Raw genomic sequence first — 72,089 nt, 5'->3', positions numbered from 1 at the left:
ACGAGTACACGTATAAATTCTAATTTATAATATTTATAACTTATATATATATATATATATATATATATATATATATATATATATGTGTGTGTGTGTGTGTATGTGTGTGTGTGTGTGCGTTTGAAAGACAAAACAGGAAAATTAATCTACAATGACGATTTTATCCTTGTTTTATAAAATCCGAGAAAAATCATCGAAAGTCATAATTAGGATCCGTAAACTCTCATGGTTTAGAAATAAAGTTTACTTTGTGTCTAATTTTTTCCCTGCCTGATATAAACCCTAACTCAAGTGAAAATGACCGTTTTTATAGACTGGTCTGAAAAGGACTACAAAGATATGCAGTCTTGAAAAAATCATAATAAATTGTATTAAGACTGTATGAATGTGTGTGAGTAGTCTCTGAAAACGTATCGATTTAAACTACTTGCATACAATATAGTTTTGCAAACCATAGGGTTTAAGATGGGCAAAACACGTCTTGAACATACCTTAATTTTTCACGTAAAATGATAACATTTTGTAGTATGCTTTCAAGAGTGTTCTTGCATTAACGAAATATATGAGCACAAGTATTCCTCCCACCCCCTCCCCCCCCCCCCCCCCCGGTAAATGTATAAAAACTTTAAAATAGGGTCGTAAGCACTCACCTAATTTGTGAATTGGGTTTACATGTGAGAATGTTATCGTATTCGGGAAGTACTTCGAGATGGCATTAACAACAACAAACTTTAATCTGGTTGTTTTTTCTTCTTTAACCCACGAAAAAGAAAATAAAGACTTGAGTTTTGAACTTAGAAATACCACGAAAGTTAGGAAAATAAGGTGGGAAAATGGTGGTGGTCGAAGGTTGTGATAGTGACCGCAGCAAAGTGGCAGTCGGTGCTAGAGCTGCTCCGGCAGCTTCACTGCTTCTTTTCTTTTATGTACAATGGCAGCAACAACAAAAGGAGGGGGAAGGGGAAAGTGTGTGATAGGAGGAGTTGGGTGGTGTTTTCTCGACAAAACAAGGGCAAAAAGGAGGTGGTAGCCGGTGGTTCTCGGTGGTTGGCAACCACCTTTGATGGGTGTTTTTAGCCGAGAGAGAGAGAGAGAGAGAGGGAGTGAGAGGATAGAATACTGATGGTTTTGTGATGAAATGAGTATGCTAAGGTCTCTATTTATAGTCCAAAGCATGTCTCATAAGACTATGCAATCCATACTTTCAAAGCTAGTAAATTACACAAACAAATCTATGCTTGGTACTTTGGAGCAAGTGTGCACTTCAAAAGGTAAGGTGGTGATGGAGCATGGTGATTATGGTGGATGTGAGAAGCAAGAAAAGAGAAGATTTGGCTGAATTTTTGGACTCTCATGCAGGTATGGTGAGCTAGTGATGTTATCTTTGTAAAAATGCCCCAAAATCCTCCTAGATTTGTGTGCCAACATCCCGACATCTAATTTTTTTTCGAAAGTGGCGAACGCCATAGAGCCAAGTTCAAGGATTCCAAAAAACCGAACAGATTAATTTTTCGAGTTGTAGAACTCCGAGAAATTTTGTTTAAGTATCCGCATTTAATTGACCCGAAACATCTGATTTTTCGAATTTTACAAATAGTTTTACTAAAAATATTTTGAGTATGGAATTCAATAATAGACCATATCCTAAGTCCAAAACGTTCTCTGAATTTTCATCTGTGGTGTGCAAGTGCCTCAGTGGATCGTAACCGTTTAAGCAGTTTAAAGAAAATCAGTATTATAGTGGTTTGGTTTCTTATAACGGTCATATCTTTTGCATACGAACTCCGTTTTGGATGTTCTTTATATTTTCGGACTCAGAACAACCTGTACTATGTACTATGAGACTAGAGTATTTCCTTTGCTCACAAATGCTTAATACGAAATCTTAGTTTTTCAAACACATTAATTAGGGTTATAGTTTGTGTTGTAGGATTCGTTCAAAATTTTCCACCATTGGAAGTACGATACAATATCATATCTTATTTTAATTGTAATGATACTATTTATTTTCCAAAATATGCTTTAAAGCTCAATAGGTCAGGTTTCAAAGAGGTTCGTTGTGAATTGAATGTCTTCAGTTTTAGACCTAAATTTTGGGATGTCACATTTGATCTAATCTAGCCCAAGCAGTAACAAGCTTTTGAGAAATTTCGAGTGGTGACATTTTTGTTAATAAAATCAAATACTATATGACTTTCTAAGAAAAGCGATTCAATTTCTAATCATTAAGTAATATCATGGCTATCCTAAGAAAGCATTTCAAAGTGATTTTCGGACAATATATGTTTACAGTTACGAACTTTCCCTTTGTAAAAGAGTCGATATCACGCGAGACTGAAAAGTTTTTTCTTAAATCAAATACTACATCAAAACATAATTCATAATATAAAACTAACTTTTCGATATGAAACTTGGAAATGACCCTACAGTTCATCCGAAGTTTACTTGGTGAAAAAGGCGAACCTTAACCGTTCAACCTTATCTACAACAACTCGGGGTATTTTCAGGCATAAAAAGTTAGGAACATGATAAATTCCTAAACTAAATGAGAGTCATAGGAAAATTGATCGGCAATGAAAACTCATTTCCTAAGACGTCTCGTAATTCGTTGGAATCTCGTGTTTTGACACTTATCAGGTGGTGAGTTGTTACCCAGTTGTTCATATTCTTAAAATGGTCGTATCTTTTGCATACGAACTCCATTTTCAGCATTCTTTATTTCCAAATTTTCCTATTTTCAAGGAATATGTGATGAACCTATTGATACCCCATAATAATGTCTAATATATCTCTTTCAATCATATGTACTAATCCATTCCTCGTGTATATTGAAACTGTTTATTTATCAGGAATTCATGTCAATCCAAGACTTAATTGATATTTTGGACGTATTTCAAAGTACAATATCCTAAAAACAACAAAATGATACCTTTATTACACATTAGATCATATTACAACAATGATTGTTAACATTGTTCGTTTAATTATGACCTATTGTCACAGTTTGTACCCGGAACGATGGAATTTTTAGCACGGGTTGTTGAGTTTTTATGTTTGTTTGTTTTTTTTTCTTATTCTAGTTTCTTTAAGTAATGTAGTTTTATTAATTAATATCACGTTTTTTATTGAATGAAAAACAAGTTTAAAAAATCTATGTTTTTATTGTATTTTTTAATTTAAAGAAAATGTGGAGTGGTGTTTTAGTGGTAGGTATATTATAGGTTTAGTGGTTGGATATGGTGATGATATGACACCCACCACTACAGTGGTTAGTAGTGGGTATTATGGATGGCCTTATATTAAAGTTTTAACTTCATGCATAAGTAATGTTTTTAGCATATTCCTAAACAAAATTTTCCTGCCAATCAACAAAATAGGCTTGTAACTCAGAAACAAAACTAAACTAATAAAAAGAGGGTAAAAACAAGTTTAAAAAACAAATAAAACTTTAATGACATGTACAGACTATTTATTTCATTAATTACATGTTTAAACCAAAATTTTAAAAAAAAAGGGAAAAAAAACAAAATAAACTGTATTTGGATTAAAGCCATAAAATTTAAAGCACATAGAGGTTAGGCCGTATGGGAATTGTATTGGAAGAGGTTAAAATTATTTCGTTTTACTGATGCTTCATCTTTATCTTTTCAGTTGTATTTAAGTACCACTCCTAGCATATTATTTTTTATTTTTCATGTGTGATCATGGTGCATGGCTCACACTCCCTTGAATTGTGATTTATAATTTATGACCAATATACCCTTCACCTAACACAAACACACACAGATATAGTTACATGCACATCGATTCACTGTCTTCTTCAAAATAAACAATGTATCACTCCCTTTCCCTTCCCATAGCGACACTCCCCTACTACAACCACATACAAATAGTCACAGCATAAACACAATCAAAAACCATACACATATATATATTATTTCTTGCACTATAGCATTATACTTCAAAAAAAGAAAAAAAAATTTAAAAATTAAAAAAAATTAGAAAAACAATTGATAGTAAGATGCTATATTAGAAAAACAAATGAAAATACATTGTCATTTCTTTCATTTAGCCCAATCAGGGGGCTAAATGAAATAATTAGAAATGTGCTTTCATTTGTCTTTCTAATATATCAACTTACTTTCATTATTACTTTTTTTTTAAATTATCTTATTAACATGTGTACATAATATGCATGCTTGAGTGGAGAAAAAAGGATAAATGTTACTTGTTGTGATATGTTCTTCGAGCTTAACATCGTCCCGCAATAGCTTTGCCTAGGTTAAGCCTAAGAATCACAGCAAAGAAAGAACCGATGTTAGTCGTCGTCCAGGAGGTGGTCCCGGAATAAATATATGACGGTCTAGTTAGTGGTTATATGAGAGAATTAGGTTTAGGTTTCGAATAGAGAATGAGGCGATCCCCTCTTTCGGAGAAGAAGGGTTTCTTTTGTACCTGTTGTCCTCTATACGTGATCCCAACAGAATCTTTTGTACCGTCTGGACCAACAGGACGTAGAGGATTCCTATTGGCAGATCATACACCACTAGTGGTTATCTGCTATTGATGCAAAACTAACAGAGGACAACTCCTTGGATGCTATACTTGTCACTATCTGGAGTGGCTAGTACTATTTTGGCTTATTTAGACTAGAGTTTCTTGTCCTGGAGTGGACCTTGGCGTTGGAGCGTCGGGGTCTGAGTACGAGGCTGCGAGGGCGAGGGTGAGAGCCCGGGCCTAATAACTCATGTTGGATGGCGATCGTAATCTAGGTCGTCCTTTAGATAAATGTTTTTTTTTATTTTTGACGTATTCCTAGGAGGATACATTAACAAGTCCCCTAGGCTAGTAAACGTCAGCGTTAGCCTAGGGTAGCTAAGTTGTTCTAGTCTTAGATCAAGACACGTGTTCGGCGGGGATGGCTTTGATGTCCACTTACGGAGCCGTCTGTGCAGACGGTTTGATCTTTATAACTCTTCGATTTTCCTTCTTTGCGCATAAGTCTTTCCTTATTGGAGACGGATTGCTTTTCTACGTTTCCCATTCTGCGACTACCTCTATCTTTTCTCTGCTTATCGTTTCTTCCATCTTTTTCTTATTTATTGGGATTAATGGCGACACCAAATACCGGAATTGAGCCAACATCGGGTGAGGTTGGGATCCTCACTACTAGAAAATAGCCCTTTAATGAGATGCAAATTATGAAACGCACAGATTTATGATACGCAAAATTGTGTGCCCTAAAAATAATGTCATCTCTCCTAAAATTAGAAGGATTTTTTGCATGCCCTAAAATTAGTGTCCCAACAAAAGGAAAAAAAAAAAAAAAAAAAAAAAAAAAACCACGGAGGGCACCTAAAAAATATGTGTGTCGTGTAGAGGCGTCACTTTATATTTTTTATGGAACGCGCGTTTTGCATAGTAACTAGGCAGAAAACGAAATCCCAAAAAAATCAAAAAACCCGCCTTGTTCTGATCTACCTTCATTTCGATCTTTCTCTTCCTCTTTCTACCAGGCATGTATCTCTTCTCTCAACCACGGTTTTATATCCTACAACAACAAGCATGTACAAGAAAGATACAATGGCTTTTTATCCTTTCTTCCGTTCTCTGGATCTCATTCCCATCCCGTCTCCATCATTCTACCTCTTTAATATCATTATCATATATAAAAACTCTGTTTTTCTACTGCCTCTAAAATCAAATTTACACAGTTCGTCTCTCACCACGTAACTTGCTTTCCGAACAACACATCGTACCGCAATAGACATCGTTCAACTTTCTTTCAACATCTCTCATCCTCCATCACAATTACAAACTCAGCGACTCCGCATTTCCTCTTATCGGAACTCCGGGTTCGTCCCGAAAAAGAACAAGAACCCCGACCCCTATCAGGAAATAAACCCTAATTTGCCGACATAGGATTCGTCAATTCATACATGTCGACGATGACTGGTGAGCATCACAATTTCCTGAATAGACAACACCGACAACATCCACCAAAAAACCCTAATTTTACAGCCAATGATTTCACTAGGATTCATTTATGTTCCTGGATTTTCATGAAAGGTTAGAGTTTGCTTACTTTTGATTTCAATCTTTTCACCATATGTTTACTGTTTGTTTCCCGTTTCCATCAAATTCTTAAAGGACTGTTGTGCCTATGTTCGTGCTTAATTATCGTTACAGATTCGTTAATATCCACTGCTGGGAATTATCTATTAAATAGTAATTGTAAAACAAAATTATCTACTAAAGTGTTATCATGCGATACAGTAACAAAAATTGCAATACTTGATTGCATTTCCTATACAGATCACTAGAAAATATGAATGAATCATTCATATATTGATACTTGCAGGTTGCAATACATTAATACTTACAATTTTACATACCTACACCTAACAATTTCATTTGGGGTCTGTTATATAGCCAAGATTAGTTTTTTAGCATAATTATTACAAACAAAACCCATTAAAAGAACATATTCTTAAAGCATGAACCAGTTGCTAAATTCCTTTCGGCACGCTACAACCATACCACAAATGCCAAAAGAAAACTATTATCTCCACACTACTATACTTTTAAATAGCCAAAGATTGCAATGACATCTGATTATTATCAAGGGGTTAAAAAAATTCAGTAAAAATGTTCTTAGCAATCATATAAAATTGATGCCCATTGTGTTTGAAATTAATCTCATAAATCATCAATAGGTAGTTCCACGGGTTAAAACACTGTAATTGTAAGTTAGCATTAAAGTTAATTCCCTTTTTTAACTAACAATAGGCTATTGATGAAAATTTGCATTGATTTTTGCAGGACAAAATACGAAGGATAGGATTCAAGAAATTAGAAGAAGAAAAAAAAGGATCCAAAGGTGTCGTATATAGTTGAAATCCAATTAGCAAAGATCCTATGCAAGGTTTGTTTTTAATTTATTAGTAATTATGTGATGGTAGCTTACAATGTAACATCTTAGTAGTAATTCTTCATCCTTTGTAATTGTTCATGAATATTGAATCCAAAAGGATTTATTAGTAAATTACAAAAATAAGCTTTTTTACAAACAAGTAACAGTGAAAATGATGGATCAGACTTCCGTGGACGGTTAGGTATAACTTTGCTGAAAAGTTACTGATGATGTATGTTAATATGCTATTTGCAAAATAAAAATGAAAGATACGTTCTTTCTTCATTGTTTGTAACAGTGTAATGCATGCCAACCCCCCGAATGTCCAGTATGGATATATATATAATTTATTACTTGGTCATGGAGTTTGTGATTTTTTATTTATTGGAATTTGCTACACCTGTACTGCAGTACACAATTCTAGAAAGGGTAAAATAGGAAACACAGAAAAGTAATCGGGGATATTTAGTTGTGGAAGGGTAGTATTGTCCTTTTTAAATGTGTTAGCATCATGCTCTCACAAATTTTGTGCTAGACTTTTCTCAGATCACTCAAACCTCAGCAAAAAATTACAAGACAAGAACAGGGAAACATAAAGAGAATTAGAAGAAGAACGAATTTCATTCAATAGATAAATGATTGACAAGCAATCTAGCATTTTGAGAAGCCAAAATCCTTCTAACAAAATAGATACCCACTCACATGCTTTCCCGGACATTAAATACCCAGAGTAACACTCTATAAATAATAATTACCAAATTGCCCCTCCATCCTCATGGAGCAGTTGGATCCGTTGTAATTCATCTTTTACCCCTCCTTGTGTAAATAAAATTTAGAGGAGGTCTCATTTTGGGAAATTGATTCAATACAACACAGTTTTGTTCTTATTTCATCGTTAATATTTGTAACAACGTAAATTTTCAAACAATTTTTTCATTTCAAAATAAAGTATTTTCATTCAAACAAGGCATAATCATTCCAAGTGTCATGTCAAAATACAAATCATATGAATCCCAAGATCACAAAACACCTATCAGTGTGTACAGATCACGCCGGCGCCTTCCCACGGTCCTCGCTAGTACCTGAAATACATACATAACAACTGTAAGCATAAATGCTTAGTGAGTTCCCCAAAATACAACTTATGCACATACGCCTTTCCAGGCCCTGACCTTCCAGTCCCTGTGTCTAAGGGGACTTCCGTCCCTGCTGGGTAACCTTCCGGTCCTACCCACGCCAACCTTACGGTCCACAACACAACGCCTTCCGGCCCATAACATAATCGCCTTCCGGCCCATAACATATTGCCTTCCGGCCCACATAAACATACATAGCACGCATAACAATTAACTTATGACATATAGCACATATATCACATATCATATCCGACCTTCCGGTCACACAGTCAAACCCTTCCGGGTACAGTATAGTGAGAAGACTCACCTCGTTATTATTGAAGGCTAGCAAATCCCGAAGTCACTCGTGCTCGATCCGCCGAGCTACAATCCTCCTATAACGTCATATGTCCCTAGTTAATACTTTATATCTCTAATGTTGACTATCCCTAAGAAGTCAACACAGGTCCACTCTAGTCAACGGTCAACGGTCAACGGTCAACTTGACCGGACTCGGCGAGTGCTAAGGAGACTCGGCGAGTTTAGACGTCCTCACCAATTCTCTAAGATTCCCTTTCTACTCGTCAAGTATCCCCCTTGACTCGACGAGTTCCTCCTGGAAGAATCGCGGGGCCACCCCGACTCAACTCGCCGAGTCTGAAGAACAACTCGGCGAGTCCCAGTTCGACTCTAAGGCAATCTTCAAGCTACTCACCGAGTCTGTTCATCGGACTCGGCGAGTCCATGCCATGCAACCGCTCAAACTGCTTTCTGAGGTCAGATTTGCTCCGGCAATTCATAGGTCTGGCCTTCCTAGACTAGTTCATCACGTAAAGTCCTCATTTCGGTGCTCATAATACACCCCATAACTCATAATTTACGTTTTGACCTAAGGCATAAGGATTCCAATCCAAAACCTCCATTGATTCCCGAAATGCTCAGGCATGGGACATTCTGGACTTCCAAAGGTCCCAATAAAAGGTTCCAATCGCTTGGGGAACTAAGGAGACACTCAATCTAGCCACAAAAGGGTTCAATAAACCCTAAATCCATATACACAACAACATAGAAGAATGCAACTCGAAATCTTACCTGAATAACGTGCTCTGTGTCCCCAAATCCTCAGAATGTGGCTTCTCTTGTTGTTCCCTTAACCAATCCTCCTCCTCCTTGCAAAATAACACTTCCAAGATCAATAATGGCCTTCTACCTTGCTCCAGATGCTCTTAATCGAATTAGGGTTTCACTCACAGGACTAGGGTGAACAATGACGGCCATAAGGCCCCTTATATATGTCCCAAACCTGAACGGTTAGGGTTTTCGCTAAACAGCGCAGACTCGCCGAGTCCATATCCGAACTCGTCGAGTCCAGTCGCGAACCCGCGACCAGATCCACGATCTTACTCGGCGAGTCTGGGCTCCAACTCGCCGAGTCCCCTCTTAAAACACCCAAAATCATAAATATAACAATACCTGGAATTCCGGGCTGTTACAACTCTCCCCCACTAGGACTAGACTTCGCCCTCGAAGTCTCACTCTGAAAATAGCTCCGGGTGCTGCTCCCGCATCTCACGCTCCGGCTCCCAGGTCATTTCTGATCCCTTCCGGTGCTGCCACTGAACTAACACTAGAGGTATCTCCTTATTCCTCAGAACCTTGATCTTCCGATCTCTGATGGCCACTGGTCTCTCGGCATAATTCAGGCTCGCATCCACCTGAATGTCCTCTAATGGAACTACTGCCGACTCATCGGCTATACACTTTCTCAATTGCGACACATGAAAAGTGTCGTGGATCTGTCTCAATTCCGTTGGCAACTCCAAACGGTAGGCCACTCGTCCTACCCTTGCAATCACACGAAAAGGCCCAATATACCGGGGCCCCAACTTGCCCCTCTTCCTGAATCGAATCACTCATTTCCAAGGAGAGACCTTCAGGAGTACGAAGTCGCCGACCTGACACTCAAGCTCGGACCGGCGTCTGTCTGCATAACTTTTCTGTCGGCTCTGGGCGGTCAATAACCTCTGTCTAACCTGCTGAATCTGCTCAGTCGTCTGAAGCACGATCTCTATACTGCCCATCACTCTCTGTCCCACCTCTCCCCAGCAAATGGGGGTCCGACACCTCCTACCATACAACAGCTCAAAGGGCGGCATACCAATGCTCGAATGATGGCTGTTGTTGTAGGAAAACTCTACCAAGGGTAAATATGCATCCCAGCTACCCTCGAAATCTAACACACATGCTCGAAGCATGTCCTCCAGCGTCTGAATCGTTCGCTCGCTCTGGCCGTCTGTCTGGGGATGATATGCGGTACTAAAATGCAATTTAGTACCCATCTCCTCATGGAATTTCTTCCAGAATCTGGAAGTGAAGCGCACATCCCGGTCTGAAACAATCGAGATCGGCACCCCATGCCGAGATACTACTTCTCTCACATATATCTCTGCCAACTTCTCCGCTGAAGAACTCTCACTGATGGCAAGGAAGTGAGCGCTCTTCGTCAACCTATCCACAATCACCCAAATTGCATCAACTCCTCTGGCAGTCCTCGGCAATTTGGTGATGAAATCCATAGTGATCTGTTCCCACTTCCATTCGGGAACCTCCAATGGCTGCAACTTGCCATGCGGTCTCTGGTGCTCAGCCTTAACCCTGCGACAGGTCAAGCACCTCTCAACGAACCATGCGACGTCCCTCTTCATACAGGGCCACCAATACTCTTTCCTCAAATCTAAATACATCTTCGTAGCCCCCGGATGGATCGAAAACTTCGACCGGTGAGCCTCTTCCATCAAAGTAGTACGCGTACCACCCACAAACGGTACCCAAATCCAACCCTAAAACGTCATAAGCCCTCGTCCATCCGTAACGAACTCTGAAACCAAACCAACGACCTGCTCTCTCTTCTGCATCTCTGGTCGCACAGCCTCGGCCTGTGCCCCACGAATAGCATCCAATACTGGAGCTATTACAGTCAATCTCAAACATACATCTCGCAGTGGAGTGCTCTCCGCCCTGCGGCTCAATGCATCGGCTACCACATTAGCCTTGCCTGGGTGGTACAGGATCTCACAATCATAATCATTGACCACATCCAACCACCTCCTCTGACGCATATTTAGGTTGGGCTGATCCATCAAATACTTCAAGCTCTTATGGTCCGTGTATATCGTACATCGAACCCCATACAAGTAGTGACGCCAGATCTTGAGAGCGAACACTACTGCCCCCAACTCTAAATCATGCGTGGGATATCTCGCCTCATGAGGCTTCAGCTGCCTCGACGCATAAGCTATCACATGACCCCTCTGCATCAACACTGCACCCAGCCCCGAAATCGATGCATCGCAATATACTACAAAATCCTCCATCCCTTCCAGGAGAGCTAATACCGGGGCTTCGTACAACCTTTGGCGAAGTGTCTCAAAGGAGGTCTGCTGCTCGGGACCCCATGAGAAAGCTACACCCTTCCGGGTCAATCTGGTGAGCGGCACTGCGATCTTGGAGAAATCCTTAATAAATCTCCGATAATACCCTGCCAACCCAAGGAAGCTCCTGATCTCCGATAGTGACTTCGGCACCTCCCAGCTCATCACTGCCTCGACTTTGGCCGGATCGACCAGAATCCCTTCCTGGTTAACGAGATGTCCTAGGAACTGGACCTCCCGCAACCAGAAATCACATTTGGAGAACTTTACATAAAGCTTCTCCGATCTCAATACCTCAAGGACCTCCCTCAAATGCTCCTCATGCTGCTCTCTAGATCTCGAATACACTAGAATATCGTCGATAAATACAATCACTGACCGATCCAACATCGGCCTGCATACCCGGTTCATGAGATCCATGAATACAGCCGGGGCATTGGTGAGCCCGAAAGGCATCACCACAAACTCATAATGCCCATATCGCGTCCTAAACGTTGTCTTCTGGACGTCCTCATCCCGCACTCTCACCTGATGGTACCCTGACCTCAGATCGATCTTGGAAAACCAAGATGCTCCCTACAACTGATCGAATAAATCATCGATCCTCGGTAACGGGTAACGGTTCTTGACCGTCAACTTGTTCAACTCCTGGTAATCAATGCACATCCGGTGTGAACCATCCTTCTTCTTGACGAACAGAATAGGTGCTCCCCACGGCGAGCTGCTCGGCCGAATGAATCCCTTCCCCAGCAACTCCTGAAGCTGCGAGGACAACTCTTGCATCTCTGGAGGTGCAAGACGATAAGGCACCTTAGCGATAGGCGCGGCCCCCGGAACCAGATCGATACCAAACTCTACTTGCCTCACAGGAGGTACTCCCGGCAGCTCCTCGGGGAAAACATCTGGAAACTCACGCACCACTGGGACCTCCTCAACTGATCTCGGTCTCTCAGAAACCTCCCGCATATCCATCACATACGCCACAAAACCCTTACAGCCCTGCTGTAGACACTGCCTCGCCCTGGCGGCCGAACAAAAAGCTGATCCCGAACGGGTACCCTCGCCGTACACCGAAAGAACTCCCCCACTAGGGTCTCGTATAGTCACCAGCTGACGCTCACAGTCGATGACGGCGCCGAATCGGCTCAACCAGTCCATGCCCACAATGACACAGACATCACCCATCGCAATAGGAATCAGGTCAATCGGAAACTCAACCCCGAAAATTTCTAGCACACATCCCCGGAGAACCTCCGTGGCAAAAATCACTCTCTCGTCAGCTATAGAAACTCTAAGAGGCCGACTCAACGACTCACGACTAACGCTGATATGCTGACTAAAAGCCAAAGATACAAAGGACCTACTCGCACCCGAGTCAAATAACACTAAAGCAGGCACAGAGTTCACAAGCAAAGTACCTACGCATATCATAACATAAGCATAACATCTCGACATCAAAATAAATACATGAAATAAAGCATACCTGCCACAACATCGGGCGCAGCGCGGACCTCCTCCGCAGTCAGCTGAAAGGCTCTCCCACGAGCCCTCGGGGCCTCGGCCTTCACCGGTCGAGTCTCAGTAGCCCTGGCAGGTACAGATCCCTGAAGAAGCTGAGGGCACTCGGCCTTCTGATGGCCTGTCTGGTTGCAATGAAAGCAAACCGTAAACCCGTTGGGGCAATCCCTAGCGATGTGCCTCTCCTTGCCACACTTGTAGCAAGCACCAGATCGACATGCCCCCTCATGACCCTTGCCGCACTTTCCGCAAGTGCGGCCCTTCGGACCTCCCGTCCTCGAATCGGCGGACTTAGTCCGCTTGGCCGCCGGCTGAGACTGAGCCGGCCGCCAGTCCACCCGCTGAGACTCGGCCTCCTCCTTGGCCTGGGTCTCCAACTCAATCTCGCGCTTCCTGGCATTCGCCTGAAGCTCAGCAAATGTATGATAGGTGGAGTTTGACACAAACTCCTGGATATCCCTCCTCAAAACACCCAAGTACCGGCTCATCCGAGCCTGCTCTGTGGACACCAGCTCGGGGCAGAACATCGCCCTCTCATGAAACTTCCGCGTGATCACCGCAACTGAATCAGTACCCTGCTTGAGGGTCAAGAACTCCTGAACCAATCGTTCCCTCTCCACCGGGGGAATGTACTCGTCTCTGAACATAGAGGTAAACCCCTCCCATGTCACTGCTGAAATCTCTGCCAAAGTGAAGTTCGCCGTCACGAACTTCCACCAATCCTTCGCTCCCAGACGGAGCTGGTTCAAGGCGAACCGTACCCTCAGATGCTCCGGACATGAACAAGTGTAGAAGCACCCCTCAATATCAGCGATCCACCTCATCGCAGAAATCGGATCCTGCGTCCCATCAAACTCAGGTGGCTTCGTGTTGCTGAACTCCCGAAACAGCAACGAGTCACCCCCTTGTGGCCTGGCAGCGGCCACAGCTGCGGTAGCTGCAGCGGCTGCAGCCTCAGTCAATGCGGCGTACCGCTCTTCAAAAGTCTCCATCAAAGTGGTCTTAATAGACCCAAACATCTCCGGAATCTCAGCCCGGATCGCTGCAGCCACCTCCTCATGAATCATCTGACGAATCTCCTCGTCACTCACACCGCTCGAACTCGCTCCGTGGCGTGGTCTAACCATGATGTCTCTGAAGTACAACATAAAACTATCAGAGACTCCATCGAGTATAATCGCACTCGATAACGCAACCCTACTGAGTCTCCGATATCCAAGGATTCTTACTTGGGTCTCCCACTGACCCGGTGTCTTCGGTAGTACGGGCCCAATACTACCGACCCCACCGCATAAGCATTCATCCCATGTCTTCCTCCCCAAACCCCGGATAGTGAGTACTCTACTTTTGTTATGCACTAACTACCCGCGCTATCAAAGCATCTCATATCGGCAAACTTCCTAGACTAAGGCATCACAAATCAGGCCATTCTAGTCCTATCATGAATACCTAGTCTTCTAGCATGCATAACAATTCATATCATATCATATCTCATAACATAACATTGTAAGGTATTTTGGGGATCTTTACCGTTCGGGCGCTGACTGATTGTACACACTGCTTCTTTCTTGTTTACCACAAAATTATTTACAAAAGTTTATGCCTTTATTTCAAAAGTTTTCCTCAAATCCTCGGTTTGAGTTCAGTTACGCCCGAAGGTGCACCCGAATCCCTCAAACCAAGGCTCTGATACCAATTTGTAACAACGTAAATTTTCAAACAATTTTTTCATTTCAAAATAAAGTATTTTCATTCAAACAAGGCATAATCATTCCAAGTTTCATGTCAAAATACAAATCATATGAATCCCAAGATCACAAAACTCCTATCAGTGTGTACAGATCACGTCGGCGCCTTCCCACGGTCCTCGCTAGTACCTGAAACACATACATAACAACTGTAAGCATAAATGCTTAGTGAGTTCCCCAAAATACAACTTACGCACATACGCCTTTCCAGGACCTGACCTTCCGGTCCCTGTGTCTCAGGGGACTTCCGTCCCTGCTGGGTAACCTTCCGGTCCTACCCACGCCAACCTTACGGTCCACAACACAACGCCTTCCGGCCCATAACATAATCGCCTTCCGGCCCATAACATATTGCCTTCCGGCCCACATAAACACACATAGCACGCATAACAATTAACTTATCACATATAGCACATATATCACATATCATATCCGACCTTCCGGTCACACAGTCAAACCCTTCCGGGTACAGTATAGTGAGAAGACTCACCTCGTGAATATTGAAGGCTAGCAAATCCCGAAGTCACTCGTGCTCGATCCGCCGAGCTACAATCCTCCTATAACGTCATATGTCCCTAGTTAATACTTTATATCTCTAATGTTGACTATCCCTAAGAAGTCAACACAGGTCCACTCTGGTCAACGGTCAACGGTCAACGGTCAACTTGACCGGACTCGGCGAGTGCTAGGGAGACTCGGCGAGTCTAGACGTCCTCACCAATTCTCTAAGATTCCCTTTCTACTCGTCGAGTATCCCCCTTGACTCGACGAGTTCCTCCTGGAAGAATCGCGGGGCCACCCCGACTCAACTCGCCGAGTCTGAAGAACAACTCGGCGAGTCCCAGTTCGACTCTAAGGCAATCTTCAAGCTACTCGCCGAGTCTGTTCATCGGACTCGGCGAGTCCATGCCATGCAACCGCTCAAACTGCTTTCTGAGGTCAGATTTGCTCCGGCAATTCATAGGTCTGGCCTTCCTAGACTAGTTCATCACGTAAAGTCCTCATTTCGGTGCTCATAATACACCCCATAACTCCTAATTTACGTTTTGACCTAAGGCATAAGGATTCCAATCCAAAACCTCCATTGATTCCCGAAATGCTCAGGCATGGGACATTCTGGACTTCCAAAGGTTCCAATCGCTTGGGGAACTAAGGAGACACTCAATCTAGCCACAAAAGGGTTCAATAAACCCTAAATCCATATACACAACAACATAGAAGAATGCAACTCGAAATCTTACCTGAATAACGTGCTCTGTGTCCCCAAATCCTCAGAATGTGGCTTCTCTTGTTGTTCCCTTAACCAATCCTCCTCCTCCTTGCAAAATAACACTTCCAAGATCAATAATGGCCTTCTACCTTGCTCCAGATGCTCTTAATCGAATTAGGGTTTCACTCACAGGACTAGGGTGAACAATGACGGCCATAAGGCCCCTTATATATGTCCCAAACTTGAACGGTTAGGGTTTTCGCTAAACAGCGCAGACTCGCCGAGTCCATATCCGGACTCGTCGAGTCCAGTCGCGAACCCGCGACCAGATCCGCGATCTTACTTGGCGAGTCTGGGCTCCAACTCGCCGAGTCCCCTCTTAAAACACCCAAAATCATAAATATAACAATACCTGGAATTCCGGGCTGTTACAATATTACTTTGTTATTATTAGAGTATAACAGAATTCTACTCCCAAGGTTTCTTTTCTTGTTAAATATGGAAGGGAAATTTAGGTAAGTTCTTTTTCAAAACTTTGATAAGCAATTAGCAAATTGTTACTTTTGGTTGGTTGGATGAAAAATGATTTCTTTTTACAGGTTATATGGTTCCTTAATATTTCCAACTTGGGGCGTTTCTAATAAAACAGATGTTCATGCATTTGGTAGTCCTCTTGGAGTTGATAAAACATGTAAGCCAATGAATCATTACGACAAGCAGGAAAACAGAACATCATTTTCTGTGTACGTAAGCTCGTATAATTCTAAAAATACTTTGCTCAACCAAATGTAAGTGCAATGCTATCACAAACAGTGAACAAAAGTAACTTGCATTTTCTTATATCTTTTGCTTTTTTTTTTTGCAAAGAACTTATAAAATCTACACAAATATTGCAGATGAAACCACAATCACAAACAAATCCACAGGCGAATCCGTATGATTGAAGTTGTACATGCTATATAAACAATGAATAATCAAAACAACAAAATAATGTCACTGCTACTGTGTGTTGAAGGTATAAATTTGTTGGGTTATAATCCAAGTAACCAACAGTACATAAATTTGTTGGGTTATAATCCAAGTATCCGTTCATGTATCTGTCATTACCCTTACCATCAACATCACTGAGGACGATGACTTTGACGGTTGTGGCCACCGATGGCAATGCCCAACCCAATCCCGTAACTGTTAGTTTTCCCAAGCAGGGAAAGTTTGAAGATCTTGTTAATGATTTGAGAAAAAAGTGCTCTTTAGGGAATCATCAAACCCTCATGGTGGCTGAGGTAACATTCCCTTCCTTCCATCCAATCCATCTTCTTTTGTACTGTTTCTAACATTTTAACATCTACAGGTATACAACAATCATGTTATACGCTTTCTAGGGGACCCCACTGAATCGTTATGCTTAATTATGGATGATGACCGCCTTGTTGCTTATAAGTTACAAAAAGATTATCACAAATTTTCTCATATTGTTTTTGTTCATCACCAAATAGAAAAGTAAGTTCAATGTTTCTTTCTTTCCTTTCTTCTTTTCTGTTTTTGATGTAATCACTTATCACCAAAAAAAAATAATGTTTAAAGTTAAATGCAAGAAATAAATAGCAACATTCTACTTTTTTTCTTTGCCTTTTGTTTAATTTAAGTTGAAGGAGTTCAGAACATATTTGCACTCGATTTTGAACTCTGATGCATATAAGATGAAGTTTTTTTACAGGCGTGGGATGCAGGAACAAGGGCTAAACAATATACATTTGAGGTTAGATTACTAAGAACAATGGATAATCGTGCTTTTGATGACTCCACAGTCGCATCTGCATCTGCCATGAAGGTAAAAAGATTATACTGGTGTCTGTTTGGAAAGTAGTAGATACTCTGAATCCTATGGGATCAAAATCAAAGACCGCTGAGTACAAAGTTGTCCCAGTATGTAGACTGGGGGCATTAAGGCTCAATATTCCGTATTACATGGTCTTTGGATGGATCAAAACTGGTGTCCGTCTCGGATGATCGCAGGTCAATTCTCATCCCAACTTTATGAGCCTTTTGACTCTTCATATTAAATCCTTTGATATCTTATTAGTGCAGTGCTCGTATCTGGGAAGTTCTTACTGGAAAAAAAGAGTCTGATGATGCAACAGAGGTGACTGTTTCTCCTTCCACTGGGCCTGTGCTATTTGGCCACACTGCCAGGGTTTGGGATTGTTGTATGTCCGACTCTATAAGCCCACCTCTCACTTTAGTTTATCTTTATTCTTGGTTCGCCTATTATCTTTAGTGAAAACAATTTGAATGGGACATTGCCTAATATGTGATGTTATGTGATAGATTGTTTAAGTTGGATGTTTCCTTGTTAATAGTCTTCTTTATGAAAAATTTCCCTATCAAGTCAACAAATAAGTTCAAAATCAGTGCATCTTTGTTTCAATTGCTACAGACAAGGAAAACAAGTATGGATCACATTACCTCTTTTCTGGTTCATTGGATGTGCCATTTTAGCTACATTTGTTATATGTGTTGTGTGGCCAACAAACATATGTTTTCATTACTTTGGTGTCTGCAATTATTGATCCACAATAAGTCCATGGACTGATTGTTATGCTTATAATGTGTTTTTGGATTGTCCTATAGATAGCATCTCAGCTTCTGATTAATTTGGTGTATTATTTTGGCAGGTTGATCCTACTACATGGCCAATAATGATCTCTAGGGTCTGCTAGAAGGATTGGAGATTGCAGTTAAGCGTACATGTAAGACGTCATGCCAAGGACTTGATGACTTTAAGCTAGCAATGTTTTACTTGATTTGGACATGAACCCTAAGATATCATACTTTAGCATGGCTAGAAGCTTTGGAGGAAACGAGACTCAAACAAAAGCAAACACACTGAGAGTTGTTGGCACATAGTAAGCTAGATAATGCAATTGTATATAAATTATGCTTCTCTTCGGTTCATTTCTTTGATTACATTTACTCACTATTGGAATAATTATTTATATTTGAGATATTAGTGAAATGAATTATCTTTGTTATTTATGGTATTTTATTTTGGATTATGAGATTTTTAATGTGTTATTTAATTTGAAAATTACTAAATCTATCAAAATATATAATTTTTAAAACATTTAACATTATGACACGCAAAAATGTGTGTCGTCTTTCCTTATGATATGGGCTTTAATGATACGCAATGCGAGTCATAAATGTGCGTCGTAAGGTTACGACACGCAAATGCGTGTCGTATTCTTTATGACAGGGCCTTCCTTGACACGCATTGTGTGTCGTAAGAGCGCGTTGTAAATGCGCGTCGTAAATAGACGACGCGCAAAAGCGTGTCGTTTTCCATTATGACAAGGCCTTCCTTCACATGCATTTGCGTGTCGTCTGAGCGTTTTACAACACGCATTGCGCATCGTAAAAGGTTGTTTTTCTAGTAGTGCCTGCAAACCCGATTTGGCTTTTTACCCGAGCACAGGGTGCAATTATAGTGACCCTAATTATGATGATATGTGCGGAACAGTAAAGATCTATTGAATCATGAAAACATCAAGAACACAAGGAGCAAATAAAATCAGTTTTAAGCTTCATTAGAATAGTAAGAGTACAAGTGGGTATTGAATATTTCTCTCACTAAAACTAATCACTCCAAAATGGGTCTTACTTAATGGGAGTCACTCATTTCCTATTTATAGGAAAGACTCAACCCATTACACATACTAGAGGGTAAGCCACATCCAAGGAGAACTTTGCACCCTAATATTCTCCCCCTCAAAGTTAGGATTAGATGTCTCGGCTTCAATTTCCAAATGAGCTTGCGTGATTAGGACCAACTCCCCTTGAAGTAACACCAGTCTTCAAAGCTGCAAATGAATACCCAAGAAGCTTCGAATACCCATTTCTACATTCTCCCCCCCTTTTATAATCAACAAGTGTTATAAAACCCACAAAGGATGAGAAGCGATAGAGAAATAAACTTGACAAACCTCCCCCTCGATGTGTGAAAATAATGAAACCACGAAAATCTTACACAAAAAAACAATCACGAAAGGCCGAGAAAAACTTTCCAAATTTTGTGAAAATTTTGATTTTTGGATGAGAGATGCAGGAAATTCGAAAACTAGCTAGTAACTGTCAACTTTGCAAATTTTGCAGGGACCCATTGTGTCAATTTAGCTTCCAATTATGATGACATGTGTGGATAGTAAAGATCTAGTGAATCATGCAAACATCAAGGACACAAGGAGTAAGTAAAATCAGTTTTAAGCTCCATTAGAATAGTAAGAGTACAAGTGAGTATTGAATATTTCTCTCACTAAGACTAATCACTCCAAAATGGGTCTTACTTAATGGAAGTCACTCACTTCTTATTTATAGGAAAGACTCAACCAATTACACATACAAGAGGATAAGTCACATCCTAGGAGAACTTTGCACCATAACAGCATTATCCTAGAAAGGGGGCGTTTATTTCCCATCCGCCGGAGGGTAAGATTGGGGTTCCTATCCCGATCTTTGAGTCAGGCTTGAGGCTACTGATGACCAACTTCTTTGACGATATTATGCGCCAATATGGATTTTCTATGGATTATCTAACTCTAAATGTTGTCAAAAAAAATAGTCAGTTTTGAAATGGCTTGCCGAGCCCTGGGAGTGCTTCCTCAATTCTAGGCCTTTAAGTACTAATTTAACTCCTCCACCCAATATGTCGTTCATACTTTCTCTCAACGACGTGGCATTCATGCGTTCATTATTAACCAGAAGGCAACCAAGAAGAACTAGCAAGACAAGTGGTTGTGGGTTAATCGCAACTTGTTCCGTTACGGCTACCCTCGCAAAACTAGTTTCTCCAACCGGACGCCTCGGTTGTCGGGTATTTCTTCTTATCTTTTGGTAGCCACCCTGCACGTTTAGCAGCCTGAAAAAAAAAAACAAAACAAAATTTTATGGACTGTTTTACCCCTATAGTAGTGTAGTACTAACTAACATTGTGTAAAGTGACTTACAGTGAAGAACATTTCAAAGTGCTCTCGTTGGCCTACATGAGTCACATATATAATCCACTCAGCTTTTTCCTCATTAAGCCGATACCTAGATATGAAAAAGAGAATGTTTTATAATAGTGTAAAAAGACGAAAATGCCCTCAGATTTAAAGAAAACTAACCACAAAGCTGCAAGTTTGTTGAAGCATAGTTGAAACCTCCATCTCTTTTCACAACAATAAGGGGGATCTTTTTTTTTCTTCAATGAAGATCACTTGAGCTCCTTCACTTTCTTCAGTCAATCCCTTAGCAAATCTAGAGTCCTAGGAATGTATGGATTATAAAAGCTTTCACCCTGAAAATAATGGAAATAAATATAACGAATTTTATATCAAGAGGAAAAAAAAGGTGTACTTGTCTTTAAAAATAATACCTTTTCTTGTAAGTGGACTCCAAGGCGTTGATATACTTTTTCATAACCCTTTCGACTTATCTCACAGATTTGTGCCCATGCTTTCCGAAATTTTTCCTCGCCACCCTATTTTTTTTAAATTTATTATTATTATTATTATTATTATTATTATTATTATTATTATTATTATATATCAAAAAAACACAAAATATGTTAAAAAGTTGGTTATTGACCTACTGCCTTCTTATCTCCCTCTTTGAACTCATGATCACTATCAAATCTCTATTTTTGGCCTATATTTATCATGTGTTGAAAAAGTTCCTTTCTTCTAAGGGGTTCAAAGTCGGGTGATCCATAAAATAAAAAATAAAAAATAAAAGTAGAAGTAGGATTTGAATGGTATGCTTGGTGATTATTCTCTATGAAAGATTTGGAACAAAAATGTATAGCTCTTGCCAAAACAATTACAATCAAATAACAAATTATTAACAAGCACCAAGTGCTATTCACCAACTGAGTAGGTCTAATTGGGGGATGTTAGAAATATGGTTTAGTGGCACTTGGAAATCTTAGAATCGTGATAATCACTTTCAAATCAAAGTATTTGGGTGGTACTCCCAAATCCTCAATTGGATAAGACTCAGATAAAATCAGAGAGAAAAGAAAGAGAGAATGAGATGGTGTAATTTCGTGAGTACCAGAAAAGTGACTAAAACTTGGTTATAAACCTTCCTTATCTGAGAAACTATCAAAATTGTCATATAACCGGGATTAGACAACCAATAGCCCTTGAGTATTCATGTTGAGACACTGGAGATCCTTTACTAGGTAGAAGCTTAAGACTAGGATCTATAGGAGTGCTAACAGGAGAACAATTCTCAAAGTTAAACTTTTTCAAGATCTTCTCAATATAATGAGATTGAGAAATTGAAATCCCATTGTTTCCTTTTCTAATTCTTATACCAAGAATTACCTCGGCCTCCCCCATGTCTTTCATATCAAAACTAGATGATAAGAATTTCTTGGTTTTATCAACTTCTTCTAAATCAGTACCAAAAATCTACATATCATCTACATATAAGCAAATCATGACTCCTTTACCAGAAGTATCAAATTTGCTATATACACACTTGTCAGCTTGGTTTAATGCAAAACCATTAAACATGACATCATCAAACTTTTGATGCCATTGTTTTGGTGCTTGTTTCAAACCATATAATGATTTCTTCAACTTGCACACTTTGTGTTCATTTCCAGGCATCACAAACCCTTCAGGTTGTGTCATGTATATTTCCTCATCCAATTCACCATTCAAGAATGCAATTTTCACATCCATTTGGTGAATCACAAGATTATGTATAGTTGCAAGAGCTAATAATAATCTAATAGTAGAAATTCTGGCAACAGGAGCATAAGTATCAAAGAAATCAATGCCTTCCTTTTGTCTAAAGCCTTGGATAACCAATATGGCTTTATACTTATTAATTGTTCCATCCACCTTCATTTTTCTTTTGAGGATCCATTTACATCCTAATGCCTTGCAACCAGGAGGTAAATCAGCCAATACCCAAGTATTGTTATGCATGATAGAATCAATCTCATCAAGAATTGCCTCTTTCCATAAATGAACACCCCTAGAATCCATAGCTTCACTGAAAGTCTTTGGATCCTCTTCAATATTAAAACAATATTTATGTTGAGAAATATTCTCATTCCTTGTTCCTTCAACTAAATATAGTTGAAAATCAGATCCGAAAGACTTAGCTTTTCTAGCTCTGGTGCTTTTCCTAGGTTTAGGTACAGAACTTGAACCACCATAAACATCATCAGCTTGAGTAGTACTCTTGTTGGAAGATTGATGAATCATGTCCCTTGGTCTAGGTATAGATGTAAATCTTTCTTCATCAAAGATAGCATCTCTTGACTCTATCACTGTGTTTATAGACACATAGTCATTAGATTCTAAAACATAGAATCTATATGCTTTGGAATGCTCAGCATATCCAATAAAGATACAATCTATACCTCTCTCACCTAATGTTTTCCTTTTGGGTTCAGTGAGCCTTACAATTGCTCTACAACCCCAAACTTTGAGATAAGTCAAATTTGGTACCTTTTTATACCAAAGTTCATAAGGAGTATTCTTACTTCTTTTATTTGGAGTTCTATTCAAGATGTAACATGCAGTTAACATTGCCTCACCCCAAAACCCTTCATTTAAACCAGAATATGACGACATGGAATTAACCATTTCTTTCAAAGTCCTATTCTTCCTTTCAGCTACACCATTTTGTTGTGGTGTATATGGAGCTGTGGTTTGATGTATTATTCCAGTTGATTCAAAATAAACTGGATCATAATACTCACCACCTCTATCAGTACGCAATACTTTTATTAATTCATTTTTATGAAGCTCAACTTGTTGTTTATAAATTTTAAATTTATCAAGTGCTTCATCCTTAGAATGTAGCAAATAGATATAATAATATCTAGATGCATCATCAATAAAAGTAATAACATAATTCTTGTTTCCAAGGGAAGGTGTTGCATGGAAATCACCTAAATCACTATGTATAAGATCCAACACCTTGTTTTCCCTAACAACATCTTCGAAAGGTTGTCTAGTGATTTTAGTTAGCATGCATGTTTTACATTTTTCATTATTTTGCATATCAAAAGCAGGAATTAAACTCATTTTAGACATGTCTTTTAATCTCTTGTAATGAATGTGTCCTAGTCTAGCATGTCATAATTCAGATTTATGAAAATTATTGCTAGTACTACTAGAAGCCAAGCAAACAGAATTATCACTAGAAGGATAAGTAATATTAAGCCTAATCATTCCATTACATATATAGCCAAATTCTATAAAAGAACCATGTCTTGACAAGATATACTTGTCACTTTCTAACACTTGTTTGTAACCATAATTATTTAATATAATTTCAGACACGAGATTCTTACGAATCCCTGGAACATATAAAACATTGTTCAAACACAAACATTTCCCAGAAGTAAAAGTAAGTAAAACAGATCATATGCCCTTGATTGGTTCAGTTGCAACATTTCCCATTTTCACAACAGATCCATCTTCAATTGGTTGAAAGTCCTTGAACCAATATAGATCTTTGCAAACATGACTTGTTGCTCCCGAATCAACCCACCATGCAACATTATCATCTTGCACATAAAATGCTTTAGAAATCACAGAAATATAATTCTGAATATATTTAGAATTCTGCAATGAAACAGAAATCTGACCTTGTTGCTATTCTGGATCCTTGGATCCACTTGGTCCAGCACCATCCTTATTCACTTTGCGAAGACGACAATCTTTCTTGAAGTGACCCGGTCTGTTACAATTCCAACAAACCAACTTAGCCTTCTTGTTGGAAGACTTGTCATCCTTTCCTTTAAACTTCCTTTTTCCATTAGACTTCTTGGGATTCTTTGACCTTTCTCTTTCCACCATGTTCACAGAAGAGGAACCAACTTGGTTCTTGCCTTTAGGATTGTTATCAAGTTCTTGAGTCCTTATGGACTCTTCAATCCTTAAATGGCTTCCAAGTTGAGTCAAAGTCAATTCCTCTTTGTTATGTTTCAGATTGTGTTTAAAATCCTTCCAGGAAGGGGGCAGTTTGTCAATGATCACAGCCACAGAAATGGCTTCATCCATTTTCAGATTGTGTTGAGTAAATTATCCCAAAATCCTTAACATTTTATGGAACTGTTCCATAACAGGCCTAGAGTCAATCATCTTGTAACCCATAAAGTTACTAACAAGAAACTTCTTACTATAAGCATCTTCAGCCATGTACTTGGATTCAAGAGAATCCCACAGTTCTTTTGCAGATTCGAAATTTTGATAGATATCAAAAAGAGAGTCATACATACCATTGAGAATATGACCACGACATATGTAATCATCATTTTCCCACTTTGATCTTCTTCTTGTTGCCTCCAAAGGTTCATCTTCAACAGATTCTGGTAAAACTGGCATGGGTGTACTCAGAACATACACCACTTTCAGAGTGGTAAGGAGAAACTTCATCTTCTTCTGCCATCTACGAAAATCTTGCCCTTCAAACTTGTTCAGTTTTTCAAACTTACTTGTCATTTCCTTCACAAAATCACCACTTGCCATGATCACAGAATACTTCTATTTTTTATTAGAAATATGGTTTAGTGGCACTTGGAAATCTGAGAATCGTGATAATCACTTTCAAATCGAAGTATTTGTGTGGTACTCCCAAATCCTCAATTGGATAAGACTCAGATAAAATCAGAGAGAAAAGAAAGAGAGAATGAGATGGTGTAATTTCATGAGTACCAGAAAAGTGACTAAAATTGGTTATAAACCTTCCTTATCTGAAAAACTGTCAAAACTGTCATATAACAGTTTTTCTCAACAGTAAAAACTGTTATAAATCCTGGTTTTGTATATGGATTAATGCAAAGTCAAAACCGGGTCAAATATGAAAAATTTGGATTTTCTGATGCATTTTTAATACAGCAATATAACCCAAATAAAATTTTCCCGCGCTGACCTGGCAACTCGACCCCAGCAAGGGGCTCTGCCCCTTCGACCCCGCCAGGGGCTGCCGCCCTTTCGACCCCGCTCCCAGGGGCGCTGCCCCCGGACCCCCGTTCGTTCAGGGGCTTCGCCCCTAAATGACAATATACTTTGATACTTGATCAAACTTAAACAAGTGTGTACTCCACACCTTCCTTACTTGTTTAATATTTATCAAGATCATTTTTAGTCAACAAAGTAATCCTATTACACTTAAATAACATTGATGATAACAAATCACCAACAGAGAATAGCCATCGAAATCATGTCTAATCCCGTCTAGTTTTTTCCCATGTATGATTAGTTTAGTATACTACTTGTATTGCATTTTGCATGCATTGGAAGAGAACCAAGTGAGAGGAACAAAATTTGCAACTTTTTCTCCCACGAACGAAATAGTGGCGGACATAGGATTTCATAAAGAGGTGTCATAGGAAATTTTAGTAATGTCACAATAGTAGAAGAAAATAATTTCGAAATTTTTTACACTGTGTACAGAAAAAGCAGTTACCAGTGCCACTGCCGACACCCACATAGATAACACTACAAAGACTTTGCAGTCACTCAACTCCTATCCCTTGTAAGAAATGCCGCATATAATAGTTTATACCAGCAACATGAACTTTCAGTTTGGGGCAAGCTATATAACTATCTAGAAGCTTGAATTAGTCTTTGTTTTACCTTTCAAGCGTAAGGAAAATGCCTACATCAGTTATTGGGTTTTTGATTTATTTTACAAAAAATAAAAATAAAAAATAAAAAATAAAAAAAAATAAAAAAAAAAAAAATCCATGATGTTTGTTAGGTTTGTGCCTACAAAGATAGGAAAGTGATCATTGATACTGCAGCTGGAATCATAGGAAAAGAAGACTCTCATCCTGTTCAGCCCGATACCTTATTTCCTGTTTTTTCTGCAACTAAGGGTGTCACAACAGGAATGATGCATTGGCTAGCCGATAAAGGGTATATTTGTCAATTGTATATATTTAGCTCCCATGAGAGGATTTGTATGGGATCTTGTCATACAAGTAAGTATTAACCAACATTGTATATTCATCATAGGAAACTAAAGCTTGATGATAATTTTGCAAACATTTGGGCGGAATTTGGTACAAATGGAAAAGATCATATAAAGGTTATCCCTATCTCCCAATGTTTCTTTTCTCTAATTTTTAAACATCATCTTTATAATTATCTGATTTCACTAGAACAAACATTAGTGAAACGTCTCCAAGGGTATCTCTGTAGAAACAAGCAAGGGTTAATGGATTATCAATATGAGAGTTTCAATTCAAATTTGGATTGGGCTCCTTGTGGGCAACCACTTAACCTAGTAGTGTTGTGTACTAAAACCCTAAAATGGTAATTCATAGTGTTGTGTACTAAAACCTTAAAATGGTAAACCATTTATCCATCAGTGTAGCCACTCAACTAAGTCTTGTAGTTATTGAACATTAAAGAATAATAATTTAAAAACTCACTTCTCTTGGTTACCCGATTTTGGGAAAAAAAAGTAATTAAAATACTTAAAAAGAAGAATATCTTATCAGAATTTTATCGATTTAACCACCTAACTACTCTTTTATGATCTTTATAATAATAATTTGGTGACTAAATTGGTAGAAATAACAGTTTCAGTGGTTAACTCGATAAAATTGTGAAATTGTGTCGCGCTTTTCTATATTTTGCATGACGTTCACATTAGGAAATAGCTTTTAAACGATCAAAAACCATAATTGTTTGATCACTACCGAATATGATTAGGTGGTTAATTTGATAAAGTGGCAAAAGTACAAGCGCTTTTATGTATTCTTTCATGTCTTTTTATTTACAACAACAACAATCATACTCTCTATTGTACACCTTCAACCAATTGGGTTGAGAACACCAAATAGCCCTTTGGTTGTATTCTGCCATATAAGTCTATTAGTTCATAAGAAACTTTCATTTTTATGTGGAATTCAGGTGTGGAATCTCGTCTAGCAAGTCTTACGTATGATAAAACTGAATACAATATGTTCGCTGTTCTATGTGAAAACAGTGAATTCAGGTCTGAGTTTGCCATGTCTTCTTCTCTCTCACCTGACATGCTTGTAGACTTTATTCCCTTATCCAACACCTTCAATATCCGTCGTGCCATACTACCAGCCATTAACGGACACTTCTCAGCCCGTTCATTGGCTCGCTACTATGCCGCCCTCGTGGATGGTGGTGCAGTCCCTCCCCGCCATTCCTCCACCCTCCCACTGCTCTGAAGCCATCCTCACCACCCCACATTACCTTCCAAGAAAATCTCCGATTACCAGAAAGATGAAAGCACGGACAACCACACCAAAAACCCTAAATCTGATCCTTACATCAAAATCCAAGAAACCAGTAACACAAGTGACAAGATCGATACGAAAATTTTTAGCAGCACAAAATCAAAAATTCATGATGCGTTCTTGGGAAGAGGAGATTATGGGCGTGTTTGGCAAAAGTAGTTGTTAGCTGGAAGCGGGTAGCGGTTAGCTGGTAGCGTATAGCAGGTAGCTGGTAACGGGAAGCTGTAGCTTTTATTTGTTATATGAATGTTTGGCAAAAGTAGCCGGAAGCTTTTGAAATATATAAAATTACATAAAAGGATAATTGATTAAAAATAAATAAATAAATAAATATATATATATATATATATATATATATATATATATATATATATATATATATATATATATATATATATTTAAGGGTAATTATGGAAATTGATTTCAAAAGCTCAGGAGCGTTTTGTTAAACGCTACATGAAATAGCTTTTAGAATCGGAGCGTTTTGTTAAAATAAAAGCTAAACGCTCGTACTGTCAAACGAAGTTTTTTGTTTAAACTAGAGCGTTTTATCAAAAGCTAAAAGCTAGAAGCTCTCAAACGCTTCCAAAAGCTCCGTGTCAAACACGCCCTATAAGGATTTAATCCTCCCGAATAGTAAAATTGGGCTTGGATTTTGGAAGGCTAACATGATCGATGGTTCACTGATTGGGTTTGGTCACGCAGGTGTCGATGGTTCGATGGGATACTGTGACGTAAACAACCGCTTTTCTATTGCGTTGACCCTAAACAAGCTCTCTTTTGGGCCTTTGGTGGCTGAGATAATCCAGTTTGTTTGCTCGGAACTTGATCTTCCTTTACCAGGAGATTATTCGGGATCTTCAAAGTTCATCAAGAAACCGATGATCAACTAATGGTGTTTGATTGAAATGTGCTTATACAATACATAAACAATATTTGATTTTGGAGAACCTTTTTCATATATGTTAATCTTCTTTTCACCGTAAAAAACGTACTCTAAAAATTTGAACTTTACAATAACCTTATGACAAAATTGCAAAAATGGTCCCTGTGGTATGTATTTTTTTTTTTGGGTTTTGGTTCAAACTTCTTCTTTTTTGGATTGGTGGTCCTGAGGTAGTTTGTTTGTGATTTTGGTCCTTCAGTAAATTGAAAAGACTAAATTGTCCTTATTGTATTTATTTTCCATTATTCTTTTTTCCTATAATTATTTATATATATAAAATAAAAATAAGGGCCCACATACCCCTCTCTCTCTCTCTCACACACACACCTAGCCCACCTCCCGAACAAGCACCTAAACTAGTTATCGGCCGATTAAAAATCGTTCCAACGATGTGCTTAATAGAATAGTCCTGGAGTTCTTCATCCAAGTTGTTTACTTACTGGAACTCGATCGACAAGAAAACAACCCCAAAGAAACAACTCTAGACCCAAAATGGTTCATCCACTTCATATACAAACTCTCCCAAACCCTAATCGATGAACACAACAGATCAATCTATGATGCAATTCTCGAATGGTATTGCTCTACCGTCTTATCGGATTTCATCCTAATCTACCCAAGCGACGCCCGTTGAGCCATCTTAGCCCTAAGAGGTACGCTTTTGAAACCCCTAACTACTTGGCGCGACATTGAAGACGATTTTAGGTTTTTAACGTGTGAGAGTTTGAAAGAATCCGTGAGATTCACTGGCGTGTTGGAAGCTCTTTAATCGCCGGTCACTCATCAGGCGTCAGATTTACACTTCGGATCGGCAAATCATTAGCGAAACAGGGTTGTTTGTTTAGATGTCTTTGTTTAATCTGCCTTTGATTTCTCTTGCAGAGAGTTTGAAGAATATATGGGAGAAAGCGGTTTTTGGTTAGCATAAAGTTAAATCGGTTATGCCTTCTGCTACGTTTCATCTGCAGGTGGGGGAACCGTCTTCCTTACATAACATGTGGTAGTTGAAGGAGAGGGGTTGAGTTACAGGTTTCAAAGCGAGGAAGGAGAGCTTGGGTTATCGAGTTCTTCAAATAAATTAACCTAACACATGTGATGTAGAAGCTCCGTATTCTGAAATGAGTTTGAGACAAAAATTTCAATTGCTTGACCATCAACAACTCCATTTCTGATCAGTTCATGTCTATATATTATCGTTTCTGATGAGTTCACTTAGCAATAATCAGATTCCTTTGCTTCTCTCGGCTATTGTTTCTTTTTCTGTATGATCGATCAATAACAAAAAGGGTAGCTCCACACTATTTGGCTTCTGATCTATGATCGATCGTGGGAATAAAGGAGGAAGCGTCGTGAAGATGCATGTTTCAAAGTTGAGGAAAAAGACAATCAGCCAAGGAGAGAGAGAGAGAGAGAGAGAGAGAGAGAGAGAGAGAGAGAGGCCCCATTTTATTATTAATAAAACATTAAATTAAATAGAAAAAAAGATATATCAAGAGGGCAATTTAGTCATTTGAATTTTTGCAGGGACCATTTTCACATAAAAACTAGTCCAAAAGGACTACGAAGCCAAAAAAAAGTCATGGTTTTGGACTAAAACCCCAAAAAAATACATACCACAGAACCATTTTTGCAGTTTTGTCTAACCTTATTATATTTTATGTGGGGTTTCCATTTTTTTCTTCTATGATCATATATAGCAAAGAACAACATCCAAAATTATTGAATAAAAGTCTTATGAATATTTTTGTTTGTGAATATTAATCCTTGTGGCTTCTTACTATCATATAGTATCTTACCACAATAAAAAGAAGTTACAATCTTAGGGATAATGACTTAGGAGGGTAATAAGGTTTCCAGTTTATCCGTATTAGGTCATTAAGGTTTTTTTTTGTGTGTATTAGACCAATATGGTTGTTATTACCGTTTAGAAATAGTCCTTTTACCGGTTTTAACCGGTAAAAATGACTAATTCTAAACGGTAATAGCAACCATATTGGTCTAATACGCACAAAAAAAAACCTTAGTGACATAATACAGACAAACTAAAAACCTTATTACCCTCCTAAGTCATTAACCCTAATTATTTATAAAACATGCTTACTAATCAATGTAACTGATTTGTTTGACTGAAAATAGTTGCTTCCATTTAAACCTATCTCACAACCCTTCCAAAACTTCTATGTCCAAAAACTCATATGATTGATGATCTTCATTACATAAATATGCAACATTTTATCAATAACTTCTTTTTTGTCATTTAAATGTTTACATGAACACATCCATGTGTACAAAAACAATCTCACTTTGATACCTCCCATCAATGTCTACATTTGATAACGAATGGAAATGTAAAACCAACGCATATGATGTCTATTATCAATTATTTTATAAAAAGCAAATGCACAACATGAACTAAGAAACTGAAGTTTCAAAATGAATGAAAAAATCAGCACATAAACAAACACATACAGACTATATACAACACATAAACAGAAGTTTATAAAGCATGAAACTTAATGACAGGAAAAGTAAAAAACTTAAAAGAGACTTTATAGAAAAAAAGATCACCCTTACTTGCCACAAATGGTTAAAGACATCAACAAGAAGATCAATCTGACCATAAAATCCACATGTTGTTTGATCATGACTTTAATAGATGAACTACTGAAACGTAAGAATTGCAATTGAACTCTATTAGCATTTGAAAAGGGAATTAGGGTTCCAGAGAAGGCGAGGAGGGGTTTAAAAAAAATTTGGACCATTTCTCGATTTGTGTGTGTCATCCTTGCGCAGGGGCCATGCTAATATTCTCTGTATCGTTCCAATTTTATCGGATGTCCCCAAAGGGATGACTATAGATGAAGAGCTTCGCCATATAGAGGAGTAGCAGGTTATATGGGACGACGCGAGTTATAAACGAAGTAGTTTACTGTTGATGGTCATATATTTTCAATATCTTTAAAATTAGGGTTAATGACTTAGGACGGTAATAAGGTTTCCAGCTTGTCCGTATTAGGTCATTAAGGTTTTTTTTTTTTTGCATATTAGACCAATATGGTTGTTATTACCATTTAGAAACAGTCCTTTTTACTGGTTAAAACCGGTAAAAAGACTGTTTCTAAACGGTAATAGCAATCATATTGGTCTAATACGCACAAAAAAAACCTTAGTGACCTAATACGGACAAAATGGAAACCTTATTACCCTCATAAGTCATTATCCCTACAATCTTATGTAATAAACCATTAACCACAATTCTATCGAACACGTTGAAGGAACTGCCTAAATCATAACATATTATACCAATTGTTACAAACAAAATTCCGAAGATAACACATCATCAAAATCAAAAGAGTTCTCTCCTAAAAAACATAAACCAAAACTTCTAAAATACAATTTATGTACAAAACCAAATTTATTTATTTATTTAAACAGAAAAGAATATACGTACAGGAACCAAGTAGAGAATTCGTTACTATAGTCAACAAAACCCATCGAATAACCAAATCAACAAACCAAAGCAGATGATTTGTGCAAGAGTGAGAATGAGAGAAGATAGGAACATGATTTGGTGAGATCTTTATAAAGAACACAAAAATATTAACATATGTTAATTAAGAGCTAAGGATGCACCTGTAATCGCATATTGATCTATTAAAAATTTATTTAAAATATTAAAAACCAAACTAATAGAGTAAAAATCCAATGAAAATCTATGGGGTTGGTACGTGTCATCTTAAAAATAAAGCTGAAAATATAAATAAAGGAAAATCTATGATCTTTGATACTATAATAAAATCAATGAAAATAGTTTGTTATATCCTGCATTTACCCTTTAAAATATAATCAACCTGTGAGCATTTTCAGAATTTCCTCGTAAATTAATAACATAATATAAGACATCATAGGATTATAGTGAACCTCATTCCTATCAAGAAAGCTTAAACACAAGAAAATAAACACAACTCATCAATAAACAGAGTAGAATTACTTATTAACTCCTATTTTGTATTTGGATGTCATTATGGAAGACAAGACACAATTTTAACACAAAATGTAGATATGTAAGTTGTTATTTTTTAAATTTAGTCCTTGCTTTATAAAATCTGATGAGAAATTTTTTTTCATCAGTCATCATCACAAATGTATGGAAACAAATAAATAAATGGTAGAAATACTCTAATACTTTATACATGTATTCACTATACTGATGCTTATTATACGAGATATTTTAGCGAATTATTGGCTATAAATCATCTTGCTGCCTAAATAAATAAATATTCAAAATAAAGACTAATACGTTGGAAAACAATATTTTATAGTTTAGCATATGGTTTTGGTCTTTACATCATAAACTTGTGTTACAATCATAATCTAATAACCATAAAAAAAAGTCCAAAACCCGCCTCCAAAATCAGAAAAATGACTACCCATATAAATGTTTACAACTCTCAAGGGTGTATTGAGCTTCAACGGAATTCTTGAGGGTCCAAATTGTAAAATTAGAGATCAGATTTTGTAGACAGGAGTAATCCCCAAAAGATGGAAACATTTCCTCATAACGACAGCAGTTGCCTCACACAACAATAATCTGCTTGTCTCCTCAGCCGACCCAACAACCTAACCATAAAATTTTTATATAAAATTAAAAAAATAATAATAATAATTTAAATAAATAAATAACAAAAACGCATACCTGGCATTCAGAGTAAAAACTGGTAAACTTTTCGGATAAATCATAAAGATATTCACACAACACATTTGGTAACAGATTTGTGCACGCCTCTTCCACAACCTGAAAAAGCAATGTACTTTCATTTATTTGTTTATTATTATAAATTATAAATTATAAATATAAATTAATAACAACAAATTGATAATATGATGATTTAATAAATTGAAAAAAAAAATGAAAGTGGGATTTTAATATAACGAAGGAATAGAATACCTCAGCAAACTGGAGCAAATGTAATCCAAGTTTGCGTTCTTCATCTTTCTCCAATATTAATTGTCCAGCCTGTCACCAGTAGACAATAATTATATTTAATTCAAAATTTTATAAAAAAAGTTTTTTAAAAAAAAAGGAAATTAAATTCTTACCTTTTTCAACTCCTCAATGTCTTTACCAGATTTGCGAATAATTGAACATATTCGAGCATGTGCATATAAAAGATACACAGCAGTGTTTCCCTATTTATCAAAGAGTGTAAGTGAGTAAGAAAAAATAACAGTATTAAAATTTTAAACAAATAAGAAAATAAATAATAAATAATAATAGGGTTAATCTCATAAAACACTTTATATTTATATGTTGTGTTTTTTACGGATTAAACCTCATCTTTGTTTTTTTCATGAAAAAGACCTTATATTTTTTCATTTTTTCCGAAAAAACCCACAACTTTGAATTTTTTTACGAAAAAAAACCTCAACCTTCTAAATGTTTCCAAATAAACCCTCAACTTTTTTGGTTTTTCCTGAAAAACCCTTCACATTTTACAACTTTTTTCGCTCAAAAAGACCTTATATATTGTGTTTTTTCCCGATTAAACCTCAAATTTATGTTTTTGCCTGAAAAAAACCTTGTATTTTTTCGGAAAAAGCCCTCAACGTTGTATTTTTTTCCGGAAAAAAAAACCCTCAACCTTCTAAATGCTTCCAAATAAACCCTCAACTTTTTTAGTTTTTCTCGAAAAACGCTCACATTTTACAAATTTTTTTTGGAAAAAAATGGCTAAAAGGGACAAATCGGAAGAAATAAAAAAATATAAGGTCTTTTTTTAGATCAACCCTTTTTAGAGAAAAATGACTAAAAAGGCAAAATCGGAAAAAATGAAAAACATGCAAGGTCTATTTCATGAAAAATATAAAGTTGAGGTTGAATCCGGAAAAAACACAAAATATAAGGTCTTTTATGAGATTAACCCTAAATAATATTTTTAAAAAAATATATTAAAGAAAATGACATCTTAACTAACATAACGGAAGGGAAAAATGAAACCCTTATTTATAGCTTACACGAATAATCAATAAACCATGTTTGCATTAACTTCATCAAGTAAAAATAAAAGAGCACCTTATCATTAAGCATCTGATCAAAATTGAAGGTGTAATTAGTCAATCTATTGTTCTTCAAATCCGCATACCTGTCAACAACACAAAAAATAAACAAGGGCAAATTTGTAAAAACTTCTATACTAACCAATTCTTTCTGCATTAAGTCAAAAAAGAAAGCCTTACTTAACAGCACCATATCCAACTGCTTCAGCAGTATGTTCAAGCTCCTCAGCAGTCCACTCAGCAGCCTTACCTGATATAACAGAAGATATTTTAACCAAAAGACAAAAATACCCCTTACATCATCAAATAAAGTCACATACCTCGTTCCACAAGTGCAGCTTTACACCGAGTTTTAGCTTCATCAAGCAAATCAACCAACTTAACCACTTCAGTGCTTCGAGTTCTGAATCTCTTTCCATCATCACCAAGAACAAGTCCAAATCCTACATGACTTGTTTTCGGGTATTTGTTCTCATCATTTGGTAGCCACCCCGCACGTTTAGCAGCCTGAAAAAAAAACAAAAATTTTATTGACCATTTTACCCCTGTAGTACTAACTAACACTGTGTAAAGTTGACTTACAGTGAAGAACATTTCAAAGTGCTCTCGTTGGCCTACATCAGTTACGTATATAATCCATTCGGCTTTTTCCTCATTAAGCCGATACCTAGATATGAAAAAGAGAGTGTTTTATAAAAGTGTAAAAGACGAAAATGCCCTCAAAGACAAAAAACTAACCACAAAGCTGCAAGATCTGTTGAAGCATAGTTGAAACCTCCATCTCTTTTCACAACAATAAGAGGGATCTTTTTTCCTTCAATGAAGATCACTTGAGCTCCTTCACTTTCTTCAATCAATCCCTTTTCCCTCAGCAAATCTAGAGTCCCAGGAATGTATGGATTATAAAAGCTTTCACCCTGAAAATAATGCAAATAAATATAACGAATTTTATATCAAGAGAATTAAAAAAATAATAATAATAATAATAATACCTTTTCTTCTAAGTGGACTCCAAGGCGTTGATATACTTTTTCATAACCCTTTCGACTTATCTCACAGATTTGTGCCCATGCTTTCCGGAATTTTTCCTCACCACCCTATATTTTTTAATTCATTATTATTATTATTTTATATCAAAAAATATAAAATATGATAAAAAGATGGTTAATTACCTGAAGACTGACTACTGCCTTCTGGGCTCTCTCTTTGAACTCAGGATCACTATCAAATCTCTGCTTTGATGCCTTGTAAAACACCTATCAAAATCATAGATCAAGAAAAGTGTTTGACTTTTAGTCAAATGATAAAATACCCATCAATATGATATTATATATAAAAAGGAATATGTAAATAAATTTGTTCACCTCAAGCTCTCCAATGGCTTGATCATTAACTTCCCCACTAGGGAACTTCTCAAATAGAAACTCAATCAACATTCCAAACTGTAAGAGAAAAAAGAAAAGAAAAGGGATTAGATTACACATTTTGTTGTAATCAAAAAAAAGATTTGATAAGTGAAACATGTAATCAAAAAAAGATTATACCTGAGTGCCCCAATCACCAACATGATTTCTCCTAAGAACATCAACTTTAGAGTACTCAAGCATTCGTGCTAAAGTGTCTCCAATAATGGTAGATCTTAGATGTCCCACATGCATTTCCTTTGCTATATTGGGAGATGAAAAGTCCACAATTGCCCTTTTCACAGGAAGCTTTGGTGCCCATGTATCAATACCATCTTTCAGCATCTTTTGAATGCTCTGCAAGGGTAAAACCGTAAAAGTAAGTAAGCAAGATTAATAATAGGTTGAAAAATGGAATGCAAGGAGAAATTTACCTTAGCTATCCATTGCTTTGATAATTTAACATTTACAAAACCAGGTCCAGCTATTGAGCATGATTCTATCATGTCAGATGCTGGAAGATTTCGCATGATTGCCTACATATAATAAAAATCATATTAACAATGTTGGAAAAGTATCTAATTTAATATTTGCAAACTAAAAAAGAATACAATATTACCTGTCCAACTGGTTGTGGACCTTTAAACTCAGTACCCTTGCCTTTTATTTTAGCCCATAAGCTCATGGCATTGTTGCTATTATTACCAAATGAAATTTCTAAATTAGTACAAGAAAAATATGCAAAAAAAGATGATGATGATGATAATGATAATAAAAATACTGTAGTTTATATTTATTTACCATTGGTAATCACCAAATTCTTTTTTGGCACAGGCGGCGATTAAAGGCACCACCTCTGGCTCCTCAGGGATGGTGACTTTTAGTGAGATTTCAAATACTTTTGCTATTTGTTCTTTAAGGCTACCTATATTTTCTTCCTGTTTACACAAAACCATTGACACAAATTTGTTTTAGTATATGTAAAAGTTGATATGTTGATGATAATGTGTGAGTTAATAGGCTTACGTTTGCAGCTGCCATGGTTGATGTTGAATGTGCCCACTTAACTGGAAAGTTTCTTCTAGATGATTCTTTCAGAATACCTGTCTAGTTTTGCAGTAGCAAAAATGTAAGAATTTCACATATTCATAATGTAAGTAAGCCAATTGAAGAGTTCAGTTTCTTTACTAACAAAATGGTTAAGCAGATTAGAAATGAGAACTGATAAAAGTCAATTATATCAAGCTATTGAGAATCCAAAAAGCAACTTATGTTTGTTTACTGCTTTGTTCACCGATTTTTTTTTTACAATTTTGGGGTCGTGTCACAATTTAAGCTCGATTAAAATGCAGAACAAAAGAAAACTATGAAGAAAAGAAAGTGTCCGATTTTATCGATTTAAAGTGGCTAACTCAAACGATGATGATTTAAATCGCAGTTTATCTCACACCCTAATTGCATGTAATAACTCCGCATTCTTTTAACGAAATTCCTTTAGCATGTTATAACTAGGTTAGAAGCAAACAATGCATCAGATTACTATCACATTAAACATCTACTGTAGACAAACACGGATTTCTAATCACAATTTATGTTACAATAACGAATTTGGACAAGAGTAACGAGTTGAAGAAGACGATAGAGAGAATAGATTGAACTTACAATTACTGGACGTCGAGGTAGACCAGATATGAGGATGAGGAGGGGGGCGGAAGAGAGATAGGCGAGGAGAGAGAAAAGATTTCTCGATTAAGAACATCTCAACGTTAGGGTTTTTTGAGGGTTTTAATTGTTAATTTGGGCTTTTTCTAAAGAATAGTATATTACAAAATGAGTCCCTACCCTTATATCCACCACAAGTTTAGTCCTATGACACTTGGTTTAAATCTTTTTACTTGAATTCGATAAGTTTCAACTTATTTAAGCTCCGTTATTTTAACAAGTTTAATCGGGTATTTTTTTGCCGGAAAATGTAACATTGTAACTTAGACCAACTCTAATGGGACACTAAAAAACACCATTTTAGTGTTAGTTTTTCTCTTTATCACTCCAACCAATCTCTAAAATACGTCATTTCAATATGTGAGATACACTCAAACACCAAATGTGAAGGCCAAAATGTTTGGCCTCTAAAATACACTATTTTAGTATGTGAGATACAATCAAATACCAAATGTGAAGGCCAAACATAAAATACATCATTTTAGTGTTTAAAACTCATCATTTTTTTGTTTTACCATTGGAGTTGGTCTTATTCAATTATATCCGAACCGAATTGTAGTATTTAATTTCGGGTCGGGTATTTTTAAATATATCTGAACTTTTATAAAAGAGTATTATAAATATAATTTCTTGGTTTAATTTTTTTTTAAATTAATTTTAAGCAAACACTTTAAACGCATTGTATAATAGAAAGCAGTTTTTTTCATTTCGTAGATATTTGTTGAAAATAAATAATCCGATTATTGCTTCAATGTTTTAGAAATTAAAGAGACTAGTTTCTAAAATGAAAACTAAACGCATAATTTTCCCATGAATTGGTTTGTAATCTATAAAGAGATTTATAATTGTGTAGTTGTCGTGACAAATGTTGGCATTTTAGAAGCCATCAAGTATCAAACTAAGGGCATCTCCAACCTTACACTAAAAAATCACATTTACACTATAATATTTCAACGGTAAATTATACCTAACATTATATATAGTGTTGGATTTTAGTGTAACATTATATATAGTGTTAGATTTTAGTGCAACCCTAAATATAGTGTTGAATAAAAAAAAATATACCTAGAATATTATTTTTAGTGTTAAATATAATGTAATGGGTTGGAGGACTTTAGTGTTTACATTATCTTTTAGACTATATTTATAGGTATAGTAAAAAATAGTGTTAAGGGTTGGAGATGGTCTAAGGATGCAATTGGAACTTGCAGACACTCAAAAACACATATGTTGAAAAAATATAATGCATGAAATAGGTTGGATTTGGTGCAGATACAAATGTAGATTTTTTGGTCAACGACATTATTGTCCAAACATACAAGCCTTGTATTTAATACATTAAAACCAACGAATGAATGTGATTAAGGAAGGGTATGATGGGTATTTTTTTTTAAATTTAATCGGGTATTCGGGTATACTCGGATTTTTTTACAGCTATCGATACTCGAACCAATTAAATATCTGGTTAATTGATTACTTGGATTTCTTAAACTAAAACCAAATTTATCCGACCCAATCAACCTGAACTGAAAATGAGTCGGATATTTTCAACAGGGCTAATTAAGAGTTTTGGTAGTTTTAAATAGACACTAAAATGTAATCCACTTATCAAATAGACCATGTACTAATGACAAAACTTTACAGTTTTTAGGGAAAAAGATGATACATTGCATAAAAGATACGAAGTTTACACAAATTTTCGATTTTGACATTGTGTTATTTTTTCTCAATTAAGTCATTAAGTTTACAATTTTGTTGAAAATTTAACAATTGACTAGTTTGTTTCAAATGTTTCATGTTTCTCGCTTGCTGACTATGCAAGAAGTTGTTATGACTTTTACATGTGATCTTAGTTCACAAACACTTAGGTTAAATTGAATCATTATGCATATATGTACTTCGTTTCTCTTATTTCTTCTTTTTTTCTTCTCTTAGAGCATCACGGTTTTATGCAATGGCTTCCTAAGGCCGCTCAAGCGGTTCATCATCTCAGAGCGTTTGGAAAATATAATTGTTATTTTATAGAATTGTTTGATAAATTTGGTTGGTAATTGGAATCTAGAAGTTGAAATATATAAATGTAGCTTTAGTATGTTGAAGTGTTTGGCAAAAGTAACTATTTAGTTTTTGAATGTATAAAATTTAGTTAAAAGTTAAAGCTTCCGGAAGCTACTTCAAGTAGCTTTTGGAATCAGAAATTTGTAATTATATATATATATATATATATATATATATATATATATATATATATATTATATACAAAACCTTATTATTTCTAAAAATAGATTTTAGACGTCCAAATGTTTAAACCAACAGTATAACAAACCATAAATAAATTACATAATACAATGCAATAAGCAAAAGTGCTCAATACATATTGAAACATTCAAACCTACTACCTTATCTTTCCAATACAAAGGATTTAAATTTAAAAATTAAAAAAAAAAAAAATCTTCCTTTTGACTAGAAAGAGTCAACATAATTTTCAAAATTTAAATAAAAATTTCCCTCGTATCGCCCAGATTTTTTTAGTTAGACCATCATCGAATTGGTTTCTCAATGCACAATATCGATCATCACCAACACCAACCTGTCGGCGACCTTCAAGATTGCTCGATCATTTGGTACGATTACATCATTACATTCATTTTTTTCATAAAAAATCAAAATCAGTTATAGAAAATGATGATCGTTTTTATTTCCAGAAAAGTCTTTTATTTGCATATCAAAATCAATTACACTAAATTATGATAAAACATTGTTTCTTATTTGAATAATCTTTTGAAGGTATGCAAAGCCCCCATCTACTCGTGGTTTTGAATTCGCACTCCTATCCAGTCTAAGGTGCTTTTTATTTGATTTTTGATTTTATGAAAAAATAAAATCAATTTTATATATCAAACATTGTTTTTATTTCCGTAAAATAACTGATTATTTGTCAATCATTATATATGTCCTACAACACCACTCTTTTTCTCCATCTATACACCTGCAGATCAAAACAATACAAGGGCTGGTACTAAAAGCTTCATTAGTTCATCATATATACCGGTATGTTCATAACAACTCGAAAGTAATGGGTAAGTCGCTATCTTTTTTGTAGAACCGATTGAAGATTTTGATGATGTTGTAATGTTTGTTTTGTGTCAATGATGTTTTTTAGAAAACAGAAAAAGAGGATTGAGTTGCCCTTTTAAATACCAAACTTTCACTATTAAGGGCCTATTCACAACTATGTCATCTTAATTGAACTACCCACGTCAAAATTCATCATCAAATTGCCGAATTGATTGCTTTTGAGGTAATATCGACATAATTTTCAAAATTTAAATAAAACTTTCCCTCGTATCGCCCAGATTTTTTAATTAGACCATCATCGAATTGGTTTCTCAATGCACAATATCGATCATCACCAACACCAACCTGTCGACGACCTTCAAGATTGCTCGATCATTTGGTACAATTACATCATTACATTCATTTTTTTCATAAAAAATCAAAATCAGTTATAGAAAATGATGATCGTTTTTATTTCCAGAAAAGTCTTTTATTTGCATATCAAAATCAATTACACTAAATTATGATAAAACATTATTTCTTATTTGAATAATCTTTTGAAGGTATGCAAAGCCCCCATCTACCCGTGGTTTTGAATTCACACTCCTATCCAGTCTAAGATGCTTTTTATTTGATTTTTGATTTTATGAAAAAATAAAATCAATTTTATATATCAAACATTGTTTTTATTTCCGTAAAATAACTGATTATTTGTCGATCATTATATATATCCTGCAGCACCACTCTTTTTCTCCATCTATACACCTGTAGATCAAAACAATACAAGGGCTGGTACTAAAAGCTTCATTAGTTCATCATATATACCGGTACGTTCATAACAACTCGAAAGTAATGGGTAAGTCGCTATCTTTTTTGTAGAACCGATTGAAGATTTTGATGATGTTGTAATGTTTGTTTTATGTCAATGATGTTTTTCAGAAAACAGAAAAAGAGGATCGAGTTGCCCTTTTAAATACCAAACTTTCACTATTCAGGGCCTATTCACAACTATGTCATCTTAATTGAACTACCCACGTCAAAATTCATCATCAAATTGCCGAATCGATTGCTTTTGAGGTAATATCAAGTAGTGGGTTTCTCTTTATTTCTACTTTTTGTTAAGCTTATGCTTCTAATTTGTTTTATCTAAACTAAAATTGGTGTTGCAAAAGGTCAATAAGCTTTAAAGTTAATGGGAAGCTTTACATTCATCATCCTCTGTAATTTTATTGTTGCGGTTTTCTTATGATTTCTTCGGAGCAAGACGACGATGCTGATGATATAACATAAAAAATAGTCTCACTTATGAAAACCCTAAATGGTCTCACTTATGAAAACCCTACATCTTGGGACATTTGATTTCTGTTACTTCACTATAAACAAAATTCTTTATTTTGATTGCTTAAGTTTGATGTTGAATTAGATCTAGAAGTGGACGAAAAATATCCACATGTAGTTGAGGATTTTTGTCAGAGAATGCATTAGTTTGATTGCTTCCTTATCGCTTCTCATGAATACAATTACTCCATCAACGGTAATTTTTATTTATTCCTTCAAATTCAAATTTTTAGAGACTCTATTTTTTTAATGGTCATAGTTTTTGTTGATAGATCTTCTCTTGAAGTAATGGTCAAGTTTGTGTTGATACATCTCTCCTGATCTTGCTGCTACCTAATTCCCTCACATGTAACTTAAGGTATTGGTTCTATTTTGTGTTTGTTTTTTCTTTCTAGATAATGGATGAACTTCACCTCTTTTCTTCATAAGGGCATATTTATTGGTAACCTTCCCTCCTTCTTCTCTATCTCTCGCTTTATGTTGTCAGATATATTTTAATCTTAATTATTCTATAGTAGATGGATATTGAGAGGTGAAGATGATTTTGAGAATAAAGGCTATGTTTTTATGACCATAGGACCAATGCACAATGTAAAGGTATTGTATTAATCATAAAACCGTATAAATGATATTGAGTTGTTGTTGAATTATTAATTCTCATATTTCTACATGTTGATTTTTGTTATCTCATGGTAAAAAGATCAGCTGGTCAACATCCTAAGCACGCAAAACATAAAATCGAGACATTTCCTAAAAGTTGGACCCTAGAAGACATGGAGAAGGATTGGATCAGACATCAATTTTGTAGAGCTGCTAAAGATTTAGATACCATTTTGTTGGGTATTACAATATTATGTAATGACCCCCATCATCCAACTAATTTCTTCTTTTAATGTAATGTTACAGTGTGAAGTCATGGTCTTTATTTTACCGGGCACTATAACCAAGCCTGTAGATTATTGATGAATATGCTAAGTATTAGAATGATCTCTTGCTAAGCCACAAGCATATCGAAAGTGATACTTTTGCTTCCAATCCAACCTCCTTATGTTGGTTATGGTAGGGATGTGCATATAGTGCTTTGGTACGCCCGACTATGGACATGACTTGATAATGAAAGAGGATATCAATGGCATGACTTTAACATTATCTCTAACTGTGGGAACGAATATACAAGATAGTTATTAAAGTGTTGATGGTAATACAAGACCTGAAAGTGAAATATGAGGTAAATATGAAGTTTTTATGGCATTTATCCAAATCTTTATAAAGGACTTGGCATCGTGTTCTGAATTTTTCCTTCGATCAAATTAACTATTTTTATTGTGATTTTTATATTACCAGAGGACAGGTTAACTTATCATGCTCACGATGACAAAGGTTCATGGTTCTTACTTGTTTTTCATTTGGTATTTATTCTTTCTAATTGGTTTTTTGTTTGTTCATTTAATGATTTCACATAGGTTGCAAGTTATGGTGCATGCATACCTATTCAAAAAAAAAAAATTATACCCAAGTATGCTCCAAGAGACCTACAAAAAGCACAAGTGTAATTTTCTCTGAAAATAGATGTCCCTTTTCTCGGTTATGATCACCATCAACATGCATCACCATGTATTTCAACTCCTTCCCTCCTTTATCTGGTTTGTTCTTAATCTATATTGCACTCCATAATTTATATTTAAGGTTTTTTCCTTTTGAAGGTGATGTGAAGTACCAGAAAGGAAGCTCCTCTGGGGAATGACGATGACCTTTTTTTGGACATCATGTCATATCAATTATGATATAAATTGATGGATATTTTGATTGATTTAGTTATTTAGTAGTTTTGTACGCCAAACTACTTTTGGATTGGGATTCAATAGCTCTTGCTCTCTCGATTTAAGTTCAACCCTCATCCATCTTGTTGATTTTATTATGTGGTAACATTTTCATGCTCCCTTATGTATGAATTGACTTCATTTGTATGATCTTTAGACTGTATAGAAACACATGAAAATATAGGATGGAGTTGTGATTATGTCAGATGCATTTTTGCTTCTAACAATCGGAACATCAATCCATCAAGCTTCATGCATCTAACTTTCACTTTTTCTATTATAACAACGTGTGCAAAGTGGAGTATTTTCCATGAAGGTAATTAGGGGAAAGAAGGTGCTCTTAGTGGACTAGGGCTATTAATTGGCTATCCAAATGGAAATGATGTTGTGATGGAAGTATTGAAGTGGAGTCTTAGAAAATTTAGTTGGGGTCTATGTATGAAACTGTATTGAGAGCATTTATTATTAAGTTGAAATAATGTATCTGCATCCCTTAATTAATAATGGTAAACAATAAACATTAAGACATAAAAAGTTTGATTATTGTAAATAATTTTTTTTGTTATCCATCATATGGATGACCATTGAAATGACAAATAACAATTCCTTTTAATGAGAATTGCTTGTTGTTATAATACATAGAAAATATACCCTTTGAAATAAGAATTTATTTTATATTTATTATTAAATAATATGTTTTCATATTTATATTTTAAAATTTTTATAGCAGTCATATTTTCAGGTTCCATTAAAATTTTAACTACTTTTTTATACACATGCATTTTACTTGAATGTAGAACCATATTATACAAAGTATTGAAAATTTAATATAGGCAATATATTCAAATATGGTCGATATGAACTTGGGGTTAGAGTTAATAACATGTATTTTCTACTAAGCATGTCCATCTCTATTGTTATTGCTACCATGGTTGCGTCGGAGGACTTTATACGATCTTCATTGATGAAATTATGTGAAACTTCGATTTTAGTGTTAAATGTGGTGAAAAAAGAAAATAAACCTACTGGAAACTAAAAACGAAAAACTAGAGAACATATCTAAGAACTTCAATATTCAATGGTGTACGGTAGTTTAAATTATAGGATCGATCAAATATTCATTTGTATAGAGTGACTTGACAATATTTGATATAAATGGATAATTGGGTCGTCCGGAAAATAATTTCTTTTCTACAATTAGTTTCCCTTTCTAAAACATGAAATATTACAAAGAACAAATAACCATCTTAGGCCATCATTGAATTTATTTTCTACAATTAGTTTCCCTTTCCAAAACATGAAATATTATCCATTTATAGAGTGTTTAAACAAATAACCAACTTAGGTCATCTTCAACCCTAACACCCCATTTTGAGAATTTTGGGCCATCTTCACATTTTGAGAATTTTGCGTAGAGTTTCTCCTTCTTTAGTAATTGTAGGACCTTGCGTAAGTGATCTTCATGTTCCTTTTCACTTCTTGAGTATATCAAAATGTCATCTATGAAGACAATGACAAACTTATCGAGAAAAGGCTTGCAAACCCTATTCATCAAATCCATAAACATGGCTGGGGCATTCGTGAGTCCAAAGGGCATCACAAGGAACTCGTAATGCCCATAACGCGTTCGTAATGCCGTCTTGACAATGTCTTCATCTCTCACTCGAACCTGATGATAACCGGAACGAAGATCAATCTTGGAAAAATAATTCGCTCCTTGAAGTTAGTCGAACAAATCATCAATGCGAGGTAAGGAGTATCGATTCTTAATTATGACCTTGTTGAGTTCTTTATAGTCAATGCACATACGCATTGACCCATCTTTCTTTTTAACAAATAACAAGGGAGCACCCCAAGGGGACGAACTAGGACGGATAAATCCTTTGTCTAGTAATTCTTGAAGCTGGGGCATAAGTTCCCTCATTTCCCTTGGCTCTAGACAATAAGGTGCACGAGCAACTGGGTTTACACCCGACACTAGATCAATGCCAAATTCAACTTGTCTTATGGGAAGTAAACCGGATAAATCTTCGGGGAAAACTTCGGGAAACTCACTAACTACCTTCACTTCTCCAATTTTTTTTCTTTTCTTTCTTCCCATCAATGACATAGGCTAAGAATGATTCACATCCCTAAGAGATGCATTTTTGAGCTTTGATGGACGATATTACACAAGGAAATTTGTTGTCTCGGTTCCCATATACATAAAACTTTTCACCCTCGGTGGTCTTGATGGAGACCACCCGCTTTCCACACAAGATTTTTGCATCATTAGCTCCCATCCAATCCATTCTCACTATCACATCAAACCCTTTAATCCCCATTGGGAGTAAATCAATAGAGAAATTTTGACCATTTATTTTGAGTGAACAATCTGGGTACATCAGGCCCACCTAAACATGGGTACGATCGGCTATTTCAATACTGTAAGATTGTGACAATGTAGCTAGCAGTCAAATTAGTTTGTGACAAAAAGAATGAGCTACAAAAGAGCATCTAGCACCCGAATCAAATAATATGCGAGCAAGGTTAGAGTCAACAAGTAGTGTACCTGCCACAAAGCATCATGGTTTTCCTTTGCCTCCTCTTCACTCATCAAGTACCCTCTCCCCACAACCGGGCCCGTGTTTGCTTTCTTGTTAGCCATTGATCCCATGGTTTCACCCTTTTGCCTTGGGTAATTCTTACTATAGTGCCCTTTTCTCATGGAAAGAGAAGCACTCCACGTCACTCGTATCCCAAACCTTGCAGTCTCGATCCTTACGACCGTGTCGACCACACTTGTAGCAATCGGATGTCCCCAACTTACAATCACCGACATGTCGCTTTCCACACTTCTTAAATTCCTTCCCTTCTTCTTTACCAAAGCATTTCCGAAGAAATGTACTTTTATTCATTTTAAAACTTTTGGGATGTCATCGTCAATACAGAAACATAAGCATAAAAAAAAACTTACGTTTATTTACACTAGTGATCTACACCTCTATAACACCTCTCAACTCATCATCCAACTCATATTCCATCTATTACATCTACCCATGTTTTACCCCAACATTATCGTAGATATAAAATACATATACAATTTAAATCATTTAAAACATGTATAAAATCGTTCATCCAACATAGACAACAAGTATTCCGATAATATGCACACATAGTGTCACACCCCTGACTGTTCTCAATGTAGTCTTCTACCAAGACTTAACTGTTCTAACTGTTCGTGTTATGTAAAAGTGTGTAATTTTCCCAAGTGTAACTATTATTAACAAAATATAGTTTTTACATTTATAGTTTAAGTGAAAAGATCACTAAATATATGTACAGGGAAAATTAATGTAGTACTAAAACGTAGCGCTATAAGAACTACTGCTGTACTAATTACCTTAAACCGGATTTATATTAAGGCATCATGTGATTAATTGTACCATACTATTGACTGGTAACAATGACATAAGAATGGTTGTAATAACGGAATGACGTTTGGCACCCGCAGACCTGCAGGTCCGGCTGTAGCTAGCAGCAAGGTGTAGGATAGTCAATCCAGTATACATCTATACGCAAACTCACGCTCTCCCTTCAAGAGACTCTGGCTACAACTCGGGCCATGACATTTAAGGTATGCTCCGATACAGTGGATCACAATTGTTAACGTATTCATGTATATGTAATGTAATGTTACTTGTTCTAGTATCGTTGTATATGTTCTCTTCCTAGTATAGTTGTATATGTTCTCCTCTAGTATAGTTGTATATGTACTCATAGTAATGAAATGTCCTAGCTGTAATGTATGTGCTCTCTATCTAGCAAGTATAGACTCATGAATGAACTGACTCATTGTATGATATCGCGTTCTAGTAATAGTTCTAGTATCTTCCTAAACTACCCAAATGGTAGTTTACTAGTAATCTAACTGGTACGTATGGACATGGATGTATACCCTTGCTACCCAAGGGCATGGGATGAACTGAAAGGGCCTTTATGACTATATATGTACACATGATATATAACTAATATTTAAACCACCTTCGGACGAGAAAACGGAAATAGGGTGGATAGCCTTCCTAAGTCTTTTAAACATTTCTTATATAACTATACATATAGAGGCATGCAATTTATAATATAAAAGCATAAAATAAGATTTGTAAAATCTTTGAACATAAATATTTTCTAAGAAAAGATCGACTTGATGTCGATCTATAAAATGGTTTCGAAGACATGGGTTTGATAAAACAGTTTAGTATAAAGAGCATTTGTTTGAAACACAATTGTAAATAAGTTTGAAATGTAATATACAAAATAAAATGTACAGTGTAATAAGGTGTTTTTAAACACATAAAGTGTTTATGAAAAACATTTGAAGGAAACTGTTTGGTAAAATGGCTAATGAGTAGCCAATCATTTGAATGCTGCTTATTAATCACATGTGATTGATATAATAATTAGCATAATTCTACTTCTATCGCCCCCATAAAACATTTAAGAACAGTTTAAAACATTGATTAACGGGGTATGAACTCACCTTCAGTAAGTGACTGGAATTGAACGGATTGGTATCGTAAGGAAGGATCGGACAAGTACTTGGTGTCAAGTGAAGACTTTAGACACACACAATGATCCTAATTACATATGAAGACATATGTATATAAATAATTAGTGATTAAAACACTAATTATACAAGTATATACATTTTAACGCGAGGAAAACACTTTTGGTCAAGTGCTAGGAGGCTAATGGGTTGCAACAAAGGAGTGCAATGCCCCTAATGGGAGTTTATTGTCAAATGACCATATGCTTTGGAGTTTACGGCCCAGGGGAGTAAACTCCTGGCCGTAAACTCTCCTTAGGGTCACTAAATGAAGCTTAGAATTACTACAACTCTAGTGGTGAATTGTTTCAAGGCTAAATCAAGTGTTTGGGCTTCCTATTAACTCCTTTAAGGAGTTTACGGCCCTGGGACCATATTCCCTTGGAGTTTACGGCCGTAAACTCCCTTGGGAGGGTGTTTATGGTGTTTTCAAGTCTCTAACATTTCAAGCTTAAGATCTATGTTGGGTTCTAGGCATAAGGAAGGAATTAGGGTGTCATTTGACCCCTTTATAGGGGTTTATGGCCCAAGAACTTGTCTTGGCCGTAAACTCCTTAATACTTGTGATTCCTTATGTTTTCTAGGCTTTAAACACTTTAGGGTACATGTCTAAAATCAAGTCTAAGCCTTAGGTGCCTTAAAAGCACCATTTTGAGCATGCAATTTGGAGTTTACGGCCTAAGATACTCTTGGGTCGTGAACTCCCAAACTTGGGTGATTCTTGCTTGATTTCATGTCCCTAATACACTCCTATACAAGTCCAAGGCAGTAGTATATCACGGGGGAAAATCTAGGCTTGGTTTCGGGAGTTTACCGCCCAAGAACACCTTGGGGAGTAAACTCCTAAATCGAATGATTTAGCTATGTAATCTATGTTATGAACACATTTAAAGCTTTCTAACACTACTAGAAAGAGTTACTCACAATTTGGGATAAAAACCCGAAGATCCGTGAGAGAGAATTTTGACTTTTCTCTAAATGGAATTCAACTAATGAACCAATTTGGTTCAGAATTCTATTTATAGTCCTGAGATATTTTTGGCAGAAAATATTTTTATTCCTGAAACGAATTCTAATGTCCTATAATATTGGAATAACAGTGTTGCACAAAACCCTAGTGCATCCACTCTCCTAATATCTCCTTAAGTGTAAATCCTGAAAACTGCCAAACTTATACTCGGAGTCTGAATTTTCACTATAACTGTTCTACTTCTATTGGCTTCAAATGGTTTGTTCATAATGGAAATTTCGAGTTGTCACATCATCCCCCTGTTGAAGGGAATTTCGTCCCGAAATTAGAATTTAGGCAAGGAAGTATGTAAGAATGATCGAGTCGTGAGGAGGAAACTTCCTAATCGATTGGTTCTAGCGCACCTAAGTGAAATCGGGTTCTCGGTTGGAATCCCAACGAACCTTCACTATCGGGCGATAGCGCTGCTTTGTCCGCTTGACCTCTCGGTCGAGGGTCACTACGGTTCTAATACGAAGGCGAGGATCTCGACGAGTGGACTTACAAGAGTCCTAACGGAAAGGTATGGTTTCACGATCGAGACGCTAAGAGTAGAATGGACGCTACTGAGTTCGAGGGGTAGGTCTAGTTTGTGCGAGGCACAGGACCGATTCTTATAAGAATCTCGGAGGTCCTAACTATATTAGATTTAGCTTTCCACGAGATACGAAGCGTATTAAGCCATTCCCAGAGTGAGTTCTCCTAAAGAACTTGGTCACTCACTTGGAATCTCCAAGGTTTCTTTTTCTTGATTAACTTCCCGGTCAAGGACCACCCCTTGCTGGGTCAGAGTCGTAAAGGTTTCTGTAATTTGTGAGGGGTTCTGAATGAACTATGACAGTAGGTCGGTAAGACCTAGAATTTGGCGAATTTATGTCGGTTTCTCCGGTGTCGACAAATTCTCAACAGTTTTGACAAATTGAAAGAGTACTCAAAATTTCCCACATTACTAACAGTGTGTCATAGAAATTCGACTCTTCAATTTCAAAACTCGTGCCTAGAGAACTTTGCGAAAAGTTCCTCTGAAGGTAATGTTTCCATGGGTTTTCTTCTTACTACGAGGGTAGATAAGTAAGTCATTCCATGGAGAAATGACGAACTGATCCAAGTAAGAAAGACGTACCCTACTCATTTAGCTCATGAAAGCTATGGGCATATTGGTTCTATCCGAAGGGTATCACTACGGACTCGAAGTGTCCGCATCGAATTCGTAAGATAGTCTTCTGGACATCCTTCCCTAACACTCGAACTGGTGATATTCAGATTTTAGATCCATTTCTGAAAGTAATTCTTTCCTTGCGTTTGCTCAACCATTTCATCTATGCGAGGCAGAGATAACGATTTCTATGAAATCTTGACGGAGTCCTCGATATCCGAGGCACATACGATGCAATCCGTCGATCTCTGGGAGAATAAGACCGGGGGTTCTCCAGGGTGAGAAGCCTAGTCTTCTTATTCCATTGTTGTGTAGTTCGTTAATTTGTTTGTATTGTTCTGGTATCTCCGTAGGTGTTTAGACTATAGGGCGATCTGTTTACAAGGGTCCTACTGGGTTCTAAGTTTGTTCACATGAAGATGTGATTACTCGTAGACTTAGGCAGTTCTCCGTCCTGAAGTTCATATTAGAATTCATACATGGTTTCAAAATCACAATCTCGTGTATACGAGTCGTATATAATTAAGATCGAAAAGGTAGTCGAATAACTGATTCTTCTTTAATCTCACATCCCATCAGGGAAAAAGAAGTTAAAGTGGACTCATTAATTCTAAACCTATAGAACCTTGATTATGTATCACTCTTATGCATACATTCCTCAGTGATAGATCAATCGTATAAATCCTTGGATTGAACTTGACGTACTGCACGAGTGGTACTTCGGGGATTTCTTCGGAAAGAAAATAACTAAGAGGTACTCCTGGCATGAGTACTTCGGTGTTCTGATATGACGGTTTCATTGGAAAAGTATAGTAGTCTTTTGTCATCCCTGGGCCTACAAGGCTCGGACTATAGCTAGCAGTCGGGATGAGGGAAAATCCGTCCCGTATAGATCTATATACGTAGTGGTCGCTCTCCCTCCAGGAGATGATGATTACCCGAAGATCGCATAGTGATAGGTCGTATAGAGAAATAGTGCATCACATTCTGTTGTAGTATTTTCTCTCATATGGCACATAGTGTTCTCTTAGTATACCGTGTTCCATTCTCTTGATGTAGTTTATAGTATTTCTCCTTATAGTAGATAGTATTTCCTTAGTATAGTGTATAGTGTACTCTTTGCATAGTGTATTGTACTTATAGTCTTGTAATTGTACTGACCATAGTATGTATCATAGTAACATCAGAATTGAGTGGAAATCCTTAACTATACCTATTATAGTTAAATAGAGTACTTGATTGAGTGTCTTCGATATGTAGGAGTATCGAACTAGAGTGAAAACTTTTATATCTAGCACAAATATACAAGATATATAACTAAGTATTCAACGACAGTCGGACAGATAACCTAGCACCCTAAGTCCACAATCAAGCAAGAACAGGAAATAAGGTCAGTTATTAGTTCTAAGTCCTTCAATACTTACTTATATACATATATTGGTGTAGGCATGATTTGAAAATAATTTAAGGTTTGAAAACATTGAAAATTAGCTTTAAGACATTTGATTTGTGAAAATGAGGTTGATAAACATTTGAAATGACTTTACTTTTCAGGTACTTTGAAAATGTAGAAAATCCTTTTGTTAGCAAGTTTTAAATCACGTGTGATTGATACTGTAATGTATTGAATTTAACTTGTATTCCCCCCTATAAAATCATTTAAGACAATTGAAAGGTTAATCAAGGGGTATGAACTCACTGTTAATGGAGGGTTCGAGTGTGCGATTCGTATAAGTGTCGAGTGTCAACGGGTGTTCCGAATGCAAGTAGTCCCTATTAATCATATAGTGACGCATATATAAGTTAGAGATAGGGTATTTCATGACTAAACATGATGGAAAATCACCCTAAGGGCTTGGAATCACTAGGACTAAGTGTCCTAAGTTCTATACCCGATGATCTATACAAGTTTAAGGCCAAATATGGGTATTAGGGTGTGTGTGTGTATGGCCATAAAGGTGAGTGTGCGGCTGGGGAATGCGGCCAGACTTGTGTGTGAGGCTGCACACTAGAGTGTGCGGCCGTACAGGGTGTGTCTGCGGCCGTACACTCCTTTTTTGAGTCCTATGTGTCGATTGTGTGGCCTTACTCTCACTTTGGAGGGTGTTATGAGTGTGTGCGGCCGCACTCCTTCATGGGATGTAGAACATGAAGAACAGTATGAGTTTGAGGCTTGGATTCAAGTGTTTTACCTCTACGACAAGCTATATGATGGTGTTCTTCATGTTTTGGAGGCCTTCTAAGTGTTCTTGGGTGGTTTTCTAGAGAGAGAAAGTATAGAGAGAGAAAGGATGCAGCCAAAAGTGAATGGAAGGGGGTCCTCCACTTTATATAGGGTTGAGTGTGAGGCTGGAGGGGTTTGCTGCTGGGTGTGCGGCCTCACACACCTCTCTTGGTGTGTTTGGCTGGATTTTGTGATGCAACACTGTGACAACCCAAAAATTTACATTTAGTGAAACCAACCACTTCATTAGAAACCAAGTCTATTTCTGCTAACTTTCAAGCTTTTTGGAATAAGTTTGAGTGTTTTAAAGTTAGTGTTTCAGAAGATATCAGGAGAGTGGATACCCTAAGGTTTATTATGTAGCAATAAGTGCCCAAAACTTCAAGAGTTTGGAGTTTACGGTCCAAAATTTATTTGGGACCGCAAACCCTAATGACTATATAAATGGGACTTAGTTATTTCATTCATTTTTTCACATTTCCAAGGACTAAAGCCATTTCTCTCTCAATTAGCATCCCGTTTTTCTTCAAGATCTTCAACTAGTAAGTGTTTCTAGCCTTAGTATGTTAAGATCAAGTGTTAAACTCCATGAAATCATCAAAATACCTCAAGAACAAGGTCTTCACGGCCCAAGATCTTCTTGGACCGTGAACACTAAAAATGGGGCTTAAATGTGCCCTTTGTCCTTTTAAACCTTTGAAACAAGCATAGAAACAACCACTAGCATGTTTAAACCATAATAGCCTCAAGAAAACACCCAAACACCTCATGGATAAGGTGTTTACGGTCCAAGAATCTCCTTGGACCGTAAACACTATAAAGGTTGCTAAAAGTGTGCCAAAGTGCCTTAAACTCTTACCAAACCCTAGGAGCAAACATGGAACCTTCCTTGGATATGTTTAGCACATGAAAACCACAAAAATGTCCCATATATATATATGTGTTTACGGTTTGGGGATCTCCCAAAACCGTAAACACCTCTTAGACATGTTTTGATGCCCCAAACTCATTCCTTAAGCTTAGAAACTAGCCTAAACCTTTACCTAGAAGTGTTTAGGACTTGAAAAATTCATTTGACCATAAACCATTTGAGTTTACTACCGTAAACTCAAAGCCATATGGTCCGAAAACCGTAAACCCTATAAAGGGGTGATATGTTGTCCTAATCACTCCATAAGGCTAAAACTTGACGTTAGGATGCTTCAAAAGGATATCTAGGACTTCAAACCACCACATGGTCAAGGTACCATGAGTTTACGGCCGTAAACTCATGGGTTTACCACCATAAACTCAATTAGAGTGAGTTACAAAACAGTAAACACCATTTAGTGCCATTTCACTTCCCTTTGTTGAATCACATGTGATTCCAACACCTAGCCAAGGTGTTTCCTAGTCCCGGAAGGTGTTATCTTTCATATAGTTGTTTATAAACACTATATTCATGTCGATATGTGTCCTTATATATCATTTAGGACTGAGCGTGTCTCGAGACTTCATTCGTGGAACTTCTCATTCCTACGCGCATACCCGTTTGAATCACCCACATCAGGTGAGTTCATACCCCGTAATGAATCTTTTAACTATTTTAATTGTTTTAAAGGGGGGGGGGGGAATACAAGTTGAACACAATGATAATTGTGTAAATGTTTGTTATAAACATCTTTCAAAATGTTACTTATGTTATTTATAAGTTGTTAAAGCATTTCAAAACTCTTTTAAAGGTTATGTTACTTTATAGTTATACAAAACTCCATTTTTAAAGTATAAGCATAACTTTGTAGATAAATGAGTCTTTTCAGTATCAGTCCAGTTAGAACATTAGTAAACTATTATAGGTATAGTTTAGAAGAATCCTATTCATTACTTCTAGTACAATGAAGCACACAGAACAGAACATAACAGAACAAACAGTGAAGAGAATCAAACAATACCAGAACATAACATAACAAACAAGTAAATTGCTATAGCATGATAACACGCAAACAGGATCTATCGTTAATGTGAAATACACGACTTGCATGGATTTGCTCGGGTCGCGTATGGTTCCCTCAATCTCCATACATGAGAACAGTTAGTAGGGGTTCCAGCTTTCACATTATGACCGTAATAAAACACACATATGTTTTTAGGTTGTTAGTACCTCCGTATGTCATTATAAACGACATCAGGGTACTCATTTCTCCCATTACTTTCATAAAAGTGTCGGTAGCACTTGAAGGTTGATCTATTCTCTAATCGAGGTAGGTTATAAACTAGGGAGAATGTACTTTTAGTTGACAAAGGAACAGTAGAATCTTGGTAGAAGACTGCTTTCATAACAGTAGAGTCTTGGTAGAAGACTGTTTCAAACAATCGAGTCTTGGTAGAAGACTACTCTTAAAAGTTAGGACCATAATGCTAATCTTATGATTCCTTAATGTATACACTATAGGATAGATATATGCTAATAGATTCCGACAGCTAATAGGATGTGTGTTTTCCGCCTCATTGCCTGTTCTCGTTGGATTGGGGTCTTGAACTGAGTTCCCACAATCTATTATCTATGCGAATCTATATATATTTATGCTTAGTATACATTAAGTCATCATAAGGGTACCAAGTATGGATCAGGTTATAAGATACAGAGTCAAAGTACAATTTTTCTAGTACAAATCATACTTTTCAAAGTCAGTACTTTTGATAGACAAAACTAGAGATTTCCCAGAAAGGGCTTAATCCATTTTATTAAGCAGTACATTTTTAAAAGAATTTAAGTGATTTAACTCTATAATACCTTAGTTTATACACCATGTTTATATATAGAACTAATATCCGATAGCTAGTTAAATGTGTGTTTTCCCCCGACGTCCTGTTCTCGTTGGATTGTGGGCTTAAGGCAGATTCCCCCAATTAACTATCTACCCGATATCAGATTATATATAACAATATAAACAAAGCTATTATAAAAGTAATCACCGTAGTCATTAATTTACTATAAGAAATATAGGTTTTCTTAAAAGAACTATTCATTAGATGTAAAGGAACCATTACAAATAACTCCATGAGTAACAAGTGAATACACCAAGGTTATATATGACAACGATCTAACAACCAATGGAATGTGTGCTATCCGCCTTACTTACTGTTCCCCGTTGGGTTGTGAGTTTAGGGCAGATACGCACAATCGATTGTTTGTTTACTATAATTATATATATAACTTGTACCCACTTAGTACGCATAGAAAGGATTGTAATGTCATTTTACTTAACTTCCATTAAAGTAGGAAATATAGGATTTTCTAGAGGAATAGGCGAACTTTTCAAAACAGAACTTACAACTTACATCACTTTTACATATACATTTTCAACAACATTTTACAGCTTACTCACATCACTAAAATCTTATGAAATCACTAGCTTAATTGATGATCAACTCTTTCAAATAACTTGTATTCTCAGGAAACTATTAGACAGGTGCTCGTGCTGGGGATTCAGAAGATGGAGCATTATAGCTTGAAGTCTTATTTTGTTATTTGTGTATGAATTCTACGTTTTGTGAACACACCTTGTAAACACTTTCTTTTGAAATGAAATGGTTGTTTATTACTTTCTTACCATATACATATCTCGTGATACTTGACATGATGTCCTCCACCCCCGAACGTTTCCGCCATTCCGGTTTTAGGGTGTGACAGATTGGTATCAGAGCATTGTTTATAGTGAACTAAGTATATCAACCGATAGAAGATATACAACTATAAATACAATGGGGCTTAAGTGCTCTGGATAATGATATATTTTACAATATAACTGCAAGTTATAAAAAATATACCTACTTGCTCATACATGTACATAATAGAACTAAGATCACGAGGAGAACAAAACTAAAAGTATTTCAAAGTTGGGCACTGTCGTCAACCCGAACAGTTATGTAATCATAGCTAGGATCAATATAGCCTGATCAACTATATTCATTCGAGATGTGACCAACATGTGTTTGGGAATGATGTGGTGTTGCAACAGGGTCAAAAACTTACATTATCACCAGTCAAGAGAACATCAGAACAAGTTCAGTTAGAATTAGAGTACTATGGGAGTATTCTATGATACTATAACGCGATAACAATTTTAGATCATACCATGTACATTACGTTAGAATACTATAGGAGTATTTTAGTCCAGATACATAACTTATGTGATAACTTAAAAGACCCTTGCGGATAGGTCTACAATCTTACAGGGTATATTCATAAAGTTTTATATATAATCAAGATCTTATAGACATAGAATCTGTGACCGACGCTTCGCTATCCATTCCTTTTAAGGAAGTAGTGTTGAGGTGGGATCAATTGTTCGAAGGTATATTTGATCTTCAATTATATACAATACCAACTGGTATACCTAGTATAATTATAGGAAGATTCCGTAAGGATCACCCCATAAAGTTACCCTAAAGCTCATAGGTTCTTTAGTCACTTTCATTCTCGCACGACAAACCCAGATAAATGCAACCACACCCTCAGAGTGTACAACATAAGAGTCCAGGAGGAACAAGGACAAGTTCATCTGAAGTTTTCAAGGAAAGATTGGCCGAAGTAACCAAAACGTCTTATGCGTCACACTAATAAATATTAACTAGGTTAATTTAGCGAGCGAGTGGAAACACTACTCACATTACATGTGTTAGAATTATGTTCTTACATGCAGCTAGTAACAGTTATTCAGGAAACAGATATTCATTCGAGGATAGTTATTTCAAATTCATAGAGTTTATTAGGTATAGACTCATTTATGAATTGTTCCTAGAACCCTGTGGAAGTCAGGACCCGATACATCCAGAACTAGGATAACTTTGTCTTTTCAGCTTTCGGCTTGTGTCCGTTGCTATAGACTTATTTTGTCTCATCTTTGTTTTCTTTTAGCAAAGATGCCTCCTCGCAGATCACCTAGACACGCTACTCCTATAACTCCAATACCTTCTCCACAAATCGATGCAGCAACTTTGAACGCTGCAGTGGCCGTGGCTGTGGCAACAGCCATGGCACAATATCACTCCACCAGTACAGGTGGGGCGAAGCGCCTACCAATTCTACTCAAGATGAAGTCCCTGTGCGCTAGGGAGAATGCTCCTGCAAAGACTTCACCAGATGCCAACCATTGTCCTTTAAAGGAACTGAAGGAGTCATTGCCCTCATGCAATGGTTCGAGAAAACAGAGTCGGTTTTCGAAATCTGTTCATGCCCAGAAGGAAGCAAAGTGAAGTTTGCTGCCTGCACCTTCGATGGAAAGGCCCTAACATGGTGGAACAACCATGTTAATTCACTGACCCTGTCAGTGGAAAACTCCATAGGTTGGGAAAACCTAAAGGAGTTAATGCGGGAGGAATACTGCCCGTTAGGCGAGATTCAGAAACTGGAACAAGAGCTGTGGGATCTCACTATGGTCGGCTCAGACATAGTGACCTACACGGACCGGTTCATCGAGCTAGCAGCTCTATGCCCCGAGATGATTACCTCAGAGAGCAAGAAGATAGAAAGGTACATTTGGGGTCTGACTGCTCCGACCCAAGGAAATGTACTATCTTCTAACCCAGCCACGTTCGATAGTGCTAAACGCTTGGCTCAGCGACTCATCAATCGTGGAGTCTGCCACAGCGTAAAAGTCCTTATTCCCGAGGCATCAAGGGAAGAGGACTATAATTAGAAGTCAGGGAACAAGAGGAAGAAGAAACAAACACCACAAGACACCCCGCAAGAACAACAAACGAGTACTATGTACGCCGCAACGACACCTACTGTTTCAGCACCTGTCAGTCGTTATGCTGGAAACCTTCCGAAGTGTGGAAAATGCAACTTTCACCACACATGAGTGTGCCGGGAAATGCAGTGTTTAAACTGCCACAGAAAGGGATACATCATCGTATATCGGACGTTTCTTTCATTTGACCAAAACTTTGTTTAGTATAGAGTCCATTTTTTCCTTTCGTCATGAGTTGGCGTGGTCCTCACCATACCGAGTTCATAGGTTTATATCGCCTCGATCGACAAGTTCTCGAAACTTTCGTCATTCGTATCAAAGGTCCGACCTAAACCTAAACTTTATCTTTCGCATTCTAAACCCCGAAGTACTTGTGCGAAGAGTACTTTGTCCTACGGAGCCTTATCGTCAGACGTCCGCAGACCGTCACGACATACCACTCGTCCAGCAGACCAAGTTCTAGCACGGAGGCTAAGGACGAATACAACCCGCCTATTACTATTTAGTGTATACGCGAGGGTGGTATATGAGTATGATTACGCATATATAGTATGTGTGTTTCCGCCCGATCTCCTGTTCTCCGTTGAGTTGTGGACCTGGGGCGGAGTCGCACATCCGACAGTCCTACTAATCCTAATTATATACGGCTTGTATACACGAGGTAATGATAGATGGACCAAGTATGAATCCTATCAAGAACACCAGAGCAAAGTTGCCAGGTCTACGAGTGAGTATTCTGCAAATCAGAAGAGTGCAACCCCAGTAGTAATGCTAAGAGAGCTAATTTCGGGACGAAATTCATTCTAACGGGGGGATGATGTGACAACCCAAAAATTTACATTCAGTGAAACCAACCACTTCATTAGAAGCCAAGTCTATTTCTGCTAACTTTCAAGCTTTTTGGAATAAGTTTGAGTGTTTTAAAGTTAGTGTTTCAGAAGATATCAGGAGAGTGGATACCCTAGGGTTTATTATGTAGCAATAAGTGCCCAAAACTTCAAGAGTTTGGAGTTTACGGTCCAAAATTTATTTGGGACCATAAACCCTAATGACTATATAAATGGGACTTAGTTATTTCATTCATTTTTTCACATTTCCAAGAACTAAAGCCATTTCTCTCTCAATTAGCATCCCGTTTTTCTTCAAGATCTTCAACTAGTAAGTGTTTCTAGCCTTAGTATGTTAAGATCAAGTGTTAAACTCCATGAAATCATCAAAATACCTTAAGAACAAGGTCTTCATGGCCCAAGATCTTCTTGGACCGTGAACACTAAAAATGGGGCTTAAATGTGCCCTTTGTCCCTTTAAACCTTTGAAACAAGCATAGAAACAACTACTAGCATGTTTAAACCATAAGAGCCTCAAGAAAACACCCAAATACCTCATGGATAAGGTGTTTACAGTCCAAGAATCTCCTTGGACCGTAAACACTATAAAGGTTGCTAAAAGTGTGCCAAAGTGCCTTAAACTCTTACCAAACCCTAGGAGCAAACATGGAACCTTCCTTGGATATGTTTAGCACATGAAAACCACAAAAATGTCCCATATATATGTGTTTACGGTTTGGGGATCTCCCAAAACCGTAAACACCTCTTAGACATGTTTTGATGCCCCAAACTCATTCCTTAAGCTTAGAAACTAGCCTAAACCTTTACCTAGAAGTGTTTAGGACTTGAAAACTTCATTTGACCATAAACCATTTGAGTTTACTACCGTAAACTCAAGGCCACATGGTCCGAAAACCGTAAATCCTATAAAGGGGTGATATGTTGCCCTAATCACTCCCTAAGGCTAAAACGTGACGTTAGGATGCTTCAAAAGGACTTCTAGGACTTCAAACCACCACATGGTCAAGGTACCATGAGTTTACGGCCGTAAACTCATGGGTTTACCACCATAAACTCAAGTAGTAATGGTTCTTTTATATCTAATGAATAGTTCTTTTAAGAAAACCTATATTTCTTATAGTAAAATAATGACTACGGTGATTACTTTTATAATAGCTTTGTTTATACTGCTATATATAATCTGATATCGGGTAGATAGTTAGTTGGGGGAATCTGCCCTAAGCCCACAATCCAACGAGAACATGACGTCGGGGGAAAACACACATTTAACTAGCTATCGGATATTAGTTCTATATATAAACATGGTGTATAAACTAAGGTATTATAGAGTTAAATCACTTAAAGTCTTATTTTGTTATTTGTGTATGAATTCTACGTTTTGTGAACACACTTTGTAAACACTTTCTTTTGAAATGACATGGTTGTTTATTACTTGCTTACCATATACATATCTCGTGATACTTGACATGACGTCCTCCACCCCCGAACGTTTCCGCCGTTCCAGTTTTGGGGTGTGACAAACACCCTTCCTAACCTTTCCTAAGGTCCATATATATATACATATATATATATATATATATATATATATATATATATATATATATGATATATTAAGCCTAAAGCACCCGTGCGGACCCAACAGTCTACTAAAAGATGCCAAATTCAAGTGAATTATAGATATATGGATCGATTGCGCAGTGTAAAAGTGTCGGGTTGTCACATGTTAGTTCTTTCGATCCTCATGTCTCAGACCCATTCAAAGTTGTTATCCCAACTATTCTAACTGTTCAACCCTCTCCACCAACTTTACATACTCATGCTAGTTCTAACTATCAGTTTGATGGAGACCTCGACCCTGAAGCAATGGACTCCGAACAACGCTTTCAACAAGAGTTTGTTTTACTTTCCATGAAATATAAGCGTCCCTTCAATCCCACCTACAAACCATATCACAATTGTTTCAAGCTCCTCATCAAAATAATCCTCAACCATTTCCCAAAGCTTCAGAAAATCCACCTGCTTATAAACCCAACATCTCTACATCAAACCATACCTCAGAATCCCACGAGACTCTGAAGTCAGAAAAACCAAAGATCGTTTGTCACAAGTGTGGTCATGCAAATCACTATGCCAAAGACTGCTTGGTTGAAGCGCCATAAAAACCCAAGATCAAGGACTCTGCATAGTATGCACATCGAGCCCAAGAAATGGTTGCTAGTGAGAAAGCATTCGTTATCACTGTGTCAAGAGATGTGGAAGGATATTGGTCATCTGGAGATGAAGATAATGTGAGCACTGGTAGAAACATGTGTCTTATGGAAAGATAAACAATCGAATGTGATGAAGGCTACTGGTGTTCATAGAAGAAGAAGAAGAAGAAGATGGAACTTTTGGTGGTTTTTGAGCTTTTGGTGGTATTTCATTCTTCTTGGTGTTCATAGAAGAAAAAGGAACTTCTTGGAGAAGTGTTTAATTGCTTGAAACTTTTGGATCTAGGCTTGTTGCATCTTGATCTATCTTTTGGTGGTATAAAGTTTCTATCTTGATGACTCTAGGTGTTAGATCTAGTTTAAGGAGTATTTTGGGTTTATTTTGGTCCTTAGTGTCATCCTTGTGAGTATGAGATACTCCAAAAGCTTAGAATGTTGGATCTTGGCCTTTGGGAGGTCCCTTGTTCATAAAGATGTCATCTTTATGGAGTATTTTGACCCATGCATGTATTAAGACCTTTGTTAAGTTCTTTTGAGCTCTTAAGTCCCAATAAGCCATGTATGAGTGTAAAGTTATCAACTTTACGTGAAAAGTGGCCTGATGGAATCATATCTTAGAGTTTAGCATGTGAACTTAATCAATTAAGTGCTTATTTGAGTGAAAAGGTGGCATAGGGAGTACGTTGGGCATACGTAAGTGTACGCTTAACGTAATATTGATTTGTGGATTATAGACTTGTACTTTGTGCTTCGAGGGTGAGTACGCGAGGCGTACTCCCCATTATGTCATTTTGGGATTTTTGAGGTTTGGTCCTAGTTGGGCCATTGGACTTTTGGCGTTGGGCCATGGTTAGACTGTGGGCTTTCTTGGTATTGGTCCTATGATAGTTTTGGGCCCAATTAGGAAGTTGGACCATATTGGGCTTTGGATTGCCGTTTTGGGCTTTTTGTGCAATTGGGATGGCCCTTGGTTTTGGGCTAAGTAAAGGGTAAAATGGTATTTTACCCTTTAGGAAGTTGCTTTATGTAGTGGGCCTCAAATTTTGGGTTATCGAGATAATTATTGATTAAGATCGTTTGTTGTTAATTGGCGTGAGGTTATCCAGTTGAATGACCTGAGTAGTCATTCGATTATCAGCGGATTAAGGTAAGTTTTAGTCACTATATCCATGGGTCAAAGGCACTAATGCCGGCCCGTTACTTGTTATGTGGAATGCCAGTTGTCTCTGTGATATTTGCATGAAAGACCAGGATCTGGCTCCTATCATTTGTATGAAAGGTCATGGGGGTAGCCCATGACACTTATATATAAGACCGAGATTTGGCCCTTGGCATTGCAAGGAAAGACCATGTGGGTAGCCCATGATACTTTGATGTAATACCGGGATTTGGCCCTCAACATTGCTAGGAAAGACCATGGGGGTAGCCCATGACATTTGTATGTTTTGGTATATGGTATTTTGGGGAACTCACTAAGCTTTGTGCTTACAATTTTATGGTTATATTTTTAGGTATTTCCGGTTCGAAAGGGAATAGACCGGCTTGATCGCAGCGCATCCACCCATGTTTCCGTCTTATGATGATTTTGGGATTGTACTTTGATAATTGTTTTTTTACGAAATACTTTTGAATAATTAGAAAAAGGATAATGGATGTTTGGCTAAAAGATAACCAGTGTTTCGATCGAATTAACAATGAAAATTTTACCTCGTAAATTTTGGGATGTTACATTTTAACAGAAAATTCTCGATTATTTAATATTTTGTCCAAATTAACGAAAAAATCTTTGTTTTTATTTTAACAAGAAATGACATATTATTGTGTACATTAAATTATCAGACTTTTCTGTTAAAAAAGGGACTTTATCATATTTTTTTCCACAATAATATGACTTTTCTACATAAAACTCAATAAAATATATAAATCGATGCATTAACAAAATAAAAAGTTATTTGTTAATGGTATATAATGTTAAGTTGTTACCCGTTATGGAAATAACATTTTCGTATGATATGATTTTCGAAAAGGGCATATACCATAAAAAATCCTTAAGTTTGTAAGTTTTTGTCGGTTTTACTCAAAGTCGTATTTGATGTCCATTAATGTTTCAAATTTACAACTTTTTTTTTATTTTTTTTATTTTAAATTTCACCATTTTTGCAAATTTATGTGGTAATACTGAAAATTTCTGTAAAACGTAAGACCATCCACATTGGTGGATGAATTTTGTCTTTCAATTTATTCTTGCAAATGACATGGAATACCATTCTTCATTCCACTTTGCAATTAACATATATATATATATATATATATATATATATATATATATATATATATATATATATATAATAAGATGATCCCATTTAAAGGCATTGAAAGCTTTATAGAGTTGAAAGAACAATATGAGTTAGCTTTTGGTTTATGTCTTGGTGACATTTGGTGACATTTGCAAGAAGTAAAAAAAGCACCGATGTGGGTGCTCTAGGGGTTTTAATTAACTAAAAAAAATATTAAAACTGAACATTTCTGCCGAACATAAGAGTTTTAATAAATTAAATGGTAGAACTGAAAAAAACAATTTACACATTAATAAACATAAAATACGATTTTTGATAAAACCAATATAAACTTATAAACTTAAGAATTTTTATGCATTTGCCCCTTCAAAAAGGGGAATCCTCAGAAAAGTCCTAAAATTTTAGTCCGGTTTATGAAAAAAATTCTCAAGCTAAATTTTGTTTACAGAAAAACAAAGAATACGGGTTAAAACTTCGAAAAAACCCTTTTCGGCCGGTTTCGCAGATTTTGCGGGTATTCTGTCTTTTTTCGTTAGTTTGCTCAAAATTTTGGGACCTTTCCAAAAATTACATAATAACCAAAATATTAGGATTTTTTTGAAAATTACTATGAAATTAATGGATATTATTTATTAACAAATCATTTATAAACATAAAAAATATTTTTATTATAAAAAAAGAAATACATTTGTTGCTAATTTCTAGGAATAAATTGGTGGTCTAAGTACTCATCTATTGCTTCCTAACCACTCAAACTCTCTACGTTCTTCCTATGTATTGTTGTGGGTATAATGGTGAGATGTACTTAGTTAACATTCCTCTAATGTTGGTATTCCTCTTATGTTGTTTAACCTAACTACCAACCAACATTCATAGCTCACATGTTAACAACCATCTAACACACATCTATAAAATGTAGAAAGTAAACTGTGAATGATAATTTATATGGAAACAAGTGAAGGGTGATTATTTATTTAAATTGTCAATCAAAGTTTACTTTTCACTCTCGATAGATGTGTGTAATTTTATGGTTGTTACCGAGTAATGTTTGGAGATTGGGAGGTAGTTAGGTTAAAGAACATAATGAAAGATTTATATGTTCGTGTAATGATATTTTCTAATAATATGTGATCATATAACATCATGCTTAATAGCAAGTAGACACTTATTGATTATGTATTAATATATTATCAACTCTTGTAATGATCACACCTAACAGAGTACTTCTCACTATAACACCTACAACAATACATAGGAAGAATATAGATACTTTAAAGTGGTCAACAAAAAATAGAGAAGTACATAGTCGGTCATTCTATTCCTAGAAATTAACAACAAATGTATTTCATTTGTGTATAATAAAAAAAATATTTTTTATGTTTATAAATGATTTGCTAATAATAATATTAATTAATTCCATAGTAATTTTCAAAAAAATCCAAATATTTTTGTTATCGGGTAATTTTCAGAAAAATCCTAATATTTTGAGCAAACTAACGAAAAAAGACAGAATACCGGCTAAATCTACGAAACCGGCAAATTTTTTTTTTTCGAAGTTTTAGCTGGTATTCTGTGTATTTTTGTAAACAAAAATTAGTTTGACACTTTACTATAAATTAGAATAAAATTTTAAGGTTTTTTTTTTTTTTTTTTTTTTTTTTTTTTTTTTTTTTTTTTGAGATTTCAACTTCAAAAACTGCTGCTTCATTTCATATTCAACCCTTGCAAAATTTTCTTGTTTTCAAAGATACATGATATTTTCTAGAGTTGACCAATAGGTTCAAAGTCACGCTAGTTATATTTGACTTTGCTTTGACGGGTGGGATCCGGGAAACATACACCCCACACATAAATTTACCAAACTACCCTTTCATCTTCAACGAAATCACCGGTCAGGATTCCCTCGTTGTTTTCCCAACGAATTACAATTCGTTCCTTAGCGAGAGACGCTAAACCCATCGACAGTCATAGTCGGCGAAATCGACGAAAATGGCACACCCACGCTGATTTGTCCACGTGTCCTTCCTTGAACTCGGTTGTACGCTCTCTAAACCACTTTACATTTTTACCCTTAGGTCACTTTTAACTGTCAAATCTTTCTAGACTCATTTCTAACAGTGTAGCTTGACGTCGTTGTCACGAAACGGCCCCGTTTTGCAGGTATTTGTTCTTTTCACCGTTCCTTTATCTTTGATACTTCTGTGTAGTTTTGTGGCCACGTTGATTCCGGTTTCTCTTGACTTGTCCCCAAACGCTGCAGTTTAATGTATGGTATTTTGTATTTCATTGTATTTCAGTGATTTCAATTTACTGTTGATCGAGTCATTTTGATTTGTTTGTTTACATGTTCAATTTTGTTATTTGATTGTCGTCATATCATGATGCTTAGTTCAAATCAGTGATTGATTACTGTTAACGAGCTAGGGCAAGTCAATTGACGAGAATTTTGCACCTTGAGTAATCCTGATCGTCTAAAACTGTTACGATTGAGTTGTTATTGACTTATTATTGGTTATGATTCATATGGGTTTTGGTTTTAGTATCGATTGTGATGAGTTATGATGTTTTTCATTCTGTTTTTTGTTATTGATTTGATTCATTTGATGTATTTGGAGATATGAGAGTTCCAGAACTACTCGGTGTTTTTGTTCGGAAGTTACTGGGCGTTCCATACTATCTGATCACTGCAATTCTTCTTTTGTTCAAACAACTCGCTAAGCTTTCTTCTATTCTGAACCCTTTCAACACCAACAATCCTACAATGGGGTGGGGGAACATCTACAAGAGACGAATGAAGGTTTTCACATTGGCATTTGTCATCTACATGGATTACAAGGTGTCTAATTGTTCTTCATTTCTCTTTCCATTTGATCATATTTATGTTTTCAATGAGAAAACCATGATCTCATGCTTCTTAGTTCTTATAACCTACTTTTTGTGCTCTGTAAAGGCATTACAGCAGAGAGAGAAACTGGCAAAAAGATCTAAACGAGATGCATTATGGGAGAGAGCTCATGAACGAAATGCTAAACGTGTCTTAAAGTTGATTGTAGAGTTGGAAGGTTTATGGGTGAAAATGGGACAATATTTATCAACTCGTGCAGATGTTCTTCCAGATGCCTACATACGCCTTCTAAAACAATTACAAGATTCTCTTCCTCCTCGCAGATTAGAAGAGGTATGTTTCTCTTTCATGTCAGCATCAGAGTTCTTAAAAAAAAAGCTTAAAATAACTGAAAACTCTGTTAATCAGGTCTGTGAAACTATAGAGAAGCAGTTGGGTGAATCAATGGATGATCTATTCACAAATTTTGTCAGTGTACCTTTAGCAACAGCATCAGTGAGAACCTTTCTAAGCTTATTGACTACACAATATTTATTTTATTTTTGCATAAACTATAAATAATCTTTGCAGATAGCTCAAGTTCATCGTGCAACATTACATGATGGGAAAGAGGTGGTTGTTAAAGTTCAACATGAGGGCATCAAAACTATTATCTTGGAGGTTGTTCATTCTAGAATCTTGATTTTTTTTTTTTTCTTTTTGTATAATCTCCACACTTAAATTAATCCAAGATTTCCCTTTTTACAGGATTTAAAGAATGCAAAGGCAATAGTGGACTGGATAGCTTGGGCAGAACCACAATATGATTTCAATCCTATGATAGATGAATGGTGTAAGGAAGCACCCAAAGAACTAGATTTTAACCATGAAGCAGGTATATGACATAGATGAAAATTTGTTTCTTTTTGTGTAAATGTTGTTTTATTTATTCTGTTAGTATCTTTGTTCTTGTAGAAAACACTAGAAAAGTGTCTAGAAATTTAGGCTGCAAAAGCCAAGGTCTTGACAGAAGACCTGAAGATGTCGAAGTATTGATACCCGATGTTATTCAGGTATTATATCATTATCATCATCCTTCCTCACCTTTTTTCTATATCTTAAACCTAAACAATAAGAATTAACATCTTATACGTATTTATATTATTCTTCTATTTCATTTTCAGTCTTCTGAGAAAGTCCTCATTCTAGAGTACATGGATGGGGTACGTCTAAATGATTCTCATGCTTTAGAAGAACTTGGTGTTGATAAACAAAAACTTGTTGAAGAAATTACTCGTGCATATGCACATCAAATTTATGTTGATGGATTTTTTAATGGTGACCCTCATCCAGGTACTCTTTTTACCCTCATTCCTTTTACTTTTTTCTTTATTCTTCAATTCAAATGTATTCTTCTACCCTTCTTTCTCAAATCTTTAAATTCAACTATTTTCAGGTAATTTTCTTGTGAGTAGAGAACCTCCTCATCTTCCAATTCTGCTCGATTTTGGTCTCACAAAGTTGCTTTCAAGCTCTATGAAACACGCCTTAGCCAAAATGTTTCTAGCAGCTGCAGAGGTATGTATATAGAATACTTTATACATGAGAATTTTTGGCATATATATGATTTATATATTTGTTATTTTAGGGTGATCATGTGGCTCTTTTGTCTGCATTTGCTGAAATGGGACTTAAGTTGCGTTTGGACATGCCTGAACAAGCTATGGAAGTAACAAGTGTGTTCTTTCGTGCTACTACACCTGCAACTGAAGCTCTTGTAAGTGACAATAGTAATAATACTCATTGTTTTTATATAATATAAAAATTGTTATATATATATGATCATGGAATGTAAAAGACTAAAGACTCATTCCATTATCTTGCTTTTTCATTCTATCATCAAAACAGACTCTAATTGTGAGATACTTTGGTTTAGGAAACTGTGAAATCTTTGCAAGAACAAAGAGCAAAAAATATGAAAATTGTACAAGAAAAGATGAAACTTGACAAGAAAGAAGTTAAACGTTTCAACCCTGTAAGTTCATTTCTTTTCAAAATTCCAACTCTACCCCTTTCCCGTTATTCAACAAACTAATTAAACTTATCTTCCAGATCGATGCTTTTCCAGGCGACATTGTAATTTTCTCCAGAGTCCTAAATTTACTCAGAGGTTTCTCTCAACTCCTCTACACTCTCACCCTTAATAAAAAGTTATTATTTAAATTTTAAAATCATTTCATATTGTTTCAGGCCTTTCATCCTCCATGAATGTCCGCATCAACTATCTAAATATCATGAGACCTTTCGCTGAATCTGTTCTCAAAAGGTATATAATTCTATTCACCATTCAAAATTGATTTAAATTTTATTTTGTTTACTATTTATTTATTTCAGCAACATAAGTAATACCCCATCATCAAATGCAAAATGGGTATATGATACTCCTGTTCATTCTGATGTGGAGGATAAACTGAGGCGTCTCTTGGTTGAATTAGGGAATGCCAATAGAATACTTGGAATCCAGGTTCTTATCCTTTCCCTTACTGTTACTGGGACCCACTTTCGTTTGTGAAAAAGACATTAATACCCTCCGTATATGTGTTTCTTAGGTTTGTGCATACAAAGATGGGGAAGTGATCATTGACACTGCAGCTGGAGTGTTGGGAAAATACGACCCTCGTCCAGTTCAGCCTGATACATTGTTTCCTGTTTTCTCTGCAACTAAGGGTGTCACAGCAGGGATGCTACATTGGTTGGCTGATAAAGGGTATTTTCGTCATTTTGATAATTTTTAACACCCATGATGTGTTGTGAAAGGAAAGACAAATATGATTATTGGTTTTTAAATGCATGATAGGAAGCTGAAGCTTGATGAGAATGTTGCAAACATTTGGCCGGAGTTTGGCACAAATGGGAAAGATCAGATAAAGGTTCATCATATACTAAATCATACATCTGGTCTACAGAATGCTCTTTCAGACATTTATCAAGAAGATCCTATGTTACTTTGTGATTGGGATGCGTGTGTAAAACGCATTGCAAAGGTTTCACCAGAAACTGAACCTGGTCGTCAACAGATATATCATTATATGTCTTATGGCTGGCTATGTGGTGGAATCATTGAGGTATCATATCATTATTCATTACTTTCATTTTCTATTTTTCACCTTCTTTTTATTTATTTATATATTGATTATTATATTCTTCAACGTGCAGCACGCATCCGGGAGGAAATTTCAGGATATTCTTGAGGAAGCTATTGTACGCCCACTTAATGTTGAAGGCGAGCTTTATATTGGCATTCCTCCTGGTGAGATTCACATTACTAAATAGGAAATTCTACCATTTACACGTGGCAAACACACACACACACACAATGTATTTTCACCTAATTCATAAGGAATTTTGGTAACCCAGGTGTGGAATCTCGTCTAGCAACTCTTACTTTTGATACAAATGAATTCGCTAAGCGGGCGGCTGCAACTGCAGCCGCAGCCGCAGCCGCAACCGCCACAAGACAACCTTACGCCGCCATGCCCTCCTCCTTCTCGCCGGAAATCCTTGCAGGCTTCATTCCCTTATCCAACACCCTCAATGTCCGCCGCGCCATACTCCCCGCCGCCAACGGCCACTTCTCCGCCCGCGCATTATCCCGCTACTACGCCGCCCTAGTGGACGGCGGCACAGTCCCTCCCCGCCAGTCCTCCACCTCCCTCCCACCGCTCGGAAGCCACCCTCACCGCCCGGCATTCCCATCCAAGAAAACCTCCAAAAACCAAAAGGACTCCAACTCCACTACCCAACCCGATCTTTACATCAGAATCCCGGAAACCGATGACACGAGTGACGAAATCGATAATAAAATGTTTTCCAATTCGAAATCGAAAATCCATGATGCGTTCTTGGGGAGTGGAGATTATAAGGATTTAATAGTCCCGAATGGGAAATTTGGGCTTGGGTTTAGGCGGGTTAAGACAACTGAGGGATTGGTAATTGGGTTTGGACACGCGGGGTTAGGTGGGTCCACGGGATACTGTGATGTAAACAACCGGTTTTCTATCGCTGTGACTCTAAACATGTTGTCTTTCGGGGCTTTGACTGCTGAGATCATCCGGTTTGTTTGCTCGGAACTTGGTCTTCCCGTGCCCGAAGATTATTCTGGATCTCGGGAGTTCATTGATAAACCTGTGATCAATTAATTTATACTGGACGTGACATAATAGGTTATACTGTGTCTGACATGCAGTGCAGTTGACCAAGACTCGCTCTTGGGACGAAAGTTGAGGTTTTTGTCTCGCTTATAAAACGATAATACATACTTAAACAATATTTGAATTTTGAGGTGAACTTTTATCATACAATTTTTTTCTTAGCATTTTGAGTTGAAATTGATTTTAGGAAGTATACATTTGCTGTAAATTGAACGTATAAAGATATATTTTCTTCTCTCATATGTGTATCGATGTAATTATTGTTGTCGTGATTCATATGATTGTAATGTGGTGAGAAAGTAAATTTTAGTTGTGGGAGTTGCAAACCAGGAGTCAAAGAAAAGTCAATGCTTGTGTCAACTTTATTAGGTGACATGGATTTGATTTACTATTGTAATTTATCGGACAAATGCAATCCCAACA

General features: G+C 36.6%; 2 protein-coding genes, 1 long non-coding RNA gene, 1 other non-coding gene and 1 pseudogene across 7 annotated transcripts; 3 read left to right on the top strand and 2 right to left on the bottom strand.

Annotated features, from left to right (window-relative positions):
• Positions 1-26,599: 26,599 nt before the first annotated feature.
• Positions 26,600-29,117, top strand: LOC145049864 (uncharacterized; annotated as a pseudogene).
• A 2,800-nt stretch (positions 29,118-31,917) lies between these two features.
• LOC145055813 (U6 spliceosomal RNA) lies at positions 31,918-32,020 on the bottom strand. The gene has a single exon (XR_013685365.1). It is a non-coding gene; the product is annotated as a U6 spliceosomal RNA (small nuclear RNA).
• A 1,451-nt stretch (positions 32,021-33,471) lies between these two features.
• On the bottom strand, positions 33,472-38,444 carry LOC145053076 (arginine--tRNA ligase, cytoplasmic-like). The gene is made up of 18 exons (XM_079001051.1): positions 38,293-38,444; positions 37,657-37,733; positions 37,432-37,568; positions 37,250-37,325; positions 37,065-37,166; positions 36,772-36,987; positions 36,592-36,669; positions 36,400-36,483; positions 36,220-36,324; positions 35,966-36,144; positions 35,810-35,894; positions 35,548-35,734; positions 35,408-35,477; positions 35,244-35,313; positions 34,271-34,360; positions 34,119-34,187; positions 33,867-33,965; positions 33,472-33,790 (listed from the first exon to the last, which is right to left on the bottom strand). Exons 1-18 carry the CDS (start codon positions 38,387-38,389, stop codon positions 33,680-33,682), a joined length of 1,932 nt encoding a protein of 643 aa, XP_078857177.1. The 5' UTR covers positions 38,390-38,444; the 3' UTR covers positions 33,472-33,679.
• A 3,685-nt stretch (positions 38,445-42,129) lies between these two features.
• Positions 42,130-44,709, top strand: LOC145051283 (uncharacterized). 2 transcript variants are annotated; one of them, XR_013683506.1, is made up of 7 exons: positions 42,130-42,236; positions 42,349-42,486; positions 42,833-42,943; positions 43,020-43,105; positions 43,263-43,344; positions 43,448-44,361; positions 44,451-44,709. It is a non-coding gene; the product is annotated as an uncharacterized LOC145051283 (long non-coding RNA). The 2 variants fall into 2 exon arrangements; XR_013683507.1 differs by having other exon boundaries at positions 42,181-42,265.
• Positions 44,710-66,587: 21,878 nt separating this feature from the next.
• LOC145053075 (uncharacterized) lies at positions 66,588-71,906 on the top strand. 3 transcript variants are annotated; one of them, XM_079001050.1, is made up of 18 exons: positions 66,755-66,897; positions 67,247-67,467; positions 67,582-67,809; positions 67,885-67,971; positions 68,047-68,136; positions 68,224-68,350; positions 68,431-68,528; positions 68,640-68,808; positions 68,912-69,033; positions 69,104-69,232; positions 69,392-69,490; positions 69,568-69,625; positions 69,706-69,781; positions 69,850-69,979; positions 70,065-70,222; positions 70,313-70,580; positions 70,672-70,765; positions 70,873-71,906. In XM_079001050.1, exons 2-18 carry the CDS (start codon positions 67,249-67,251, stop codon positions 71,652-71,654), a joined length of 2,934 nt encoding a protein of 977 aa, XP_078857176.1. In that variant the 5' UTR covers positions 66,755-66,897; positions 67,247-67,248; the 3' UTR covers positions 71,655-71,906. The 3 variants fall into 3 exon arrangements, with proteins under 3 accessions (XP_078857175.1, XP_078857174.1, XP_078857176.1); XM_079001049.1 differs by having other exon boundaries at positions 66,588-66,791; positions 67,582-67,971; XM_079001048.1 differs by having other exon boundaries at positions 66,589-66,897; positions 67,582-67,971.
• The last annotated feature ends 183 nt before the right edge of the window (positions 71,907-72,089 follow it).

This window comes from Lactuca serriola, chromosome 5 (genome assembly GCF_051521515.1).
Source record: "Lactuca serriola cultivar US96UC23 chromosome 5, Lser_US96UC23_V15, whole genome shotgun sequence".
NCBI classification, from domain to species: Eukaryota; Viridiplantae; Streptophyta; class Magnoliopsida; order Asterales; family Asteraceae; genus Lactuca; species Lactuca serriola.
This window is presented reverse-complemented; position numbering and strand designations above follow the sequence as displayed.

Excerpts from the sequence above, each read along its gene's own strand:
- LOC145053076 (XM_079001051.1), bottom strand. The coding sequence starts at position 38,389 with ATGTTCTTAATCGAGAAATCTTTTCTCTCTCCTCGCCTATCTCTCTTC. Across the intron at positions 36,988-37,064 it reads CAAAGCAATGGATAGCTAAG|AGCATTCAAAAGATGCTGAA; the intron begins GTAAATTTCTCC and ends TTACCCTTGCAG. Across the intron at positions 34,188-34,270 it reads ACATTGAGGAGTTGAAAAAG|GCTGGACAATTAATATTGGA; the intron begins GTAAGAATTTAA and ends TACTGGTGACAG.
- LOC145053075 (XM_079001049.1), top strand. The coding sequence starts at position 67,249 with ATGAGAGTTCCAGAACTACTCGGTGTTTTTGTTCGGAAGTTACTGGGC. Across the intron at positions 68,137-68,223 it reads TCAAAACTATTATCTTGGAG|GATTTAAAGAATGCAAAGGC; the intron begins GTTGTTCATTCT and ends CCCTTTTTACAG. Across the intron at positions 69,233-69,391 it reads CACCTGCAACTGAAGCTCTT|GAAACTGTGAAATCTTTGCA; the intron begins GTAAGTGACAAT and ends ACTTTGGTTTAG.